Genomic DNA, 72089 nt, shown 5'->3' with positions numbered 1-72089 from the left:
CCTTAGCCTATCTGTATTCTCACTCTCTTCTTCTAGCACAGGGGAGACAGATGCAAAGCAAGGACTTGATCTCTCATCCCTGACTGACTTGCAGCAACAAAGAAGACAGGAGAAGGGAAAATAACTAGCCTTTCCACACTTGGGGAGCTGGAAGAGTTCTGTATTTCTCTTTATTTCTAGAAGAAGCTGGGCTGAAAGTGAAAAAAGAAAAAAAAGAGAAAATTCCATCAGTTCTCAGCTTAAGGAAGGGGAGTAGGATCTATGCAGTGTATTTAGCTGTAGAGAAGTCGATGGTTCCCTTTGAATGCAGGTTGATCCCAGTTTCCCTACTGGGAATAGTAATTACTTTGGAAGTTGGCAACCCAAATTTAGCAGGAGGAAGCCAGATCAGGGAAGGGTGACATATATTAGCATTTAGGGAGTTCACAGAGCTAGGATATCAGTAATCCAAATCCTCACATTAGTTTGTTTTTAGTGTGAAATGCACACAGGACAATGAAACCACTGCTGGAGCAGTAGAGTCCCCATTTTGTTTTGTTTTTTACTCTGTTAAGGGTAGCAACCTTTTGGACTAATAAAACACATTAGGAATTTTGAACACCTAGCACTTTCACCAAAGGGCTGCCTTGGAAAACTATGCATTTCCAAGAAGACAATTTTATGAAGTGTCATTCTTTCGTTCCTCACTCATTTCTCTGCTAAGAAGCTCTTTGTCTCTCCAGATTATCTTTGTTTCTTTTTCCTACGCAGTGTGAAAAAAATGCAGCCACACCCTTCAGTTGTTATTTTCTAAGCTTACCTGTGAGACTAATGTGAGAAACTGAGGCATTCCTGTAAATTCTTTGCAGCATGGTGGCTTCCCTCCCCCCCCCCCTTTCATTACAGGAAAATAAACAAAACATAAGTGAGGCAGAAACCTTGATGGACACCACATCTGCAGATGCTGTATGGCCAGCTTGAGACCATTTTAGTTTCCAAACAAATTGATAGTCATTATTCAAAATAACCTGTTCCAGGAGAGTTCATACAACCTATTTAATCATCACATGGAAAAGTATTGTAAATAAGTAGGAGAATTAAAAAAAGAGTTTCTCATGGGAAAGTTTCAAGACCCTATAGTCAAGACGTTTTGATGCAAATTACGTTTTCTACTCTCAAAGTCGAAAGAAAGCCTAAGGCCATGAAAATTAGATGCCATTCTTTTTCCCCCCAACCCTACGAATATCAGTGTTATAATGGTACAGTAATCCACTTAGAATTTTCTGCTGTTTTAATGGCAGACTTCAAAAGACTGTTTGAGGGGACCACCACAACTGATCTAATGAACAGGGGAGGCCATGCTCGTTCCTAGAGGGAGAGAGGCCTCCAAGGTTACAACAGTTGTCACCCTCAGGACTTGTTGGAACTTGGAATGCTCCGTTTCCCATTTCCACATACGAAAGAATGAATCCACATTAGGGAATTGGGTGAAAGTTTCGGTTCATGCAGTGCAAAAATGCAGCATTGTGACCTTGTCCCCAATGCTTTTAATCCCTTCAAGTCTCCTGGATCCTGTGGTGCTCTTCGACAAAATATCCATCACATTGTGTCCAAATGTCCATCAAGAGCTTACACTGGCCCAATGTCTGATTTTTTTTCAACATAGACCACCCTGTCCTTGAATGGCAGGGTGGACTGGACATTAACATTTGAACCACTATAAGTCCGTGTGTTTGCCATACGCTAAATAAATAAATACATCCTAGATCCTGAACTGTACTCACCTGGGTGTTCCTCCACCCATCTTCAGGCACCTTCAAAGTGACTTCAGAGTGACACCCATCTGCAGGCAACCTCAGAGCACAACTCTAGAGCTGCCCTTTTGGGGGGGGGAGTGTTCTCTTTTCCCCCCAAGAAATATAAGCACAATCATTTTGCTTGTTCTAGGACAACTTTCTGTCTCCAGAGGTTAACCACTGTGATACTTTGAGAAGCTCAGAAGTTTTTCCTGTGTTTATCTGCCAGTATTTGGTAACCTGGGGTGTTTGGAAATGATTCCTTTGGGGAGAAAAGTGTAAAAGACTATGTTATAATCCCGATTTGAGGCTTCCTTCTTTCAGCAGCCCCTGTGCACACAAGGAAACTGTCCAGCAGCAAATCTAACCAAACAACTAGCTGCGCTCCTGCTGGCTTCAAGTTGCCAAGGTTGGAGACCCCTTGAGCTAAGGGGCGTTCTTCCTTTGCCCTGCATTGAGCTTAGGAAAAGGGATGATTGGCTGTTAAAGGTGATAACTATATACCACCTGCTTATTCAGAAAATGAGACCTAAGTGCTCAAAACGAAATCCATAAAGTGGCAATTGGAAAGGGCTGAAGCTCAGGAAGAAAAATGTCGTTTGTCAACAGCGGCTCCTACGTTTGAATACCAGCTTCTCCATTTAAGACTATTTCATAAAATGAAAATTCTCCGAGACACCGAAGAACTACTCCCAATCATAGCAGGGTTGACTTGACTACAGTAGCAAGACAAGAATCGGGGTTTGGCAAGGTGTGATCCTTCCAATGTATATGGATTACAATTCTTATCTCCAATCATTGTAACATAAACAGGCAGAAGTTCCCCATATTTGCGGTAGGTGGATCAATTGCCTGATGTTTCCTTCGCAATCTTGTCCCACCATTAGTACAGGGAATTTGGAAGTCATTGTCCAAAACCTCCAAAAGACAACCGAGTGGGAAAACGGATCTATTATATTTCTGTTCTTAAATAAGTAAACAAAACCTCAGGAGGCACTCAGTGTACCAGAGATTGTCATTTCAACACATTTCTGCTCCCAAGGTGAGTTCTCTCTTCCCACATGCAAAGAAACTTATTCCTACATTTTACCACTGTTATTATACTGAGGGAAAGAAAAGAAAGTCAGTGACTGCAGAAATGGAGCCTCAGGCACCAGCACACTAGAGGCCAAAATAGTCCAGAAATTCACCTGACCCCTCATTTAGACAATGTCACAATGCAACCTCAGACTATCATAAAAGTCCAAGAAACTGGGTAGGGAGCGGGAAGTTCACACCTTAGCTTAAGCATATGGGACATGGATCTCACCCTTAGTAAACTGAGAGATTTCATGCATTTGTTCAGGGATCACCCATGTTTCCACTTCAGAAATTTAGCATTACATTTTTAAAAACCTCATCACAATTTAGATGTAATCTATTATGTAGTGCAGTGTAAAATATGCTCCTCATTAATCTTACTACCCTGTCCTGCAAGCAAACAGAAATTAAAAACAAATATTGTAACTAGTAAAACCCTATATTTGAGAGGATCTTGAAATTAGGGCCAATCTCTGGTTCTGTCATGAAATACACCTATATTATATTCTGAAGATACATGCCAGTTTTGGTTTTGGTATGTTGCTTCCAATCAAAATTTGTAATACAGGTAGTCCTCGACTTGTAACAGTTCATTTAGTGACTGAAGTTACAACGGCACTGAAAAAAGTGACTTATGACTGTTTTTCACACAACCATTGCAGCATCCTCATGGTCATGTGATCAAACTTCAGATGCTTGGCAACTGACTCATATTTATGACTGTTGCATTGTCCCACGGTCATATGATCTCCTGACAAGCAAAGTCAATGGGGAAGCCAGATTCACTCAACAACCATGTTACTAATTTAACAACTGCAGTGTTTTTCATTTAACAATTGTGGCAAGAAAGATTGTAAAACAGGGCAAAATTCACTTAATAAATGTCTTCCTTAGCAACAGAAATTTTGGGCTCAATTGTGATTGTACTTCATGACTACCTGTACTGCTAGAACAACTTCAGTTGTCTCTTCCTCTCCCTAAAGCATTCCAGATGGTAATAAAAAAATTACAGCTTCAGAATGGATACTTAGGCTGTTTTTTCTTCCTTTTCCCTCTCCATCCTGCTTTCCTTTTCTGCCTTTGCCTAAATAGACCTAGGTAAGGAAGACAGTCTTGTCTGCATTGTAAACAAATCATTCTGGGAGTATTTTAAACAGAATAAAAATGTCTTCAATAAATAAATATAAAGTGGTAAATACAGACAATATGTTTAGTTAGAAAAAATATTGTGACAAGATTTATCATATAATGCATCTGATAATGCCCTTCAGAATAATTCTACATTCATTTTTATATGGATTGTACAATCCTAGATTCTGGACTGAACTCTATTGTCTCTTAATAGCTTTCTTTAGCATATCAAGCCATTCCTAATATGGGTATGTTCTTATATTGATTTGATTTGTGTGTTAGTATTAAATCTGGCTAGATAAAGACATATTTAAAAGTGTTAGGCTACTTACGATACTTACATTTCTTGCACTATGCCTTCTCCAAATTTCATAATTATGGTCTGTGAACCACAACAGATTATTTCCAGGAAACACTGCCAAATTCCAGCACTAGCCATTAATCTCATTCCAATTTGTTGTGTTATCTCAAAAGAAAACACTTTCTTCTCCCTATTTCTTAACAAATATTGGATCCAATAGACTTAATCCTCCTAAATCCATAATAGAAAATTACATGTGCAGAATCCAAGATACTTGGAAATCTCCCTCACTTTATTCTTTTTCTCTGTCCTTTCTTATCTTGGTGCTCTCCAGCTACAGTGGAACAACCAAAATTCCCAATTTTTGAAATTTTGGGAATTGCAGTCCCTGATTAGAGATAGAGAAAGGCTGTTCTCAGAGTTGAAAGCATTCACTTTTCCAAGTCCAAGAGGAGAAGAATCATATCCCATCTTCAAATTTACGATGGGAAGTGCCTTGCCATTGGATTCAGCTGACCACATCATTTGCCTGTAAATGTCTGTGGTGATCCTCAATCATCCAGATCAGGGGTCTGACAGCTTTAAGACTTGTGGACTTCAACTCCCAGAATTCCTCCTCAAATCATGTTAGCTCAGGAATTCTGGGAGTTGAGATCCACAAGTCTTAAACTTGCCAAGTTTGAAGACCCTTGATCCAGATCATGGTTGTCCAAGAAGCTTCTTCAGTTCAGTTACATTAAAACTAAACAGCCCTCTCTCCACAGAGGGGGGAGGATACAACACCGCCAATCTCCTGTCTACAACACAGTCTTTCAGCAGCCCCAAGAAGGTGCCACACCCATTTGCACCCTGATTCAGGTGTCTCTGAGGATATGGATAAATCCCCACGTGGCCTCAATGACTCTCAGAATGCTAATGACCGACCTTCAGAGTGCTAAGTACCAGATGACTGCAAAGAATATAAATCTTTCCATTCCCCACCAATTGGATCAGAAGAAGCTTCTTGGACAAGAAAGGAAATGCTTTCAAGGAAAAAACAACAACAGGAAAGTCCAGGTGCCTTTTGGAAAAGAACCTTTGGGATGATGTGTGTGCAGAGCAGGGGCAAAACACTTCTATAAGGAAAGAAGATTGTCTGAATTTTATACTTTATACCTCTGTTGTCCCCATTAAAGTGATAGGCTAGATCAGGGGTGTCAAACTCAAGGCCCGCAGGCCAGATCTGGCCCATGGGGTGCTTAGCTCTGGCCCATGGGCCCGTCCTGGAAACAGCAAAGGACCTGCTTGCGGTGCCTCTGCCAGTGAAAACGGAGCTCGGGAGGGCCTCCTGCAACCCTCTGCCAGCACGTGGCCCTCCCAAGCTCCATTTTCGCTGGCAGAGCGCTCGGGCCACCACAGGTGGCCCTGACATGAGTGACATCGAGCTGGCCATGCCACCCTGGCCAGGCCCACCCCATCTCCCTGAGGTCAAACACAAACCTGATGCGGCCCTCAATATAATCGAGTTTGACACCCCTGGGCTAGTTAACATCAATTGGAGCTTACAACTGTGGAACATACAACTGTGGGGCTGGTTAGTGCTGAATGTCCTTCTCTCACCTTTTAGTTAACTTTTAATGTTGAATTTTACTATCCTTGTCCCTATTTTAAATTTTTATATTCAGTTTTTAGGTGTGGAACATTTAATTTTACATCATCCAAAGTCCCTGTGTGAAATAGGTGGTTTCTAAAAAAAACATTCCCATTTGGGGCTCGAGGTAGATAACAAAGTTCTCATCTGAGCTTGCTTAAAACAAGCAAAAATCTTACAACGTATTATATGAATTCGGGAGAGATAGATTATCACCTTCCAGAGAGCCCTATTAATGGAAACAAATGTGCTAGTTGGATGAGGCAGGGAGGGGTATTTATTATTTTGCAGTAACAAAGTGCAACAAAATGCTGCAGTGTGTTCTCATCTCCCAGTTGAAATGCTCAAGTTTGAAAGTTCCAACTAGCAAAATTGTTCTCCAGTAAACTATAAATTATATGTAAGCAGGACGGACTGCATATAAATAAATATACACATTCTAATAGGCAACGTTTGTCCTTGCCTTGCCTTGCCTTGCCTTTTGCTTTGCCTTGCCTTGCCTTGCCCTGCCCTGCCCTGCCCTTGCCTTGCATTTAACCTGAAGATACATCTTTAGGATGCAGAGATCTATTGTTGTTTCTCAATGTCCCCCCCCACTCATTTTGTTCTAATTTTGTTGCATTTGTGACACAAATGTATCCTCCACATTCGTTATTATATGGAATTGCTTGGTTTTCTTGATCCATATGATCCAAAATAAGGTGACGGGTCCCTGAACTGTGGAGTGTAGAAATGGATATGCTACAGATGAATAAACCAAGTGTGGGAAGAGAAAAATATCAGAATTAACTTCCTCATGCTAGTACTCTTCAGGATTTTAGTTTCCACAAGTTTGGTTAAGGTTCATGGGAATGTTTTCTAACACATCTTGGGGATACCAGGCTGGAGAAAGCTGTGTGAACAACAAAGGGAATAATAAAAATCTTTGCCTAATAAAAAAGTAAGAAACATAATTGTGGTTTGTGGACATATGAGACCTTGAAGTATATTTGTCAGCCCAACAAGATTGACCAGACAAAGAAACTAATGCCATATAGGTCAAGACTACTTTTGTTGAAACACCTATAAAGGTAAACGTTCCCCTCTCACATACGTGCTAGTCGTTTCCGGCTCTAGGGGGCGGTGCTCATTTCTGTTACAAAGCTGAAGAGCCAGTGCTGTCCGAAGACGTCTCCCTGATCATGTGACAGGCATGACTAAATGCCAAAGGTGCATGGAACACTGTTACCTTCCCAATTCCCACCAAAGTGGTCCCTATTTTTATGCTTGCACTTTTTACATGCTTTCGAACTGCTAGATTGGCAGAAGCTGGGACAAGTGAAGGGAGCTCACTCGAACCGCCGAACTGCTGACCTTTCTGATCGACAAGCTCAGCATCTAAGCCAGGGATCCCAACCTTTTCGACGCCGCGACCCGGTTCCGACATCAGCTGGGCGCCGCTGCCGGCAGTCGGTTCAACTGGGCGCCGCCATCTTTTATGACGAAAAAGGCGCTTCCGGTGACGTCACCGAGCACTGTTTCGTCATAAAAGATGGCGGCGCGGCGCTTGGTGAGCTTTTTCGGTAGAAATGGCTTTCTACCCGGAAAGCTCACGAGCGTAGCGCCGCCATCTTTTATGACGAAACAGCGCTTCGGTGAGCTTTCTACCCGGAAAAGCTCACCAGAAGCGCTTTTTACCAAAAAGATGGCGGCGCCCAGCAACCAGCGCCCGGTAAGGCTTGTTCCGCTGGCCCGGCACGGTCCACAGCCCGGCGGTTGGGGACCCCTGATCTAAGCCACTGAGCCACGGTGTCCCCTGAAACATCTATAGCGACTATTGTAAGTTTGACTATTTCCTCTATCTTTGTGTGAACTAGAGAAGGGCTTGTCTGAGATGCTTTCTCAGGTTATTTTTTTGTCCCAGGCTCAAGGGTCTCTTATCTGACCATTGTCTTGGTAGCAACTCTTCCTCCTGTCTTTCAAGGCCATTCCCTGTTTTCCCTCCAATTATAAATTTCTGTCAACACAATACTGTCATATAAAGTTAAGGAACGTGATCTCTAGCTGAAAGAAAAACATAGTCTGAAAGGATACACCAATTTTATGTGCAACAAGTACAATTAACATACAATGAAGCTTTTAATTGTAAATAAATATAATTGTTTGGAAAAAGTAACTACCTAGGCATGTTAGTTTACCTACTATTGTAGGGCCAGTTTTGTTACTCTTATCTAGGAAGCATGAGATTGGATCAAAGACTGAGGCTAAATTCTGGTTTAGTCACAAGACGCGCTATGCAATTTCAAGTCAATAGCTGATCTTGGTCTAGTCAACCTGACAGGGTTGTCATGAGGAAAATGCAGTAACCCTTACATATATAACGCTGATTTTTTTTTTTTTTTAGAAAAAGCTGGATAGAGGTAATTCCCATGCCTTTGATGACCTTAGTTAAAATGATGACTCCGTGTTTTTAGTGAAAGCATTAAACATTCCCCGTCCAGCAAATAAAATTATGCTAATTTGCCATTTTGGGAGTACATTATGCAAATTGCCACATTTGCATACACATTATCCCTATTAATCATTTCTATGGCACTTTCAAGATGCTAATGTTTTACAGTGCTCTTCCTAGACATCTTTATGACAACCTGGGATAATGAATTAATATTCCCATTTTATAGATGAAGCAGTAAGGATAAGAGACAGCTATGACTCACAGCAATTCTTGGCCACATGGAGATGTGAACTCAGTTCCAATTCCCTTAAGTCTAGTATTTTACTCAATATATTTATCTGTGTCACACAATTAATTTTGGAAATTTTTTACTGTGAGTGTTACTTTAAAAAGAAGACTGAAAATGACTGTGACTCAGAAATAAAGGTAGTCTAGTCCTCACCTCCAGGTATTCTGGTTCTCCAACGCACAGAATTCCCACCTAACATACAGAAAGACAAGTCTTAACCCACCCTAAGCCTAACCCTAGGTTGGCGAAACCTTAAAAACTTCAAGAGAAGCACAGTGGGTAAAAATGCAACAGATTTTTGAACAGATTTTTCTCTTTTCCTTCAGATGCAGTAGAATATACAGGTAGTCTTCGACTTACAAGAGTTCATTTAGTGTCCATTCAAACTTGCAACGGCACTGAAAAAGTGACTTATGACCATTTTTCACAGTTACGACCTTTGAAGCATCCCTGTGATCGTGTGATCAAATTCAGATGTTTGCCAACTGATTCATACTTATGACCGTTACTGGGTCCCAAGGTTATATGATCACCTGTTGCGACTTTCTGACAAGCAAGGTCAATAGGGAAGCAAGATTCACTTAACAGCCATGTTACTAACTTATCAATTGCAATAATTCACTTAACAACTGTGGCAAGAAAGGTCGTAAAATGAGGCAAAACTCACTTAAAAAATATCTCACTTAACAATGGAAATTTTGAGCTTAATTGTAGTCATAAGTCGAGGGCCCTCTGTACTTTCTATTTTCGCATATCACACACTAAGAATGGCTTAGACACTTATAAAGATCCAAACCAGGTGGTCCTTGATTTACAACCACAATTGGGATCAGAATTCCCGTTGTTAAGCAAGGCTTGTTGCTTAGTTGTGCCCAATTTTACAACCATTTTACAACCATTTTTTCCATGTGCCCAATTTTACAACCATTTTTTCTATGCAGTTGTTAAGTGAATTATGCAGTCATGAAGCAAATCCCATCAAATTCCCCCATCAATTTTGTCGGAAGCCAGATGGAAAGCTTGCCAATGACCCTGGGACACTGGAACCCTTATAAATACATGCCGGTTGCCAGGTGCTCAGGTTTGATCGTGTAACCTTGCAGATGCTGCAGTGATTGTAGTAAAGTATGAGAACCAGTTGTGGGTCACTTTTTTTTTCAATGCTGTTGTGACTTTGAAGGGTTGATAAATGAAGGGTTGTAAGTCAAGGACTACAATAATAACACTGCTGCTGATGGTGGTATTTGGGGTCATCACCAATGATATCAACATATTTATTTATTTGTTTGTTTGTTTGTTTAGCAAATTTATAGAGTGACTCTGAGTGACTTACCAAAAAAAAAAAAAATCCAAAGCATAAAACATATACAATTCCACCTCCATCCACCCCGCGGACACAAATGCAATGCATACCAATGACTTGACTACTTGCTTAAAGAATTGAAAGTCCCCTTTGGAAAGCTAGTCACCCATACTCTCTTTTACGCTCCTAAAAGACGGGTGTAATTTTCTAATAAATTGCTGCTTTCCAATAGGGAGAACTACCAACGTATGTAAGGAACAAGTAACCTGCAGTGCTGGAGTTCTTAGGGGTGGGGTGGGGGTGTTTATTCCTCAGATTTTGGGGAAAGCTCAGTTTCCTTAGGAAGACAAGGAATGTTTTTCAAAGGATTACCATACCTCCTCCTCCTCCTCCTCCTCCACAATTTCTTAACTCTTTCCTTCAAGTCCTGAAGTGGAAATAACATACATTTTTTGCTTTAGGGTCAAAGCTAACTACCAAAGGTTGCTGAAGAACAAGAGGCTCTAAGTACTCAGCTGTCATAATGGATAGCGGTTTTTAACAATCGTAAGCCCCAAATGGTGAAGCGGGGGGGTGGGTGGGTTGTCAGGATAGAAAGGGAAGATGGCTTCATTCAGCGCAAGGCCATTGACAGGCCAAGAGGGACCCAGGCAGGTAAGGGCGGGGGACTCTCATACCATAAATGCACATTTGATTCAGGGTCTTTGCCTCATCAGCCTTTCTCAGGGGCGTGGGGCTGTTTCAGGCAGTGAATGTCTAATTGCCAGCCAGCTGCCTCTGGGGTCCCCTTGATGGATGGATCAGAAACATCAGTGCAAAAGGTTGCATCACTCAGTCATCGCCGCCTTGCGTGCTCCCCTCATCTCAATTCCCCAACCCCCGGCCCTCCATCTTGGCCGCTAAAAGAGGAGTCCCCCACCTTCACCTCCATCCCTGTGGCATAAATCTGGGTATTGCTGGTCAGAAGATGGGCCTATCACGGGGAGGTTCAGAGGAACGGTGGGGAGGATGGTGAGATTGAGGAGAGTATTGATGAATTTATTCATGGCCTGCTGCCTACTCAAACCAGCTCTGTGTGGAATATGAATTCACCAAATGCATACAACATTGTTGTTTCCTTTAAAAAAAATGAACTTGTGGTCAAGATTCTTATTTAATACAATACACATTTTAACCAAATACTCCTTCCTTCCTTTCTTCTTTCTTTCCTTCCTTCCTTCCTTCCCTCCCTTTCCAGGATAAAGGAAAATATTAAATTAACATTAGTAGTTCGACCTCACTATAACTCAGGGAGGAAAAAAGAATATTGCTTTTGTTCGTTCTGTAAGCAGAAGAGGCTGCCATCTGAGAGAGCTGCTGCCATACTAAAACACCAATATGGTAAAAATATCAAATCCAAATTGATTATCAATTTTAATGTGAAAGAAAAAGAAAATTAATAAGTAGGTGGTAACGATGCTAATTTTTCTATAGCTAATTTAATTGATATCACATTTCTATTCCAGCCTCATCCAATTTTAGACCATGGTTCCTGCCACATGACTCAAAATCCACACATGGTCAAAAGGTCAGGCATCCTGCCATTCAATGTAAGATAAAAAAAAAAATAAGTTGGGAGTTCAACAGGAATAATTTATCACCACACTCTGGGATTTCCTTGTAAGGAATTAGCAAATATAACACATACTTGTCCTTGCGGTTATCATGGCAACATTGCACAGCCAATAGAACCAAAGGCCATAGTAAGATCTAATATGATCAATAAGGCACAATTTCCTTTATTGATTTCTGTGGGGAGACTCATTAGCTCAAAGCACTTGCACATCCTTAGTGTCATATATTGTGAGACAAATACTAGCTGGAAAGGGTTGAAGATACTTATAGGTGTGCCTGAAATTGCATAGCAATCGAAGGTGGTGTATAGGTTTCCTGATCAAGATGGGCAACAATTATTTGGCTTTAGGTGGGACTGAACCATCATCTATTCAAGATGTCTTTTTCTGATCTCCACAACAAGCAGGGAAATCACAAACTCCTAAGTTATTCTTGGATACTAGCCACTCAAGCATGAGACTTGATTCCTCTTTTCCAGCAATTCTCAAATGCACATTGGTCCCTGACTCGCCCTTCTTTGTATTATGCTCATTTAGACTGGAATTTTCCCAACCTATTTCAGGTGCTTTGCAGAAACTGAAAACTTTACAAATTGAGCTGACAATGGGGGCAACCATCAAACAATGCCTCAGTGGCCACCCTTGATGACTAGAGGATGAACGTAATCAACCAATGGTGTTCTTTGCAGCACTGATGTTACTTCAACATAAAGATGAATGACAACCTCCAAGTTTGTTTGTTTATTGCATACATACTCTCCTACTCCACAAATTCTAGGTGGATTATATTATATTGGTAATACCATAAAACATCACAATTTATATATCATGCCATTCTACATGCTGCACCCTCCCTCTAGACAGAAGCCTCCAATTTAGTCACACTCTTCAATTAAGGTTCACAAAAAGAGAACAGTTTCCACTGTCTTCCAAAATGTTAGCAAGGAAGAATTTGTTGTCACCTCGGGGCAGGCTCTTCCAGAATAGGGGAGCTGCTGCTCAGTGGCCTTGTTCTTGGGCAACCTCCAAACTTTAGTGGGTGTGATTTTCAGGTCTCGGACAACTTGATGTGGCCAGTTCATCATCACCAGCTTCTCACCACCAATTCACCTCTGCCAACTCGCCACCACAAAGTCGTTGCAGGACGATTCAACAAGGTCAATTCGCCTCATTGGCAGGCAAGCGAGTGGATGGCAGAGCACAGAGCGGCAGAGCCTAGGATATTTTATGGGACCACAAGTGCAAATCATGGCCTGGAGCTCGATGCGCCAACAGCAGGGGCAATGGGGGTTGTGAAAATGGAAGCCCCCCAGCTGCCACTGCTGCTGTCGCATCAAACTCCAGGCCATGATCTTCATCTGTGCCACCCATAACATATCCTAGGTTTTCCAGGAAGGCATATACTTCCCAATTGAGACCTACTGATCAACAAGACCAATGGATATTGCCTCCATACCATGTTCAGCCTCAACATCATGTGGAACGCATCCAGAACACCTGCTTTATCCAGGATCTCCACAGCTGCTGTCCCACCTTCTCCTCAACAAGCTATGCTAAAATGGGAAGACTGTAGACAAGCCTGTAATTGTTGATGTGAGCTGGTTTAAGGGAAATATCTTGAGAAAAGGATCACCCCTTTCTCACAGAATTATTTCTACTACCTGAATTCAGCATCTCATCTCCTTCCTTGGCAACCAAAATCAATGAAGGCAAGGATCAAGCTCACAGGGGCAGGGCATATTTTACAGAGAACGCTGCCAATTGCTCAGAGATCATAGGTTCATATAAATCCAAGGTGTCTTTGTAAGGTATCAGCCCTGTCATAGCTTCAGCTCAATCAGCCTCCTAATCCTCCTGTACTGTCCAGCCAGTGTATGGGAATTGGATAGTTAGGTAGCAATTGTGAGCTGTCCCCTTAAGGGAATGCATCATGGTAAATGTAGTTAAGGTATCCTGGGAAATGTAGTCCATGTCACGTGACCACATCTGTAATCCTGATTGGTCATTAAATTGACCCTCGATGGGTTGGGGGAGTTTTCCTCACTCTTGGCTGAACTCACGGACTCGTGGTAACTGCTCTACTTCTACCGCTATGAGATGGGAAAAAAGGGATAAGGAGATAACCATCTTTTTACCTACAAGACAGATATGCAAAGGATTGGTCATTAAAGAAGAACTTCATCACAAATGTGAGTTATGAGGATACCTGATGAACCAATAATAAAGACTTTGTATGTATGTTTTGTTGAGTTTATCTATCTGCATCTGTACAGAAGACAAAATCTACCACTGTACAGAATACAGAACAGTAAAAAGATGGTTATCTCCTATCCCTTTTCTCCCATCTCTCAGAGAGAGAGAGAGAGAGAGAGCACAGATATCCTGTCGTGCCAGAGGTTGGCACAGAATATTCTGCCATCAGAGAAACAAGTGTCATCACTTTGTATTGTGTCATAGAGTAATTTGTTGAGCAACATGAGAGTTAGTAAAAAAAAAATGGGGATAGAAACAAAACAAGGGAGGGAGGGAAGGCATTAAAATCAAAGAGCAAAATAGGGAAAAAGTGCCAATGCTGAGAATCTTTATTAATCAGGTGGGTCAGGCATATTGTGGAAATAAGATTTGGTGGATCAAAACATTTCTCCCCCAGAGAGCCATAAAGGGCAAAAATATTTGCCCCACTTTGGAATATGTGATAGGCATTCTAGCAGGAGACCAATTTATCTTGTCTGCTAAGCTAGCATACCATTACAACTGAAGCCTCTATGGGATTCGAGGATGGGGTCACCATGTGTGATTGACAAGCAGACCTTTGATTGTTTTGCAAGTTGGGACACTTAATGAGCAGCCCTGCAAAATGGGCCATTTCTCTAAAATCCTTGTGGCTTAAATATCAAAATAATGAAGTCATGAATTACAAATCACCAAGTCATGAATTAAAGAATAACCTGGGATCCTCAGTATCTGTGGTGATGAGAATTCAGATTTAAACAAGGCCCAGAAGAACGAGCACTGTGGAAAATAGGAAGATTAAGACTCTTATTCAGACAAGGTTGCCTCCCCCCAGTAGATAATTCATTTTCAGATTTTATTTAATTTCCATTTGTTTAACTTCCACACTGCATAAAAGGAATTTCTGGCGGCTATAGCATTGGTGGTAAGAACATAATTCCAATTCAAGGGTTCAACATTTATACATTGACTTCTATGTTTCAGTACCTCTAGAACAGGGTTGTCAAACTCGATTTCATTGTGGGCCGCATCAGGGTTGTGTTTGACCTCTGGGGGCTGGGTGGCGTGGCCAGGGTGGGCGTGGCCAGCTCGGCATCACACATGTTGGGGGCACCTGTGGTGGCCTGGGCGGGGCTGGGGGGGATCATCCTGCAGCCCTCCACCAGTGAAAGAGCGTGGGAGGGCTTGCGTGCCAGTTTCGACTGGCAGAGGCATCACAGGCCAGTCCTTCACTGTTTCTCAGGCAGCCCCGCAGGCCAGATCTAAGCACCAAATGAAGTCCAACGCCTCTGGAAGACACAGGAATTCAAAATACAGCTGAGAATTTGGCATCTGAGTTTGTACAAAGTACTAATGATTGATTAGAGAATGAGTTACTGAAATAGTACCAGAGATGGGCTGCAAAAATCCAGATGAACACTAGATAACAACAAAGAGAAAGAGTCTTCTTCATCTCTTTGGGGTTATTTTGGGGTTATCTTTGGGGTTATTAGTCATCCAGCTTTTTCCATATCTATCAGGTACTGCCACCTCAAAAGAGCTAGATTTTCAAATTGGAATGGAATGAGTGTTTTATTTACTATTGTCAATGTACCAAGCAGAATTTTAAGAAGTACAAAGAATTCAATTGGAAGTTATGTACTATATTGAATGTTATAATTTTAAAGGCATAAATTGAAGTTTAAATAAGAGTTGAATGGATAAAATTAAAAGATATAAAGGTGTCATATTCCAATTAGTAACTACAGGGGAAAATTTGTTCAATGAGAAAAGATAATATGAAATTGAACAGGACAGACAAAAGTATAAATATAATGATTGGAAAGACATTGAAACTTAGAAAAAGATATATAATTGAATTTAGATAGATAATTAAAAATAAAGTTGAGAAAACCAAGGGAAGGGAGAAATTATGGAGAAAATATTAAAACAGTAATAAGATATGGAATAGAACACAAAGATGAATATGAAATTGAGTTTGTGTCTGTATGAAGAAGTGATAACCCGGGATCATGCTATTCTCAAAAAAAGATGTTTTATTTGTATTATGTTTTAGTGAAAACCCAAATAAAATTTATATTTAAAAAAAAGGAGCTAGATTTTCTAGCTTGGTGTCACATCCACCCACTCAACCAACATGCAAATTTCAAATGTTAGTATGTTAAACACAGAAATGTGGTTTATTTTGCACAGATGAGAGATTGTGTGAGCGAGTGAGATGTGTAATACCAGAATACATTTTGTTTTACCTTAATTACTTTTGTAATCGCAACTGTTCCTGTTAGCCGATGGCCTTAGTGTGGTGTGTGAACTAAGCCAGTTTGGCTTATTCAACAAATCATGTTTTAAAAACAAGAGATTAATTCAGCCTGTGAGTCTGGCATTCGTTCCTTGCAAAAATGGACATCTGTGCAAGTCAAGTTTTCTTTTATTGTTCTAGCAATACAATTTCATGACTAGCAGGGTAATTTTTCTCTAGTGTTAATTAAACAATTAGGATTTGAAATCTGTAGTAGCCTACAAATTTTTCTGAAATCTAATAGTAGCTTTAGATCTATCTACTATTCGTCCCAGTTCTATATAATTATTACAGGTGGAATTGAAAGAGTGGCAGAAACTGGGGGTGGAGTTAAAAGAGGGATCAGCCAAGAATCTCTACAAACCCACAAGCAAACTAAGCTCAACCTCTCTTGAATTCTGTGGGCCCTTATCTAAGTCTAAGCAGGTGCTAACCATTAGTTGAGAATACTCCTGTGCATAGATATGAATAGCAATAAATCAGTTTAAATGGAAGATATGTGGACCTGATCTTTCACATCTGACAGGAATATACTGTGTGCTATATGAGCTATTTTTTATAGCTTGGGGAAATTTATATTGTGTTATGTTATGCTATGCTATGCTATGCTATGCTATGCTATGCTATGCTATGCTATGCTATGTTATGCTATGCTATGCTATGCTATGTTATGTTATGTTACGTTGTTATGCTATGTTAATATATTATGCTCACGTTTTATTGTTTCGCTGAACTTAAACATAGCTGTAAATTCACATGTATATATTAAAAGTGGATTGTTTTCAGATTGTCTTTTTTTTAAATGGATTGTTATAATTTGCCTGGGGAATTGAAGAACAGCCTACAAATAACCCAATAAATCAGCATGAAAACCAAATCCTAATGCTTTGAATCTCAGGATGGGACCCCAGAGATGAAGGGATGGAGCCATATTTTTAAGAGAGGGCTTCTCAAAGCAGAAGCAGATAGTTGACTGGTGATTCCCTTTGGTTCCATGAAGCACTGCGCATTGGGGCACCATCTCTATAGGATGGGCGCAAGAACACCTTGCCATTCTTCACTCTCCGCGTTGCAGAAGGAAAATCTGTGTCTGTGCACACAGAGTGGTGCAAATACTTCCCCATCTCTCTCTCCTCCCCATGCACATGCACGCAGGCATACACACAGGCGCACTCACACACACATACATGCATTCATCCATCCATCATAATGATGGGCATTTTGTAAGTGCCTTTATAAAGGTTAAAGCAGTCCTGGGTTTCCCTTGCTGCAATTGGGAAGCACAAGTTGTTCCTCATTCCAGTGGGGCAGTATGAAGATGCACAAAGAAAATATTAGATGCCACAGCCCAGGGATTTTGAGAGCAGGATCTAATAACTTTCAGAGACTGCTTTCTAGGACCAGTCATTGTTCTGGGAACAACTTGCCTCCAGAGGTTGTAAATGCTCCAACACTGGACATTTTTAAGAAGAGATTGGATAACGATTTGTCTGAAGTGGTGTAGGGTTTCCTGCCTAAGCAGGGGGTTGGACTAGAAGATCTCCAAGGTCCCTTCCAACTCCGTTATTCTATTCTTTTTTTTTTTAAACAAATTTTATTAATTTTACAATTAAAAACAAATCAACAACACATACACGAATAGAAAAAAGAGAAAAGAGAAAAGAAAAAAGAAAAAAGAAAGAAAAGCAAAAAGAAAGGAGAAAAAAAAGAGTGAACACTTAAAAACATTCTCATTTTCGACAGTTTGCAAGATCTTTTCTTTTCTTGTTTTATGCCATATACGCACATCTTATCCATATATATGTTTATATTTCACTCATATAAGTTGTCCCATTCTTTTTTTACCTTATGATATAAGGTCTATCTTTGATCTAACCATTTATACCAGCAATTCCAATTGTTAAAATATATTGAAGAATCTTTGTTTTTTAAGGCTAAAGTTAGTTTGTCCATTTCTGCACAGTCTGAGATTTTTTGGATGATCATCTGTTCTGTAGGTATGTGAGGTAGTTTCCAACACTGAGCAAACGCTAGTCTGGCCGCTGTTAATATATGTATTGTTATATACTTCACTTTTTTAGGTAGCTGTTTATCGAAAATCCCTAACAGGAAGGACTCTGGTTTATACTCAATCTGTTCTTTTGTTATATCTTCTAGCCAGTTTCTAATTCTTTGCCAGTATTTCTGGGCTTCTTTACAAGACCACCACATATGAAAAAAGGTTCCATCTATTCTTTTACATTTCCAACATTTCGGGCTCGTGTTGGGGTGCATCTTCGCTAATCTTGAGGGAGGGAGGTCGTTATTCTACTCTACTCTACTCTACTCTACTCTACTCTATTCTAAAGAGTCTGAAAGTGAAAACCATCCTGGAAGAATGCAATGGAAAAGCCACTTCTACATCGTGCAGGAAAACTGCACCAATGTGTCCCTGTATAGCCCGTTACCTGGTGACACTACTTAAGCTTGGTTCTTATCAGTAAGGGCTCTTTGAGGACTTTGGAGAAACTCTCAATCCATTTAACTTTGTGAGATATCCTACCAATCCAAGGTCATTGAGCCTGGGCTTTCTACCTTCTGGCCTGTGCTTTATTAGTAACATCAGTTATAGTGCAGGATGTATGCTAAGTGGGGAGGGATGGATATTTAGCATTTGAAGTAGTAAATAGAAAACTAGAAGAGTCCAACACAGATCAGAACAACCAAGACAAAAATCATGAAGCAATTCCAGTGCTGTCAACATCTCTTTTTCACATTCAAAAGGGAAATGTATGAGAAAATAAAAAGGACACCCATGGGATCCCCAATACTGGGAGTCCTTGCATAAACTGTCCTGCACAGACTAGAACACCGTGCATTTCAAAACTACATATCTAAATTTTGGTGTCTCTATGTGGATGACACATCTGTCATCATCAAAAGAAATGCACTGGAAGACTTTCATACCCTACTGAACTCCGTCTTCCCAGACATACAATTCACAATAGAGGAAGAAACGCCTAGCAAATGACCATGGTTAGATATGCTTGTCAACAGGCAGGAAGATGGAAGCCTAAAAATGACGGTTTATCGCAAGATCACCAGCGCTCCATACATCCTTAGTTTCAACAGTAACCATCCACTGTCACACAAAAAGAGTTGCGTCAGAACAGAATATGGCAGGGTGAGACACACACCCCCTGTAGTACCCAGCAAGCTAAACAACTGTGGAACAGATACCTATGTGAACAATTCAGGCAGAATGGGTACACACAATCATTTATTACAAGGTGCCTGTGCAACAAAAGGAGTGAAAGGAAGAAATAAGGTACAAGATCAACTACACCCTGCCATACATTGGAAGCAGTAGAACACAGCTTCCGAGACCTGCAAGTGGGCATCACACACTGCCCAGAGGCTACCATATGAGGACAAACAAGGATTGCTAGGAAGTGAGAGATACTTTTAAGATAATCTACTGGATTCCCTCCATGGATTGCCCTGTGACTAGGGACCAACAGGGAGGAAGCTAACCACCATTGCAACAACACAAGCGAGCAGTAAGATGAAGAGACTCAAACTCATTGGCAGCCTCACACTGCAATGACCAAGGAAATACATTCAATTTCACAGTACTAAGATTGTTGGCCGAGCAGGTACAAAGGTAGCCAGTGAAATTATTGGAGTCTGGGAAACAGGCCCCTTATCAGCCAACAGGAGTATGTTTTAGCACCAGTTTATTAGGCCCCACATAAATATTGCACATAGAATAGCCCAAGGCACACAATCCATTAGAGAGACGTTCCCTGAGGATGGCCTCCAGCATGAATCTGAAAACTTGAAAGACTAAACCTCCAATCCCAATGACGGACCTAGATTGGATCCTGCAACATTATCCTGGGATATATATATTTGCCTTCATTTCTATTAGTTATAATCCCTTCCTTCTTCTCCAAGTCCCTCCTAACTAATAATTCATTTCATTCTAATAAAACCAAGGCTATTTCTTCTCTTCAATCTAGATCCTTATTAAATAGTGGTCAAATCCCACCCCAGATGCAGGATAAAATTGATTTCATTGATCTTACTAGACAGACCTCATTCCACCCCATCCCACCCCATCCCACCCCTGATGTTTCCTTCTCCCTCTTACTGCCTTCAAGGCATTAATGAATACAATCTCATGAATATTTTCTTGAGGGACGGTTGTATTTGTACATCTCTTTGTGTACATGAAATATAAAGGTCATTAATATCAGATCATGTATCAATAGTTCTGCTTCTCATGCAGAATCTTAGATACTGTGGGTTCCGTTGGTTTTTTTTAAGAATATTTCTGTAAGACAAAAAAGGCATAAGCTTAGGATTTAACCATTTAGGATCCTTCTTTCCCAAAGGTGCTTTTTCAAAAGGCAACTGGACTTCCTTAAAAACGTTTCACTTCTCATCCAAGAAGTTTTTTTCAGTTCTAACTAGTGGGGAATGGAAGGATTTATATTCTTTGGATATTCTTTGGAATAATATAAATCCTTCCATTCCCCACCATTCAGTTGGAATTAAAGAAGCTTCTTGGATGAGAAATGAAACATTTTCAAGGGGGAAAAAAACCAAGAAAATCCTTTTGGAAAAGCACCTTTGGGACAACCATGACCTGAATGATTGAGAATCTCCATGGTCATTTAGGATCCTTTTACTTATTTCTAATGAAAAGGAACCAACTTAATTTTGCATCCAGTCCTGATCCCACATGAGGAACAGCCAGACAAAACAGAAATAGATTGCAGAAGTTCAAACTTGAAAATTGCAAACATAAAGCCACGTGTGTTGTTGATATGGGGTAGGAAACCCAAGAGAGAAAGATGAATATTAATGGCCATACAGAATTGTAAACCATGCAGGCTGCCATCTTATTGCACAACTGTCTCCTTGCACACTGATCCCTGTACACATCCTATCTAGATTTCAATTTGTTGCAGACAGTGTTGCAGGCTATAATTGTGCCTGTTGCTTAGCTTAGCTATCTCATGCTGTACCCAACTTGTTCTCCAGGAAATCAAGGTGACTCACGTAGGACTTTCTTTTTGCCTTTGATTATCACAAACATCCCTGTGAGGTAGGTATCTTTGGCTGAAAGGCAGTGACTGGGGCTTCAACAGTTGAGAGTGGGCTTGGACTTGCTTTTCCACAGTCCTGGTCCATGATCCACTACTTTAATCACATTGGATCTCTTTTGCATTGCAGTCCAGAAGATCACTGGGTCTTCTGCACATAAGGCACACTTGGAGCCTTGGACAAATAGAAAGAAGCTGGTAAGCACAGCATCTATATCTATATCTATATCTATATCTATATCTATATCTATATCTATATCTATATCTATATCTATATCTATCTATATCTATCCACCTATCCACCTATCCATCTATCCACCTATCCATCTATCCATCTATCCATCTATCCATCTATCTATCTATCTCCTGGTCTTTCTGTTGCATGAAACAAAGGCAGTTCTAAGGAAAGCCCACCCAACACCCCCTTCTCTGATCAGAGAAAGGATTCCCTTGGCGCTTGAGCTAACTTGAGCCTTTTCCGTGAGGTCTCTGGCTATCTGCCACATCGCCTGGATACCCCACCCAGGCGTCCTGCTAATTAGCAGGGATTCCACTTCCGGAGGCCTCTCCTCTCCCCACTGTTCAGCTTCTTTCTAATTAATTCACTTGTGCTGCTCATTAGGATCAGCCTGCAGAAGACTTCCAATACAGGCTTTCTAGTGGCCTCTGAGCTACAAAGGAAACAGCTTGACTGGCTGGCTGGTTAGAGCCTCCTTTCCCCCCCCCCTCTGCTCCCGCCCCCATCCAGCAAAGCCGGGGAGAGGGAAGGAGGGGAAAGCAATTGTCTTTAGCCAAGGTGGAGCTGAAGATCAGAGCATCGATCCTATGACAATCCCCTCAAATATATTCTGCTCAGCCATTGCGCCGAGGATAAGGGTGGGAGGCAAGCATAATTTGCTGCGCAAACATTGCCGTCTGGTTGGTGGTTTTTTATTTTCCTCCCCCTTTTAAGAATTGCATTGATCCTAGTCTATAAAGCATCCATAAATCCATCTAATATCCTAAGTTGATTGACTATTGCCCTTTGAAAAGACTCCCGTGCAGATTTTAAAATGATACTAATAAATTCTGTATACTGTTACAAAAATGGAGGAAGTGGGCCCATGCTAGTGGGTCAGCAGCAGAAAGAGGGACCAGAAACATGGAGGGCAGGGTCTCAAGAGTGGGAACTGTCTGATGCCCCCAAATTATGTAAAGAATCAACACAGCAAGCCAATGCAGGACAAAAACAAACAAAGGATGACAAGTTGAAGTATAACAAAATCTCAGACATAAATCACAGGAAAGAGATGCCAACACACGCACGCACACACGCACACAAAACCACCACAGAGAGATGGAGCAAACAATGATTAGGTGAAAGAAAGACAAATGTTCACCCATTGTACAATAAGTAAGCAAGTGCACAAAATAATTCACCCAAATATCCCCCAGAAAGAAAAAAAAGTTTAATTCTGACAAGAAGCACAATAATTGAACCCCAGGCTGCAGAGATGTAAGAAATTAAACGCTGCTCAACCATGTGCATTGTTTACATGTACACGATTTGAGACAAAGTAGGATTTCACAAGGACAGCAGAGAGTAAAATAGAGAATAACAACAGGAGACAAGTGTGCATATTTGACACATACTGGTGGCAAAGCCCTTAGTGACAGGAGGAAAAAAACCACACTTTTCTTTCCTACACAGGCCAAAACTAGCACAACAATGGAGGCCCAGCCTACAAAGGGCAGGAGAAGATGTGAGATTGAGGACCACCCCTCATTTCAGTTAAAAAAAAAACCCAAGTGGGCACTGCTTTCATGAACACAGAGAAATTATCTCTCTCTGTCACCTAGCCCCGCCCACGGTGCACAACAATAAAACCTTGCATTTTTCTAGTCCTTTTTTTTCTTCCTCTTCTTTTTTAATTGCCTAGAAAAACGCAGTCTCTAACCCCTCCTGAAGGAAATCTAGCCTCCTGGGAATCCGGAGGGCAAAAGCTAAAATTTGCATAAAGAAGCGGTATTCAACAAAGGCGGTAAAAATTCAAGAAAGATGGCAAAAGAGCAGCTCATAAATCAGCCGGCTTCTTCAGTTTGGGGAGAGATGGGCGAGTGAATGACAGCTGCTAGGGGCAGAGGCATGTTGTGATTGAGATGTATTGGAGTCTGTGCGTTGTTGCCTTCTGGGTGAAAACACCGCAAAGGAAGTCCTCTGATACAGCTCCGTTTTGTCACATGCCAGGGAACAAATCAATGTTAAAAGTTGTGTGGAGAGAAACATAAAATATTAAACGAGGGTGTGGGGGTGGTTGAGATAGGAATGGATGCAGAAAGTGTATGAGACTGCAAGTGAGCAGAAATTTTAAGATGAGGTTAGCACCTGCTTAGCTTACACTGTATGGTGTACAAGCCCAGGAAGTAGCAACAAGGTGCTAAGTGTAAAAATTTAAATGCTGCATATTAAAATACATATTTATGCAAACACACACACAAACACATAGAAGTGAATTAACACTACGTCAATCCCCCAGCCCAAACTAATATCATCTGTGCAAGGATGACATCAGACTCCCACACGTAACAGAGACAGGCAGAATAGTTCAGTCATTCCTACAGAGGGAGTCCTTGTTTAGCAACTGCCTTGGACAGAAAACGTTTGCAGTTACGACAGTGATGAAAATGCAACTTTACAACCAGGGCTCACATTTATGACCTTTGCAGGTCAGCAAAGCAAAGGAAAGCTGAAGCAAGACTGTTTTGCTTAATGACTGAGTGACCAGTCCCAATTGTGGTTGCTAAACAAAAGCTACCTGTATAAGGCAACCTTTCCCAGGCTGGCAGCTTTCAGATGTATGGATTCAACCTGACACATCCAAAAGCTATTTTGGGTGGGGCTGATGGAAGTCTCTATTAAACCTGCTTGGAAGACACCAGAGTGGTTTGGTTGTTTTTGGTTTTTTTTTGGGGGGGGGTTTAGGGGACACATTTGTACCATCCATCTTTGGGATTTGCTAGAGTGGTACGGTGGCCTAGAGGTGGAGCTCTCACCTCACAATCTAGAGGCTGTGAGTTCGATCCTAAGTAGAGGCAGATATTTCTCCCTCTGGGCACGTTGAGAATATATCTGCTGAATATAACTCCACATTGGCGACAGGAAGGGCATCCAGCCAGTAAACACTCAAGTTCTATTCAGTTCAGAGGTGGTATTCAGCAGGTTCTGACCAGTCCTGGAGAACTGGTACTGGAAATTTTGAGTAGTTTGGAGAACTGGCAAATACCACCTCTGACTGGAGATCCTTCCCCTGCCATGCCCACCAAGCCACGCCCACAGAACCGGTAGTAAAAAAAAAATTGAATCCCACCACTGATTCAGTTGCCCAGACTCCACCCCGCAAGGGATCATCATCATGACAATGGTCTTTGGGATTTGCTAGCCACACAGCTCCACTTTAGCAGGTAGTTCCCTTCTTCATCAACTTTCCCATAGAACAGTGGTCCCCAACCACGGGCCCCGGACGATGCAGTCCGATGTATCATTTTTTACCGGGCTGCAAAGAAGTGGGCGCCGCCATCTTATTTTGGCGCTTGAGAAAGTGCTTCCGGGTGAGCTTGTCGGTCGTCGATTGGAAAGCGATATTTGGGTGCTGGAGGAATCCTCGCGCCATAGTTTCGTCGGGGGGGCGGCGACTTCGAACGAAGAGCTGTCCCGATGGCGGTGGAGTCTCGCGTTAGGAGGAGATTAAGAAAGAGCCCGAAAAGCCCTGCCTTGGTCGTGCACGCTGATGCCGGCACCGGTCCGTGGATCATTTTGTGATGCCGGTACCGGGCCGTGGGACAAAAAAGGTTGGGGGCCACTGCCATAGAAGAGCCAGAAGAAGTTTCCAGTAGAGTTCTTCCTGCAGGAAGAAAATATAGATGTTCTCACCAGGGAGATTGATTGATTGATTGATTGATTATGAAATTACTAGTCTGCTTTGGGGGAGTCTAAGCAAGTTTCTAAAAGCAGTGACAGCATAACCCAAAGCAATAGTATATCGAGTAAAACCAAAATATTTATATTATATTATTAGTCATTACATATCTGGTTCCAAGGACTTTTTCTTTTGCCTAGGGCAACCACATATTTTTCAGGCTTTACATGCATTCAAGGTCGATAGTCCAGAGCATAAATACAGTTGAAAGGGACGTTGGAGGTCTTCTAGTCCAACCCCCTGCACAGGCAGGAAAACTCTGAGGATGCCAAAATCTGAGTAGAGGTCCTGGAAAAGGTGTCAGAATAACAGAATAACACTTAGAAGGGACCTTGGGGGGAACCCTATACCATTTCAGAGAAATGGCTGTCTTCTTGAAAACCTCCATGTTGGAGCACCCACAACTTCTGGAGACAGGCAGTTCCACCGGTTAATTATTCTCACTGTCTGGAAGTTTCTCCTTAGTTTTAAGTTGCTTCTCTCTGTTCAGTTTCCATCCATTGCTTCTTGTCTGCCTTCTGGTGCTTTCCACCCACATTCTTATTTATTTAATACTTGTTTATCAAACATATACATGTATGTGTGTTTCAGATCCAGATCGAAATTCAGACTCAATTTAAAGAACCTTTCCTTTCCTTCCCCTTCCTTCCTTCCTTCATTTGAATGCTGCAGATTAGAGAGAAAAGTGACTGCAACATTTCCATTTAAAACTCATTGTGTTTATCTAATATCAAGCTTATAGCAACTGATAAAACCTGAACAGAAGGAAACAAGATAGAATAACATCCAAACTCACTTATTTGCCACCCTTATAAAAAACATCAACATACACTGATGTGTGTATAATATGTATATGTATATATATATATATATATTTTCTTAAGTTTTCGCGGGTACTTACATGTATGATATTCAGCTTTGTTCAGGTATTTTCCCACGTCATTATAGTTGTGCTTTTAAAGTTGTAGCAACGTTTCGGCAGAATCTCATCTGCCATCATCAGTAGTATGGAGATTTTTTTGTTTGTGAGTGCAGGCTTCCAAATGATTGACAGTCTGGTGGAATCATCTCTTCTATTCATGCTTTCAGGTCTTTTTTCAATCTCTATGGCTTCTTTGATATAGAAAACACACACACACACACACACACACACACACACACACACACACACACACACACATATATATATATATATATATATATATATATATATATATAATTTGTTTAGTACATATGTACATTTTTTCTGATCATTAGACACATATAATTCTGCACATTCCAAAATAAGTGCATTCATGAATGCGTGTATACAAAAGTAAGTATTCTTCTAGAACTACATATATTAGTGTAGTAATGGATTTAGAAATAAATGCAAACAGAGTTCTTTCTAATCGGACAGATCTAATGCTGGTCACATATACCTGCTTGTTTCTGATGACTCCTGATCACACAACTATCATGTGGAAAAGTCTGGGTTTTTTTTCCCTATTCACTTGATGAAATCTGCCTCCATGACATCTAACAAAAACCAAGCCTTGCATTGGTATGTTTGTGGATTTGAATATGAAGGGATAGAGAAAGGACAATGCAATGGGCATACAATGTTCTTAATACTTATAAAGAGAGACTGAGCAATGGATAATAAAATCATAACAGCACACTGACAGGAGTACTCTATATAGTGAAAGGTGAAATGGACTGGCCTTTTTTGTAGTATCTGCCTTTAATAAAATATCCCCTTACTCTAGTATCCTGATTTAAAATTTGTTTCATAATAGTCAGTCAAGCAATTCAACCTGTCTCTGAACAAGCTATTTCTGTCTTCAGCACATAGGTGTGTACTATAATGTATATTTATAATGTATATGTACAGTTACTCCACTGCCACTTAAAATGTATTTATCATGCACATATCCTCAACCTTCCTGGATATTCATCTATCACACACTTCTATAAACCAAATGCAAACTTCAGTAAACAGAAATACACGCACACATCACTGTATATTATTTGCCTACCCAACAGATCCCATTTTTATTTCTTTCCCATGTGTACCCATATTTATGCATGGATCTTTTTTTCCCCATGCATGTTTGTGAATGATCCCCATGTCATCAGGAACAAACAATCTGAGTGGGGCATGTACTCATTCTCACACATGTGTTCCGTTCGATTTCCTCAGCTGTCTCCATGTGTAACTGCTGCCGCTGAAGTTTTAAGTCTGCCTCCTCCCATCCCGCTTTGTATAGCATCTCAGCAAACTGAATCGGAGCGTTAAGGCACCTACCTCTCTTTGTGCAGTGTGTGTGTGAGAGAGAAAGAGAGAAAGAAAGGAGAGAGAGAGAGTTGGGTGTTTGGGGAGGGGGGAATAATTGATTAATTAATGAATGGGATGGCTTGCAGCCCCTCTAGGAGATTCCTGCTGGATCTGTCAGCTGTTAATCAATCTCTGTTGAGAGAGGCAAAGGAGGCACAAAGGTAGAGCACTTAATTGCAGGGGGAGAAATGATACAACCCCAGCATATAAAACACATCCTTAAACATGACTCTGGATGCCAGCGGGGCTGGGGGTTGGCTGGGCTGTAGACAGAGTGAGCCGAGTCCAGGAGAGATGGAGGAGAGGGGGCACTAACTACAGGAGCTCTTCCTCCCTCAGCAATGCAAATGGCCAAGCCAGGCAGACAGAGAGGCTTCATCGTCCCTCAAGAGTCCTTTTTCCTTCCAAGACAGGGTGGAGATGCTTGTCCAACTGGATTCCTACCATCCGAGGACAGAGGCCTCCTGCTCCCCTACGCCTGAGCGTCTGCCCCAGGCTCAGGGAAAGCAAGCAGAAAGTCCAGCTGCCATGGATGGCAGGAGACACTTCCAGACTTCAGACAGACCTGTCTCCACAGCTGAGCCGCTAAGCCTCCTTTGCGAAGCACCAGAGGTCGCTCTGGTTGGCTTAAAGCTACTTTTTGCATCTTGGGCAGCTCAGTCTGATCTTTCCTTTTTGAGTTTATGGAAAGAGTCTTGCATGTGGTAGGGAGGGGTGCTGGATGACCTGTTTGTTAGAAAACCCTGCTCTCTCCCTCTGGCTCTCCGTTGATGGCCATATGATATGGCACAAGAAGCTCCGTGGCCACCAGCTGAGTTCTCCACTGGAGAAGAGAAAGGAAGGCATAGACAGACTTACATATTCTCGCTCTCTAACACACACACACACACACACACACACACACATTCTTTCTCGTTCCATCTCCACCCCCTAACACATCTGCTGCTGCTGCTGCTGATGTTGCTGCTGCTGCTGCTGCTGTGCTGCTCTCCGGGAAGTAAGAGCGAGACAAAGTGATTTTCCTGCGAAAGAGAGCAGTTCTCTAGTGGAGGGAAGGCAGACCAAGGAGCAGAGCTGCCAACTTGTGATGGAGTTTGCCTTGTAAGGAAACCAGTGCTTCATTGCCAAGGACAGGACATCGGAGGAGAGCATCACTCCAGGGACACTTCGGGGGGGACACCTCCATCCGCGTGGTTTTTGACTCCAGAGAAACTTCCATCATTACCTCCAAAAGCGAAGACGACTTTTTAACCCTGGCCGCTTCCAGGCTGAGCCGCAAAAAAAGGGTCATTGGGGCCGCCATCGGGGTGGCCATGGTGCTGGTACTCTTGGTGGCCATTCCTTTGCTGGTGCACAGCTCCAAAACCACCTCCCACTATGAGATGTTGGGCAGCTGTCGCATGGTCTGTGATCCGTACACTCCCCAGACCCACGGGGCAGCTTCGGCGGAGGCAAGCCAAGAACTGGCTCTCATCTCACCACCGCCTTATGTGTCCGGAGGGAAAGGAGACCCAGGGAGAAAGGCCAAATCTGGAATCCGTGGGCCGCCAGGACCTCCAGGGCCACCTGGGCCCCGAGGTCCAGCTGGAGAACCAGGGAGGCCAGGTCCCCCGGGCCCACCGGGTCCGGGTCCTGGAGGTTACATCCCATCTTTCTACAGCCCTAAAATTGCCTTTTATGCAGGATTGCGGAAGCCACATGAAGGGTATGAGATCCTTCGTTTTGATGATGTGGTGACGAATGTGGGAAACTACTATGAACCATCAAGTGGCAAGTTTACCTGCCCTCTCCCTGGCATCTACTTCTTCACCTACCATGTACTCATGCGTGGTGGTGATGGTACCAGCATGTGGGCAGATCTGATGAAGAACGGGCAGGTAAAGCAATGCTCCCTCTTATCCCCAAAATCTTTTCTTTCCACTTTCATCTTCTCCTGTTTTACTTTTCTCTCTTTTTCTGTATACAAATCTGTGTGAGTTCCTTGTCTCTTGCCTCTGCCTCTTCCCAAATAATTTCCTCTACTCCCCAGTCTCATTTTACTGATGGATGTAGTCTATTATAACTACCTTATAAATTCTTCATTCTACCTGTTCTAATTTAGGACCCCTCCCACTCCAACAATTAACCACAGTGACCCTTACTAGCTCCTCCTCTTTTAAACTCTAACTCCTCATAAGCTAACATTCACCTTTGCCTTATTTCTTAATCATAAACACCTTGCACCTGTTCTAAAAACTTAGTCTAAACCTGAATGTGCTTTAAGTACAGAAACTTCACAGCTAATTTCTTGGAGCACAATCCATCTCACATCTCAGGATTGTGCCATGTATGTATGTAGTATTGTGCCGTAGAAGTTTGCAGCTCAAACAAATGATTTTATTATTCATAAGAACTCTCACAAAGAGTTAGAAGAAAGGATTAATTCCTCTAACTTTAGTTAAAATTGTCATTGCTTTGTATAGTCATTCTCATTCATTTTTACACATATCCAATGAGTGATCTAAAATAAAACAGTAACATCAGTATTAAAAGCTCTACAAGAATCACAAGGCATGTTATACAGTGTTTAAAAGAAGCCTGTTTTTATACATCGTCATTGGTTCTCTTACGAATTTTCAAAGGAAAAAGAATATGGCTTAACAAATAAAATATATTTCTGGCATTTATCACTTAACATAAGTTCTCCCATTAAGAAAATTTCTAGATTTGCAATTCAGTGTTGCTGTCAATTGACTAAAATTCTTGAATTGAAAACTACCCTTGAATTCAACTTTGCTCTCCTTTTCTTTATCCTGAATGGCTCCTTTGTTTCTTTTTAAATAAATACATAATTCAAAATAAAGCAAAATGCAAGGCAATATAATATTGGGGAAAAAATTATATTCTGATTCTCAGACCATTTGGATCTAAAGCAGCTGAAAAAGGATTCACAGTTTATACTATGTTTGTTCTGTTTACACATCTCTAGATCGCTTGGAAAGGGAATCTATTTTCTTTTTAAAATATCATTTATGTTAATCTACTGTGAAACTTCAGTTCACCGTGCCATAATTAAAGAAATACCTTCTGCTTCCTGATACAGTAGTAAATCTGAAATCAAAACTTTGCATAACGATGCAACCAGCTGTTAGGGCAACAGACTGATGGGCATTCTCCCAAATAGGTATCTCTCATTAATGAATAGAGTGTACAACTGAAAGGAGAGGAAAAAGATATTTGGTTTGTTTGTTTTTTAAAATTAATGAAAGGATTTTAGAAAGCACTGAGTAAAACAATTAAATCAGTAAGATAATTGTTTTCTTCCAGTTACAGAAGAATTAAGTTTATCTTAATAAAATGGTTATTAGACATGCCCTGCACACAGAATGAGGTATTTCTTAAAACGGTTGTGCCTATATTCACCGAATGTTTGATAAATTATCCATATACAATGTACTTGTAGCATGCATATGAATTAATCATTTATACAAATTGCCTCCATTCATCTTCATGTTTTAAAAAAATGAATGTTAAGAAGTCTTCACCTACACGAAAAAGCTATTCACTTTAGCACAGTGTCTATTATGTATTCTTCAATATCCCATTGTTTTATTATTGAATAGAAACTATCAGTCAGTATTGTACTAAATACATCAAAACATATACAATTTAAATGCTAAGAATTATCATACACATATATTGTATATGGTGTATGCAAAGAAATAGTTATGCTGAGTTGCAGAGGAAAATAAAATAATGTGTGTGTTTTGAAGTATGTTGCACAATCTAGATTTACTTCAGGTTTTGGTAGTAACCCATACAGGTATGTAAAGATTAGTAAGTTTATATAATTATTATTTGCATACTTTCCAGGTCAATAGCACATACATGTATATGTACACAGAGTTGTATAAAAATTCAGTATTAATATATTTTAGCAACAAAACTTACTAATAATTACATTCCCAACTTGAGATAATGGTGAGAGAGATAAAAATCTGACAATTATCAGAATAAATTGTTGAAATTGAACCTAAAATATTGCTATACCATAGAGGTATGAATCTAAAAAGAAAAGTAGGGACTGGAATATTTTTAGCCAGGTGAATGCCAAATGCAGAGCAATATCACTTCAATATCTTCTTGCATGTTATATGTTTGTTTCTCTCCAGCCAAGCAATTTTTCCAAAATCTATTGCTCCTTTTTGCCCTTCTTTTAACCACCTTTCAATAAACTAGTTTATATGACCTCTCCCTCTTCTCTGTATTTATTAACTGCCAGCCTGAAGCTTCAGGTGGATAGAAACTTTACAAGCAACTTGGGCTTTTAAAAAGTTATTTATTTTTCAAGATAATTCTTTTTTTATTGAATGGCTTTTCATAAGTCCCCAAACTTGGTACCATAAGATTAAGGGAGTTAACTATGAGTGAAATGTTTAAAGTTTTTTTTTTAAATCTACCTAGGGCACCAAATTATTACATTGATTAGGTTAAATTAGAGAGTCTCATTTCCAACTCTTTCCATTTATTAAATAGAAAGAAGACATCGATCTGAAATTTAAAAATTCATTCCCTTATCCCTCAGCAAACCACCTGAACTAATGAAAGCAACATCTCAAGAGAAGGAATCTGTCATCTCCCTTCATCGAATCAATAAACATATTTACATGTGCTAACAGGGAGTTTCAGCAAAAGGCTTTGGGAGACATACCGTTTAAAAATAATTTCTTATTTTGTGAAAGGGCACAAACAACAAAAATATTTTAACAGCCAGATAGAATTCTTCTGTTCAATTGGTATCTGTTTCTATTGTCCTGCGTCCTTTTTTTAAATTTTTCCTTTCCTTGTAAAATAAATAAATAAATAAATTAGATTGGAAAGTAAATGAGCAGCTAACATCACACTGAATGGAGGAGGGGGCTAGTTTGTGTCCTCTGAATTAAATGAGGATTAAAAGCAGCCAAAAAACCCTCAGGTGCTACAGGTGGAGTCACTTCCATCTTGACAGTGGACATGTGACACATGCATACATCCTTATTGTAACATCCCAACCCACAATGTGTGAAGTAAAGACCCAGGGACATCCCATGTAGCAAGCAAAAGGGGGACTCAGTAGAACTAAGACAATAATTTGGGCCTGGCTTTGGAACACACTCCCAAAATACAAGTCTTAGCCATTCTTCTGGATAGTCACATAAATTAAAATAGGTTGTGTCTGCTTCCTCACTTTGGCCCCTGAAATGAGTGCCTGCCCAGGTGTGTTTGTATGCTATAGTGTACTGATCCGCCACTTACTTTCCTTGCCGCATAAATAAATTGGGGACAGTTCAAACATGCCATTCTTTAATTCCAGATCATTAAAAAATAGAGACCACAATCAATTTCATACTTACGCCCAATAATGTTATTGTTATTATCACAGTTATTTCTTATTCGTCCAAAAAAAGTCAATTAATTATTAGCAATATTTAGACATCGAAAAGGCTGCCAGACCTAAGTTGGGAGCCTCTCCCTCCTAGGTAAAATGGAACTTGGCTCTATTGATCAGAATTATGTCAGGCTGGATCACTCTGCTGTCTTTCCCTCTTCCCCAAGTGATTGATGCTTCGTGAGGTTTTCTGTTCTTTTTCCGCTTTTTCCTCCCAGCCCCCACTCTCCTAACTTGAAATAAAAATCTCTCCCCTATCCTTTCTCCAACAGCAGCACAGATTGCAGCAGACGATTGAAAGCAGCGACGAGAGGGTTAATTTTCCCCCTCCCTGAGAGAGATGTTTAAATTTCAACACCTTCACAATTTGTGCCTGGTGGAGAGGAACAATTGCCTGCTTATTAAATAATAAATAGCGGGAAGGATAAAAACTGACAGGACACCTGGTAATATTGGTTCAGTCAATTCGCCTCCTGAGACCTGTTTGCAGTCAATTTGTCAGGAAGGGGCATTTTAGAAAAAAATAAAAGTTTTAAGATCAAAATACCTCCTGTCAATTGAGATCGGGGAGGGAGCAGTAACAGTCTTCTTGCTTTCCTTCCCTTCCCTTTTCCACACAACTCCTCCTGTTCTCTTTACTGTATGTCCTATACCTTTTTTTTGTAATCCAAAGGATCATAATAGTAATCTATGTGTAGCCTATAAATCCAACAATAACCCTACGCACAAATAAGGAGGAGGTTTAAAAGCTTACCCACACATAGACAGCAGGATCCTACAACAAACAAACAAAATCTTTAGCACTTAATCTTTGTAAGTCTCTGAGTTTAATAGCACTCTATCCCATTCTTAATGCACAATTAATCAAGGCATAAATAGAAGGGATTCTTCAGGACAGAGCACCAGAGGTTGGGAGGGATAAAACAATTCCCCGAATTGTGATTTTAAACCTTGACACCTCTACCAATCCCGTTTAAATTGCCAAATCCTAAACTCCGGAATTAGAAGGGCAAATTAAATTCAAAAGGCATTTCTCAATTCTCAAAAGCAGAGATGTCCTGAAAGGGTCATAATGGTGAGATGGACACGTATGCCTTATTTGACATCTCTGGCAAGATCTGAAAAGCCATCTAGACAGAAGTGATCCAGCCTAACAAGGGTTTGATTCAGCATGAGACTTCAGAAGTTACCGAAAATCAGAATTAGAACAACTTATTCCTGTCTTCTATACATCTTGTCGGGCCTGTTTTAATTTTTTCTTCATCTTTAATAGCGTTCTCTGCAGTTAATAGCCAAGATTGTAAAGTAGATGAACAGGGAGATCAACTTGGAGGCATTGGGGGGAGCTGATTCAAAATTCCAAGTCCTTTGGTAGGAGTCCAAACCCACAAAAAGGCTCCCACACAGCCACAAATCTCAGTCTCCGTTCAGCTATTCTGTCTTGGCACGGTTCAGCTCGCTGGCAGACAGACAGCGTTCCTCTCTGAGTGAGAACCTGGAGCATTCCCAAGTAGATCAGACTGTCTTGTGCCCTCTTTGGCCAATCTCTTTCAATATTCATCATTTTGTCAGTCTCAAACCTCACAAGGAAGTCAATGCATTCTTGGTTTCTGTCCCTGGGCTTTGAAGAGGTTGGGTTTAGTTTAGTTTTCCTTGTCTTCTCAGCCTCAAGTATCATTCAAAAATTGCTTCTACAATAGCTCAAATATTAGACTTTGTTAGCAATAGGGCAGCCCCAGGTATGGCTCCAATCCAGTTCCTCAGTGGAGTGTTATGGTTCACATCTGCCTGGAAATTATCACCTCCAGCCAACAAAGGCTTCTTCTTAAGTAAGGATACATGGAGAGGTCAAGTGTGAGCCTTTTGTCACGTGACTAGATGAACTTTTCCCTTGGGTTTACCTCAAAGGACAAACTAGACAGCCAGTAAAGTATCATGGTTAACGAATTGGACTGGTGTAAGAGACATTCTGCTCTTTAGAAGGCCAGATCCTGAAGATGAAACTCAAATACTTTGGCCACCTAATGAGAAGGAAGGACTCACTGGAGAAGAGACTAATGCTGGGAAAGATTGAGAGCAATAGAAGAAGGGGACGACAGAGAATGAGGTGGCTGGATGAAGTCATTGAAGCAGTTGGCGTGAGCTTAAATGGACTCCGGGGGATGGTAGAGGACAGGAAGGCCAGGAGGAACGTTGTCCATGGGGTCACAATGGGTCGGACACGACTTCACAACTAACAACAACAACAAAAAGAGATTTGTGTTTTGGTCCACGCTCAGCTGGCACACTGGGCGACACTGGGACAGTTACTCTCTCTAAGCCAAGCTACCTCATAGGGTTATTGTTATTGGGGAAGAATTGGAGGAGGGGATTATGTATAAAAAGTGAGATATAGATCTAGCAAGCAAATAAATAATGGATGCATTATCCTAGCTCAACTTAGTATTTCCCCCACCCCAATTTTATTGCCAGTGCAGGAGTTCCCTGCACCCACAAACCAGATTTTATTGATCAGGATTCAGGGGGAACTATTCATTTTCAGAGATGCAGGATGCCTACATGTGACTGGCAGGGTCTGAAGAAAATCCGCTGGGATTCACACAGACACATGCATTCCATTTCACTGAACACGTATCTAAACTAACTGGCATCTGTAGCAGAGGGAAGATGAGGATTAGACAGGCTGTGAAGAACTTAGACATCACAGTGGTCCCTGGTCAGGATCATGGAAGCCACTGGCTGGCTGGCAAAGTTGTGTCCACTGTTTGAATAAACAAGAATCAGCTGCCATTCAAGCATCATTTTGTAGGAAGGATTTCAAAACAAAGCTTCAAAGAAAATTTTACAAGGGAGCAGAAGAGGTAGCCTTAAAAAGATATGTGTCCAGTTGGAAATGGGAAATATTCATGGCCTTTAAAAAAAAAGATAAGAGTTTCTGTACTTTTTAGATCTAAGGATACTAGTTCAACAGGAGAAGTAACTCATCACTTAAATGTTTTGGCATGTCTCTGTCAGGAAAAGTACCATGTCTTTTCATTCCTATTGTGCAGATATTAAAGCACAGAAGCACTGCCAGAGAAATAGAAAAGTTGCAGGTATGGGGAAACTGACAGCCCCATTGTTATCTATTGTCACCATATTTGATCCAAAACTCAGGATGGTATACAGCATAGGGAGTATCTTCCACATTTCTCCCCATAATTGCCATGCAAAATATATAATGAGATCTATTATCCAGTGGCTTTTATTGCTGTGCCAAGATTTGAAACTTGCTCTATTTATGATCCAGATCCAGCACTCAATCTGTTCCAAAACATCATCTTCCTCCATGCGTTGTAAGGATAAACTTTGCAATTTATTATCACAACTATAATCTCTTATTAGGAGTGTCCATCTTTGAAATGCAGAGGACATAGACTTAGGTTTCAGCATGAAAAATTAAGCTAGTATGAATGCTTTCTGAAATTCACTTGCTAGGAGACTGAATAGGAGAACTGTTTACAGATTAACAGAGTTGGAAGGGACCTTGCAGGTCATCTAGTCCAACCCCACGCCCAAGCAGGAGACCCTACACCATTTCTGACAAATGGCAGTCCAATCTCTTCTTGAAACTTCCAGTGATGAAGCTTCCACAACTTCCGAGGGCAAGCTGTTCCATTGGTTGATTGTTGTCACTGTCAGAAAATTTCTCCTTATTTCCAGGTTGAATCTCTCCTTGATCAGCTTCCATCCTTTATTCCTTGCCTGGCCTTCAGATGCTTTGGAAAATAAATTGACCCCTTCCTCTCTGTGGCAGCCCTTCAAATATTGGAACATTGCTATCATGTCTCCCCTGGTTCTCCTCTTCACTGTTAAAACAGCTGGTTGTGGAAAAGTTTTCTAGAAATAAAGTAATGGAAGTTGGGGGGGGGGGGGGACAAAGAAATTCATAAACCACGGCTTATATAGGAATGCAACATAAATTATTATCTGCATTATACCGAAATTAATATTGAATGGCACCTGCTATTGAATAATATGTAAAGTTTGAATTCTATGAATCTTTGTTTTGGAGTATCTAGCATTTCTGATTATTGTTGGTACAGTATATACATACTTTCAAATTATCAACGCGAAGGCATTTTTTTTTCATAATGGCACATATTTCAACCAGATCTTATGTTTGCTTTATCGGCGAATAAAATTAAATTAAGAATAGAAATTGTGATTCAGCAAGAGCACTGCTTCAAGTCACTGGAGCCAATAGTTGTCAAGTCAATAGTTCTCTTGAAAGGCAAGAAAAAAAAATCTTATCCAATTCCTGGCTTCCCATAGCCATTCCTCTTACTTTACTAACATCACATCTTTGCAATGTAGTTTAGACACAGTTTATTAACATCATTAGACACAGTTTATTAACATCAAATTTTTTAACAGCTGGTTCTGTGGGCGAGGCTTAGTTGGTGGGCGTGGCTTGGTGGTCATGTGACTGGGTGGATGTGGCTTGATGGTCATGTTATTGGCGTGGCCAACTCAATATCACTCACATTGAGGCATGCATCTCCTCGCCTGGCCTCTCATGACTGTGGGGATGCTGCAAGTCGTAAGTGTGAAAAAGGGTCATAAGTCACTTTTTTCAGTACCGTTGTAACTTTGAATGGTCACTCCACACAAGCAAAGTACCAGCAAAGGAGAGGAAAAAAACTCCAGAGAAGTTCCTGAGACAGGAAATCTAGTCCTGCCAAGAATGTAATAAGGGTTAATGGAGAGGCAGTTTCTGTAAGCAATACCAGAATGTTTCCTTCCTGCCTTCCTTACAGGAACCGGTTCTCCAAACTGCTTAGAATGTTAACAACCGGTTCTAGCGAATAGGTGCGAACTGGTAGAATCCCACTGGTAGAATCCACCCCATCTTTGCAACATCGTTTAAACATAGTTTACTATCATCATATCTTTGTCACCCATCGTTAGTTTAAGCAAAAATGGAGTTGTAGGCTTCAGTTCTATTTTTTCAAGAACTAAAATTATAGGCAGTCCTCAATTTACAACAGTTCATTTAATGACCATTCAAAGTTACGACGACACTGGAAAAAAGTTATTTATGACCGCTTTTCACAGTTATGACCTTTTCAGCATCCCCATGATCATGTGATCAAAATTCAGATGCTTGGCAACTGGCTGATATTTCTGACAGTTGCAATGTTCTGGGGATCGTGTGATCACCTTTTGAGACTTTCTGAGAAGCAAAGACAAACTGAAAGCGAGATTCGTTTAACAACTATGTTACTAACTTAACTGCAGTGATTCAAGTAACAAGTGACAAGAAAGGCGGTAAAACGGGGCAAAGCCTATTTAATGAATGTCTTATTTAGCAACAGAAATTTTGGGCTCAATTGTGGTCATAAGTTGAGGACTACCTGTAACAGATTGGAAGGCACCTTGGAGGCCTTGTAGTCCAACCCCCCTGGCACAGGCAGGAAACCTTATGCCATTCTGGGCAAATGGCTGTCCAATCTCTTCTTAAAAACCTCCAGGGTTGGAGCATCTACAACTTCTGAAGGGAAGCTGCAGTGATTCACTTAACTGTGGCAAGAAAGGTCGTAAAATGGGGCAAAACTCATTTAACAAATGTCTCACTTAACAACACGATGCAATTCCCATCCTTGAGGGTTCCAGGGATTTTAACTGTTGATTTCTAATTTATATGCCAGAAGGAAAATACTGGATTTATTCACCTCAGTTTCTCTCCTCAGTCTGAATTGTCCTTTAATGCAAATGCTGGGAATCGGGTGGAATCCATAGCCAAATTCATAATTAAATACTAAGCCCCACTATCCATCAGCAAATGCAGGATGACAAGCCTCTTCCTATTCGATTCCCTACTTCTCCCTCACATCCCAAAATACCTAAATTCTAATTGAAACTGGACCTGAGGAGTGCACCATTGCCTTCAGCCTCCAGTCAGCCTGCCTGAGGAAAGACTGGAGGAATTATGGTCAGTTCATCGACAGACAGCGATTCTTTCCAACTTCTCTCCAGAGTCATTTTTAAAACACACATATACATTTCCAGGGCTGCATGATTCTCAGATACACTGTCATAAATACCCTCATCAAATGCAGCCCTGCCAACTCCATCTGTGATCTTGTCAGTTTATCCCAGCTTAGCAGCTCCCGCTTCTTGGACAGGCGGCCACTCAGGAAAACTCTAGCAGATCAAAAGAGGGCACTACTCTTCTAAGTCAGGCCTAATTCTTTGGCCTCCCTGGGCAGGAATTATACCCATGCAGAAAGTGTCTTATGCTATAATATCTTTGCCCTCCTTTGAAAAACATTGGGTTGCTTCTCATACTACAAATTCTGATGCTCCTGTGGGCAGAGAAGCCATCCAGCACAAGGGATCCCCCCACTAGGCTCAGTTTGAATGTTGGAACTGGAGAAACGGCCAAGTCCTTGGCCTTTTATCTACAAGTAGGCCTCAAGTTACAATGGTTCATTTAGTGACTGTTTAAAGTTACAACAGCACAGATAAAAAGTGACTTACAACCGTTTTTCACACTTGGAACCGTTGCAGCATCCCCAGGGTCACATGATTAAAATTCAGACGCTTAGCAGCTGACTCATACTTGTAACGCTTGCAGTGTCCCAAGGTCATGGGATCCCTTTTTGCAACCTTCTGAGCAAGCAGAGACAATGGGGAAGCCAGATTCACTTAACAACCATGTCACTAACTTAGTAACTGCAGTGATCCGCTTAACAGCTGTGGCAAGAAAAGTCGTAAAATGGGGCATAATTCACTTAACAAAGTGTTTCCCTTAGCAACAGAAATTGGGGGCTGAGTTGTGGTCGTAAAGCAAGGACTACCTGTATTGGAGACCAACCAAAATAGGCAGATTCATATAACCCACCCATTGTTCTCTTTCAATTCTAGGCACTAGGCAGGAAAAGGGGGAGATTATTTGGCAGAAGACATTCAAGGGAGGAGCTGAGAGGAAAATAAAGCAAACCTAACTACAGGGTTCTGACCCAGCTCCCCAAACACGACAAACCCTCTGACGTGAACTCAAATAGATTCCTTTATTAGGAATGCCGGCAGCCTTGGCAAAAAGTTTCTCTCGCAGGCTAACAAGTCTGTCCGTCCAGAAGATAAATAGCTGCCTGCTACACCTATTCATCTCCTCCCCCTGCCTTTTATCCCCAGAGCTAGGGTGGGGCCTCACTAGCAGTGGTGGCTCTTTCTTGCCCAGGATCAGCCCACGGCTTTCCACTGGTCTCCTCTTCTCTGCCTTCTGTGCAGTCACACATCAGGCACTGGACCCAGCTGTTCCTCCTCTTCTTCATCAACCACCTCCAGACCTGGGGGTTGTTGACACTCCATCTGAGGCAGAGGTGGTACTCAGCAGGTTTTGACAGGTTCTGGAGAAACCGGTAGTGGAAATTTTGAGTAGTTCGGAGAACTGGCAAATGCCACCTCTGACTGGCCCCGCCCCCATCTATTCTCTGCCTCCCGAGTCCCAGCTGATCGGCTGGGTCTTCTTTTGTTGCTCTGCACAGGAGAACAGAGCTGAAAAGCAGGTTAGTGGGGTGGGGAAGGAATGGAGATTTTGCAGTAACCTTCCCCTGGAATGGGGTGGGTATGGAAATTTTACAGTATCCTTCCACCAAGCCACATCCACCAAGCCACACCCACCAAGTCATGCCACATCCACCAAGCCATGCCCACAGAACCAGTAGTAAAAAAATTATGAATCCCACCACTGATCTGAGGGCTGACGGATGGCCCAGACTCCGCCTCTGTCTCTCTCTCTCTCTCTCTCTGCCAGCTCCATTCCATCTTCCCCTTTGGATTCCCAGGTTGCCCTGAGGCTGATCCTGATTCCTCTGACTCCTCCTCTGATTTGGCTGTTGGAAGGGCCAGCAACTAACAGGCCACAACATACAGGAGTAAACATTCACCGTATCTCACCTTGCCTTTTTTTTCAGTGGTGGGATTCAAATTTTTCTACTACCGGTTCTGTGGGCGTGGCTTGGTGGGCGTGGCAGGCGAAGGATACGGTAAAATCTCCAGTCAGAGGTGGGATTTGCCGGTTCTCCAAACTACTCAAAATTTCCTCTACCGGTTCTCCACAACTGGTCAGAACCTGCTGAATACCCACCTCTGGTTTTTTTTCTTCCTTGCAATCTTCTCTTCAGATAATGTTTTTTGTTTTTTAAAACTTCTTTCTCTTTGAGGATCTTGCCTTTCTCTAAAGACAACTTTCCCCTCCCCTTGAACATTCGCTCTTCCTTCCTAGATTTGCTTTGCAATTTAATCCATGTTAGCTCTCCCTATGACCTCAACACACTTCTTTTGAATTGGCCGTTTTGGTATTCAGTCCACATCCTTTCAGCAGGTAGACATTCTTCAACCTCTCTCTTCCTTGTTTTACCACACCCACTTTACTATATGCTACCTTTGCTTTCTCCTGAGGTACCCAACTCTCAAAAGTGAGCAAATGTGGGCATTTTCACTTTTTTTTTTAACAACATTAATTTGTTACAACTGACCTCTACACTGCACACTCCTACAAAATCTCATTGGCATAATAAATCACCTTGTGCAAAAAGCATACCGAACATGTGAGACCTGCAGCAAAATGTGATATATTCTCATCTTCCCATAGGAGGGCAATACCAGAGGCCATTCCATTGTACTCTCACTTGCTCCATTTTCTTCTTTTTTTCATTTTCAGTCAACGTTCTGTAGCTCTGTTCTCCTTTGTCTCTTTTTAGTCTTTCCAGTGGCTGGAAGATTAGAAAGAAATTGTTGAAAGATTCTGACTTTCTCTCTAGCTATCCTTCAGCAGGACTGCTCTCCAAAACCAGAACAAAATAGGACTACGGTGTGGTGAGAGAAGCTAACAAATGAAAGCTTGAGCTGAAAAATGGGCAGATTCTGGACAGGGGTTCAGAGAAAAATAAATTAAAAACCTTTCCCAATGTATCTCTATGGGACAGGAATTGGGGAAGGGCATGGAATAGTGCAGCATCCTCCATTCCAAGCCTTTGTCCCTCCTGATCACATGACCCCTATCCCGTGCTTCTAAACCACATGCACACAAACATGCAAGGGAGGAGCAGAAACACACATGCACAGACACAACATATGTCACATGCCTGCCCAGAGAAAGACACATTATGTAATGAATCTCTAGGTTTTTTTTCTCCCTCTTTGTTTTGATGTTGTTTGCCACCCAGACGAGTCCCTTGAAGCTGGGGCACATTACAAGGACTGTAAAATAAATAAACTAAAAAACAAAGGTGACAACTGCAGAGACCATTACGGTCACCGATATACAGCAGAAGCATTTCTAATGCCTCCATTTATCATCTCTATCCAAGAGGGAGCATAGTCAATAAATGTGTCATATCAAAAGGGCTGTTTTGAAGGTTCGGGTGTTGCTGGATCAGGCAGCGAGGACTGCTCGTCACCCATCAAACAACATTTTATCAAGTAAAATGCAGCACATAGCTCTATAACTTTCTCAAGTAAGCGAAAGGGTCCCTTTTCATCTCACCAATCATCTCCAAATCCTTCCATCTCCAAGTCCAGTCACCACTGCAGCCCAGAAAGTAGCATGTAAAAGGACTGGCAATGGTAACTGTTCCTCAGGATCACTCCAGTCATTCACTGGAGAATTTCTCTGCATGAAAAGCAGCCACGGAGGCAGAAGACTCTCCTTAGCAGTGGGCCCAGGGCAGAGATCCAATAATACTGCTTCATATGGGATCTATGACAATTCACCACAGCCAACTCGCCATGCTGCAGGATAACACGCTGCGGGACAAGAGCTACACTAATATCAAAGAAATGGTGGAATAGAATTATTAAAGAAACGATGCAAAAGGAGGGACAGAATAAAATGTGAATGGCAAAAATTAAAATATTTTTTTTATTTCTTTTAAATAATTAAATAGAATTGTTACATTATCCCACAGCGAGTTGTCCCATGGCGAGTTGGCTGTGGCAGTTGTCCCACAGTGAGTTGGCCATGATTAGTTGGCCGTGGCGAGTTGGCCAAGATGAATTGGCCGCAGTAAGTTGGCTGTGGCAAGTTGTCACATTCCCCTTCATATGAGAGCCAGGGAATACTGTACTTTTCCATGAAGCAGTGATGAGCTTTCAGACTGAATAGCCCTGGTCTAGTTTTATTCCAGCCTAACATTTTACCAGCAACTGGTGGTTTGCATCTCCAGAAGCAGGGTGAGCTGCTTTGGAGCCTCAGTCTAGACCACAGCCATTCAGCCTGAAGACTCATCACTGCTTCACTGATACCAGCCATGAAAGCCTAGATCAATACTTCTCCACATCTCTCCATATCCAGAGTTGGGGGGTTTTTTAAAGCATTTTTTTATGTACAGTTTCACACGCTCTGTGGAAAATATTACAGATGACGACCACAATTGAGCCCAAAATTTCTGTTGCTAAACAAGACGGCTGTTAAGTGAGTTTTGCCCCATTTTATGAACTTTCTTGCCATGGTTGTTATGTGAATCATTACAGTTGTTAAGTTAGTAACACGGTTGCTAAGTGAATCTGGATTCCCCTTTGACTTTGCTTGTCAGAAGGTCTCAAAAGGTGATGTGATCACATGACCCCGGGACACTGCAACCGTCATAAATATGAGCCAAGGGCCCTAATTTTGATCACACGACCATGGGGACGTTGCAATGATGGTAAGTGTGAAAAACGGTCATAAATCACTTTTTTCAATGATGTTGTAACTTCGAACGGTCACTAAACAAATGGTTGTACGTTGAGGACTACCTATAGTTTGGTGTAGTGGTTAAGGTGCTGACCTGGAAACCAGGAGATGGTGAATTCTAATTTCTGACTTGGGCATGAAAGTCAGCTGAATGATTATTGGGCCAATCAACCAGAGGTGATATTCAGCAGGTTCTGACCAGTTCTGGAGAACCGGTAGTGGAAATTTTGAGTAATTCGGAGAACTGGCAAATACCACCTCTGACTGGAGATTTTACAGTATCCTTCCCCTGCCACGCCCACCAAGCCATGCCCACAGAACCAGTAGGGAAAAAAAATTGAATCCCACCACTGCATTCAACCCACCTCACAGGGTTGTGGTTGTGGGGGGGAAAGGAGGAGCAAGGAGTAATAAGTAGGTTCTCCGCCTTAAGTTACTAATAAAGTAAAAAAGGCAGGATAAAAAAAAAATAAACAAATTGACCCTTGTTGAGACTTCAAGCTTTTTTTTTTTTTTTTTGGTCTGTTTGCTTTAATTCAGGAGCTTTCAATTACATGACAGTCTTTCCTCCCAGGCCACATTAATTTTACCAACTCACTGCACAGATTTGCCATCCTCATGCTCCCTAGGCCAGAGAATGTGGATTCTCTCCCTCGCCCCTTTTCAGAGATCAGGAGCTGAATTTGCCTATCGTGCCCCAATTCTATACACACACCCAATTGAACAGGCCTCAAAGCAAATCAACCTTCTTATCACTTCAAACCTACCATTTTCAATCTCATTACGCCTCTCTTTCCTCTGATCCCTCTTCTACTGTTGTTCTCCCTGGGTGCTCGTTCGTGTGTAGTGCCAGCCCAAAGCTTTTCCACCTCTCCCTCTGCAGCCATCTTTTTCAACTTTGGCAACTTTAAGATGCGTGTGGACTTCGGCTACTAGAATTCCCCAGCCAGCATGAATTCTGGGAATTGAAGTCCGCTCATCTTAAAGTTGCCAAGGTTGAAAAAAAACACTGCTTTATAGCAAAGTATGTAGCAATGTCTACTGAGGCTTCCAACAATTGCAGCTCAGAGTTCAAGCAAGAGTGAGACTGAACTGGCTCTTCTATGAAGTATCTCACTTTTTGCAGCCCTGTAGTGCAATCACAGTGGCCATCTGCGGTCATTCCCTCTAAAAACAAACACAGGTTCTGGCTGCTGATGGGAAGGATATCTACAACGGAGCCCCTCAGAAACAAAACTAAAGCATTCTCTAAAAGTGAGTGTGCTCAGTGCCACACAGTGTTGAGGATTTGGGAAAAAGAAAAATCTAATACCTGAAAGACAGAGAATATGGAATGGCTCTCTAGGATAAGGGGTATGCATGGCTGACTGGCTGGTGGTGGTTATTACTTAGAAAAGAAATTCATTTGTAGGTAAGGATATATTGCAACCTTTAGTTGTAGCTTTGATTTGCATCCTCTGTAAATGTTATTTCTTCATTCTTTTTTTTTAATTTTTTTTATGACAAACAAAACAACAAATAAAACCTTCTTTCAATCATACAGTGTGTCGATTTGGTACATATGTCGTGTGCACAATATTTATAAACCTTTCCTCTTAAATTTACATTCATATTATATTCTAATCAACATTCTATATCATATTGTATCATTATTGTACTATCATTAAAGTTTTTATTTCAATTCCAGGCTATCTTTAAGAGCAAATCTCAACTGTTACTAAATTATATTCATATTATAACTTATTCAAAAATAACCAATTATAATATGTTATTATTATTATAATATACTTTAATTTCTTACTCTTCTTTCTAGCCATTCATAAAATAAATCCCAAATCTTGTAATACTCCTTTTCTTCTTGCTCTCTAATTGTTAATGTTAATCTACTCATTTCTGCACATTCCATTATTTTCTTAATCATTTCTTCCTCCATTGGAACTTTCTCATTTTTCCAGTTTTGAGCAAATACAATTCTAGCTGCTGTTATTATATTAATTAAATATATATATAAATAATCAAATATTTCTTCATTCATAATGGAAGTCACCTTTTCTGCTGAAAGAGTGATAACTGGGAGGAAAGCAAGGCTTCCAGTGAAAACAATTTACAGTATTTTTTTCCCTTCCATTCAATTGTGTCTGATCCTTGGAGACTATATGGGAACAAGTTCCTGCAGTTTTCTTCGCAAGATTTTTCGGAAGTGATTTGCCCTTGCCTTCTTCCTAGGTCAGAAGGAAAATGGCTGGCCCAAGCTCACCCAAGTGGCTATGTACTGGAAGCAGAACTAGAACTCACAAACTCACATTGTCAGCAAAAAAAAGTAGTTGAGTCAACAGGCGACTCAAACCTGCTTTAGGAAAACATAGATAAATATCTATTCTCCATTTGTCTCCTGTCCATTTACTCAGTTTCTTCATTGGCTCTGAAAGACTAATTAAGCAAAAAATCCATTTATTATTCTGTTTAAAACCTTTTGTAATTTCCTCTGGGTTGGCTGAAACACTGCCTAAGAGGTGGCCAATGGTCTGGAATGGTTTTCTTAGAGCAGCTTTTGTCTCTCTACCTCGTGTGTCATTACCACAGTTGTTAATTAACGGAGTGGCTCATAGGGTGAATTACTGCAATTAGCAATTTATTTATTTGGCACCATCCATGTGCATGGTACTTAACTTTAAAAAAATGGTGAGAAAAGCAAGAGAGACAGCTGGAGAACGGAAGGGAAATGTAGAAAGAATAAGCAAGAGAACAATATTTTTTAATTTGTTAATTCATTTTATTCTTATTGCTCAATCAAGTGAAACAAATAAGCTTATAATTCTAAAATTATAAAACAATATAACACCAAGAAATCCTCCAGTCTAGTAAAAAGAGGCACTCCGGAAGCCAGTAACACGCCCATTTCCAGACTTCTGAAACTTCCTAGAGGGCCATTTTTCACCCTCCCAGAGCCTCCGCACAGACCCTGCACTTACCTGCCTCCAAAACGGGCTGCCTGGAGACTCCTGGGAGGGGAGGGGTGGGCGGAGCCAGACAGTTGGTTCAACTGCCAGTTTGGCGAACCAGATATAAATTTAACATCTGGTTCCCCCAAACTGGCCCGAACTGGCTGAATCCCACCCCTGGTTACAGGTAGTCCTCAACTTACAACCACAATTGAGCCCAAAATTTCTTTTGTTAAATAAGATATTCGTTAAATAAGTTTTGACCCGTTTTACCACCTTTCTTGCTACAGTTATTAAGTGAATCACTGCAATTTTTAGTTAGTAAGAGGGTTGTTAAGTGAATCTGCTTTCCCCATTGATTTTGCTTGTCAGAAGGTCTTAAAATGCGATCACATGATCCCCATATACTGCAACTGTCAGAAATATGAGTCAGTTGAATTTTCATCATGTGATCATGAGGATCTACAAGAGTGGTAAGCATGAAAAAAGGTCATAAGTGTCATGCCCTTGTTGAAGTCTGACTCTGAGGGGGAGATTGAGGAGCTGACAGGGAGTGGGAGTATGGCTCTGGTGGCTGTGGAAGAAACGGGGGAAGGGCACAGTCCAGGTTGGCATTCAGAGAAAGACCCAGGGCCATCCCCTCTTCATCCTAGGGCACGCAGGGAGGAACAGAGAAGGGAGCAATGTGTCTTACAGGAGAGGAAAAGGCCCTGATCCCTTTCATTAGTTGTAGCTGGGAGAACAGGATATAAGTGGGGCATTTTAAATAGCTCTTTGCTGGAACCAAAGTGTGGCTTTATCTTGGTCAAGTCTTATCTGGGTTTTGGCGTCTTCCCTATTGTGGTTGCTGCATTAACTTGTGGAAGTCTGCAATTTATCATCCTGGCCTGCCATGTTAATGACTCCAGTGTGGTTTGTGTTGGTTTTTTTTAATTTCTAATTATTTTTACTTTTGGTTCACACTGCATTTACTTTCTTCGTAGACTGTTTTTTGGAAGAGTTTGATATCAAGTTGAGAATAATTGGACATTGAGGCCCAAGTTGGAGGTATTAAAGGGAATTTATTCTATTTTTGTGACTGTGTTATTTTTGTGTTATGCCCCGGGTCATCACAGTAAGTCACTTTTTTTCACTGCTGTTCTAAGTTCAAATGGTCAGTAAACAAAGTGTTGTAAATTGAAGATATCTGTAAGATATCTGTATTCTGAAGATATCTGTATTCTGTAATGCAAACAGCAAAGATAATTAATCAGTTATTAAACAATTGATAGTTACTGTTACTGTTTCAATTAACTGTGCTTGGTCTTATTTGAAACTGAAAGTTCAGTCTCAGGAAGTAACACATGTGCTCTTTTGCCTGCCTGTGTTAATTCTATGCATTTTCATACATATTTTGGGAATGATATGTTGCTGTTCCCAGAATGTGGATATAATGTACAATATATTTCCAAGCCACAACAGAATTGGGTGTTTGAATTCCACTCATCTGCATTTGATCCAGAAGAAATAAGTTGTATGATTCAATGCAGAAATCCAGAGGTGGTATTCAAATTTTTTATTACCGGTTCTGTGGGTGTGGCTTGGTAGGCGTGGTGTGGCTTGGTGGGTTTGGCATGGCTTGGTGGGCGTGGCAGAGGAAGGATACTGTAAAATCTCCATTTCCACCCCACTCCAGAGGAAGGATACTGTAAAGTCACCATTCCCTTCCCACTCCACTAACCTGCTTTCCAGCTCCGTTCTCCTGTACAGGGCAACAAAAGAAGATCCAGCCAATCAGCTGGGACTTGGGAGGCAGAGAATAGATGGGGGTGGGGCCAATCAGAGGTGGTATTTGCTGGTTCTCCGAACTACTCAAAATTTCCAATACCAGTTCTCCAGAACCTGTCAGAACCACTTCTGCAGAAATCTCTTTCCAAAAAGTATCATATTATTTCTAAGGCATGTACCATACACCACATAATATATAATGTTGACTGTTTCACAATAGTTTTAACATCTTTCAGGCTTATTCTGACTTTTTTATTTGGAGAAATCAAGCCCTGTTTTACTGAGAAAAGCGTACCAGTGATTTTTAGAGTCAGGAAGAAATAAACAAGATACATCCTTGATGCTGTCCTTTTCATGGACTTGTCTACAAAGCAGAGAGAAAGCAAATATCTTGAGCCCAGCAACCCCAGATATGGCCGATTCCCCATTAAATCCTCTCTCCGGCCCCATGGTCGTTGCCCTATGTCAATGGCTCAGACATAAGCTCCACATGGCAAGTTTATCCCTCCTTTGCTGATACAGGCAGGCTTTCATCTCCCCTGGTGACAGCTTGATCCATGTAAGAGCTCACTCTATTGTCAGAGATTTGTTTGGTAAAGCCTGATGCTGGCCTCTTTTGATCTGTCTATCCAAGAGATTTATTACCTGGACACTGTCACTAGAGCATCTGAGCTTTTCACATCATTGATATATCTGCCTTTAGACATATGCACCAAGGCTCGGTATGCAGGTGCATCTCTTGGTTTCTCTGGAGCACTGAGCACATTGCTGGATTAAATTGCTCAAGGTGAATCTATCTGGACATCGGTGGTAGAGGAAAAAAAAGTGAAATCCTGTTTCTCCAAAGGCGGAGGGTTACAGACAACTTTAAATGAAGTCTTGTCACGTTTTAACACATTTGCATTCCCAGAGTTACTTTAGGACAGTTAGCCTATAGACATCTGATTCCCTGCTGTGAGTCAGCTAGTTTAGGATGTCTAGCCTTTAGGAGTTTTAGAATCAGGATCATGCACACATTCCCTTCATAGGCCAAAAATTATCTAGGAGCACTGGTCACACCACAGCAGCCCAATATTGCCTCTCCAAAATATTTTTTTCCCCAAGGCTACCACATTTGGAGAAAGTAAAAACGGAGAGGCCAGTGTGGAACTATTTACATTCCCTCCAAATGTTGAGATTATTCTTTATGGAAAGCAGTACATGCCGGTAGATAAGATAGCAATAGCTTGGCATGCATTGTGTAGATTGTTTGGTAGCAGGAAGCAAGCAATCCTACATCAAGAAAAAAGGCCCTTTTAGAGCCACTTCAAATTATTTTCTGCACTTTCTGGTCTCAGCTGAAAAACTAGAATTTCTGATCTCTGACCATGGGCTACTTTGCTTCTGATTCACTTTAGTGGTTCCTTGAAGATAAAATAATATTTTTTTCTGATTTTTTCTTTCTTTCAAATAACCCTGGGTGTTGTGTGTATTGGGCACAGCGCCACACAGGAGCAACACAAATCTGAAAACACTTTTGAAAGTAATCAACTGTATTAAGGCTCTTGTGAATGGACCATCACTTCATCACATGCACTTCACTATTATAGGAGCTGAAATACAGTACAGTGAGTTAAAGAGAAAAAAGGGATGGAGGGAAAATAAGATGGGGAGTTAACAGGTTTACCCAGTAATTGAGACACAGAGGAAGTTCTCACAAATAAGGATGGAGGCTGAGTTATACTAAAAAATGGGTTAAAAGAGAGCCAGTTTGTGAGGTGTTTAAGGTACCAGAAGTCAGGAGACTGAGTTCTAGTCCTGTCTTGGACAAAAAGCCAGATGGGTAACCTTGAGCCAGTCTTCTTTTTCTCAACCTCAAGAAGAAGCAAAGGCAAAAATCCCTTCTGAAAATCTTGCCAAGAAATTTGCAGGAACTAGTCTAAATAGTTAAACAGCATACTAAAAAATATCACCTTGCCGACCAAGGTCCATATATCAAAGCTGTGGTTTTCTCAGTAGTAACATATGGCTGTGAGTAAGGCTGAGCACTGAAGAATTGATGCTTTTGAATTGTGCTGTTGGAGAAGAATCTTGAAAGTCCCTTGGACTGCAAGGAAATCAAACCAGTAAATCCTAAAAGAAATCAAGAAACACCTCTTTGGAAGGACAGATACTGAAGCTGAAGCTCAAATATTTTCTCAACCAAATGAGAAAAGAAGACTCATTGGAAAAGACCATGATGCTGAGAAAGATTGAAGAGGAGGCAGAGGAGGAGATGGTTAGATCATTGTCATTGATCCAATGAACATGAATTTGTGCAAACTCCAGGAGACAGAGAAGGACAGGTGTACTCTGGTCCATGGGGTCACAAAGAGTCAGACACAACAGTGACTGAACAAAGAAGTCCACAGAGCAGCAGAAGGAACTGACTTGAAGGGCCATGCATATAAAAACAGATTTAAGAGCTCATTAGCCCTATTCAACATTTTGGTAACAGTTTGGATTGGTTGATATATTGTAATTAGATTGCCTTCATTGTGTTGAAGCAATATCTCTGTTCCTCTGTTGATACCTTGAGTTGGACTAATCTAGGAGTAAAACATTATCTATCTTGTTGCAGTCTTGAGCTAAGGTGTGCAGTTTGGGTCTATTTATTCACTTGGGCAGAGTCTGTCTAGTTCAGCCTATGTAGAGGATTCAGAAGTATGTTTATTTATTACATTTATATACCACCTGTCTTGCTGTCCAAGGTGATTCAAGTATCTACGTAGGTGGGTGTAGACCAAGAGATAATTAATTTAAAGAAGCCCTGGTGTGTCTTCTGCCTTAGGAAGCAGAAACATTTTTTTCTTGCTGCAACAGATGAAAATCAATTATTAAAAAGTAAAACTGCATGGTTATTTTAAAATTGGTTTTTAAGCAATCAATTATACAATGTCTTTTGGCTAAAAAGACCAATGAATAAAAATGAAGTCTGATATGAGTTCATATATTTAAAATACTGAATCAAAAGAAGGCCTTTATTCCTTCCTACCAAAAGGGAAGATAGAATGAATTCCAAAATTTTTGGGAAATAGCTTGTGCCTGAAGAGTTATTTGGCAGAATTCTGATTAAAATAGTACAGAAGGTGATAATAAGCTTTGTATGATCCTAGCAGAGGTTGTCAAGTGTATACAGAATATTCAGAAGCTCTTGAGTTTTATTTTTCAAATAATCTCATTTTTTTTCTCTTCTGTGTAAAGCATATTCAGTAATAAAACCACCAATTTATGTCTTAAATGCATTCCAAATCACCACCAAATTTGCATGTCTATCAAAAAGTTTTCAAAATTTTTGTTTAGTCTTTTTATAAAAGTCTTTCAATAATGAGGTATTTGTGTTACTTCTAACAATTGATAAAAATACTAGAGCATGCTCAGATACCTTTTTACATATATATAATTTTTCAGCTAAACAGCAATAGAAGTGAAGTCTAGCTTATACTGGGCAGTGAGTATACAGGCTATATTTTTATTCTTCAGTCAGTTACTGAGAAATCTATGTATGTGATAAGGAAAATTTATTCGATTGTTATAGATTTAGAGAAAGTGTGTAATAAAATGAAGAGGCTTTAATTATTAATTATATTTATATATTGACATAGTTTCCAATCTTTCCCTCAATTAACACAATAAAAAATAAGCAATAATTAAAATATCAGTGGTAAAAATATGCAAATTTATTTCATGTTTAGTGTATTTATACTGTAGATAACTGCACAGGGAATGTTTGTGGTGAGGCTAGAAATTGTTAATTGTGGTGAGATAGAAGTTGTTGATTGTGGTGAGGCTAGAAGTATGTTGAATATGTGCATGCATTTGTGTGAGGCAACTCTATGTTGTTGAATGAAAATGATTTGCGGTGAATGTTAGATATACCATAGATGCAACAAACAATTTCTTATCAAAAAGCAAAACAGTTGCATTTGACAGAGAAAACCAAATTTTAAAATGCACATTATACATATATGATGAAAAGTTAATACAAGTAAACTACTTTATATAAGATGTGTGAAAACTGTAGAAAGGTACATAAAGTCATTTGCAAAACAACAATCAAATTTGTCAAAATAAACAAAAATGCCTGTATATATTTGCATGCTTTTGTCAGTATGCTATTGGGAAATTAAATTTAGGGATTTCAGAAGAACTATACATTGAAGGCATTAAAAACATGGGTTAAGAAGAGTGTAGCAAATTAAGAAGAATTAAGATTCAAAATGAGTGGATTAGAGCAGTGATCCCCAACCTTTTTGACGCCTGCCCGGTACCGGCATCAGCTGGGCGCCGCGGCACCGGCATCAGTGGGCACCATCTTTTGATGAAAAAGTGCTTCCGTGACCTCACCGGAACACGTTTTCATCAAAAAGTAGCCAGCGCTCGTGAGCTTTTCCGGTAGAAATGGCTTTCTACTCGGAAAGCTCACGAAGCGTAGGCCGCCATCTTTTTGATGAAACGGCTTCGGTGAGCTTTCTACCCGGAAAGCTCACCGGAAGCACTTTTCATGAAAAAGATGGCGGCGCCAGCAAGCCAGCGCCCGGTAGAGTTGTTCATGCGGACCGGTACTGGTCCGTGGACCGGTGGTTGGGGACCCCTGGATTAGAGTGGCTGGACTACAGGTAGTCCTTGATTTATGGATACAATTGGGCCCAAAATTTCTGTTGTTTTCAGGTTAAATTTTTTATTAAATAAATACAAAATACAAAAGCAAATAAAGAGGACAGTGGGCCCCGTTTTGGCTTTCCTGAGGCTCCAAGAGACACTTGCTAGGCCCAAAATGGGATGTAGGGGGTTGCAGTGCCCCCCACCCCCGCTCCCTGTTTTGGGCCTAGGAGGCCTCCCTGCAGCCTCCTGGGAGCAAAAATGGGGTTCAAGGATGCGATCCTCCTCCACACCCTGCTTTTGCTCCCACAAGGCTGCGAGGAGGCTTACTAGGCCCAAAATGGGGCATGGGGGTGGAAAGAAAAAAAGAAAGAAAGAAAGAAAGAAAGAAAGAAAGAAAGAAAGAAAGAAAGAAAGAAAGAAAGAAAGAAAGAAAGAAAGAAAGAAAGAAAGAAAGAGGGAGGGAGGGAGGAAAGGAGGGAGAGAGGGAAGAGAGAAAGAAAAAAGAGGGAGGGGAGAAAGAAAGGAAGGAAGGGAGGGAGGGAAGGAAGGGAGAAAGAAAGAAGGAAAGGGAGGAAAGGGAGAAAGAGGGAAGGAAAGAGAAGTGAATGAGATATGGATGGATGGATGGACAGATGGATGGGTAAAGGGAGGGAGAAGGGAGAGAAAAAGGAGAGGAAGGAAGGACACAAACCCTGGCACTAGATGCAGCTTCAGAGGATGCTTTGAAACAGCACAGCAATCCAGGGCTGGAAGGTACCTAGGAGGTCATCTAGTCCAGCGGTTGCCAACTGGTGGGCCGCGGCCCACTGGTGGGCCTTGAGAAAATTTTGGTGGGCCGCAGAGAAATCTCACCCCCAGAGCACCCCCCCAAAGCAATTAATCCAGGCTGCGCAGAAATACAAGGCTGCGCCGCCCACATGGCCCGCGGGAACCCTCCCCGCCCACTCACTCCTTACCCGGTAAACTTGCCTGCTAAATTGCTATTTTTCCTTTTTCCGACCAGCATCTGTTCTGCTGTGCCAGGAGATTTAAATTAGCTAGGAAGCAGGAAATGGTTGGATTTCTTGCTTTCTAGCTAGTCTTTAGATCTTCGGCTCTGCCAAACCTCCCTTAGGACTGAAGATTTGCTTGCAAGCAAATTCAGTGCAGACTCACGGCAAGCAAATTTGAGAGACTGAGCTAGCTGATGGCAGATAGATAGATCATTGAATGATTCTGTGAGCAACTCAATCTGCCTGCTTTGCCTGATTTTGGGTAAAAGTTGCTATTTTCTATAAAAAATAATCAATATTTACATGCATGGTGTGTTTTGAGTTAATTTTGTGAGTTTGCTTCCAAGCAAATTTTATGTGACAGATTGAGCTAGCCAATGGCAGATAGATAGATTTCTGAATGAATCTGTGATTCTGTGAGCAACTCAATCTGCCTGCCTGCTTTGACTGATTTTGGGTAAAAGTTGTTCTTTTTTATAAAAAATTCAATATTTATATAAATATTTATAATATTTACATACAAGCCATGCCCAGCCAGTCACATGACCACCAAGCCACACCCACAGAACTGGTTAGTGGTCCCTGGGATCAAAAATTATGCGTTTGGTGCTCCCTGAGGTCCAAAAGGTTGGTGACCCTGATCTAGTTCAACCCCCTGCTCCAAGGGCATCGTTAAAGTGAGTTTCTCTCTTTGACCCACCCAGTCACATGGCCACCTAGCCACACCCACCATGCCACGCCCACAGAATCAGTTGTTAAAAATTTTGAATCCCACGCCTGGCTATCACATGACTTTGGAACACAGCAATGGTCATAAATATGATCTAGGGAGTTGCCAAGCATCTGAATTTTGATCATATGATCATGGGGATATTGCAAAGATCAAAATTATTAAAAAATGGTCAAAAGTCATATTTTTCAGTGCTGTTGTAACTCTGAACAGTCACTAAATGAATTGTTTTAAGTTGAGGACAACCTGTACAAAAACGAGTGACTAGAGAAAGAAGAGTGTTGATGTGAGTTGGTGTAATAGTTGCAAAAATGTAAAGGCAGGGTAGATGGGTCAATAAGTATGGAGTTGATGAGAATCTGAAAAAGAGAGAAGTGAGAAGTTTAAGCAACAGAAGGCAAGGTACAAAGAGGTGCATCAGTATTGTTGAAGCATCATTGGTTTGGAAGGACAGGAAGATGTGGAATGACCAGTATGCCTTAGATCAGGGGTGTCAAACTCAAGGCCCGCGGACTGGATCCGGCCTGTGGGGTGCTTAAATCTGGTCCACAGGGCCACCCTGGAAAGAGTGAAAGACCAGCCCATGGCGCCTCTGCCAGTGAAAATGGACTCGGGAGGGCTGCTTTCATTGGCTGAGGGTTGCAGGAGGTAGTTGCAGCCTAAAACTGAGCTCAGGAGCCTGTTTTCACTAGCAGAGCCCTCAGGCCACGACCGGCACCCCTGACACGAGTGACGTTGAGCTGGCCACGCCCACCCCTGCCACACCCACCCCAGCCCTCCCAAGGTCAAACACAATCCTGATGTGGCCCTCAATGAAATCGAGTTTGACAACCCTGCCTTAGATTTACAAGTTGTAGGTCCTTTCCTGCATTTTGCATAATCTTGCAAAGGTAATAACATAATGAATATGTATGCATTTATATATAAATCTATATGAACAACTAAGTACTTGGTGGCTATGGAACACAGGCATCAGTTTTGAATGTAAAAAAAAAATGTCTCTTGAAATGAAGTCTTGTAAAATTATTGTGGCAATTATTAGCATTTGTGAACATTGACTAAGTTGGACAACCAGTCAAGGCATAATTAAGTGTCAATCTAAATATATCCATAAGTGTAAAGAGCTACTTTTGTTTAAGAAATAACATGCTTGAATAAACCTGGGTTGTATCTGTTTGTAAATTGAACAATGTTATTTCTCACTGACTGGATTCACAAATGCACTAAGCTGCTTCTTAAACTGAATGGTAAATACACAATTTCAGATGTGCCCTGCATTAGTTTGTAAGCTAAACATTTCTAAAACTGTGGCCCACACACACAAACATGTTTCCTACATTTGCACAACATATTTGGTTTGGTTATTCCTAAGTACAATATATAATAGAAACCCAGCAATTGGTGATAAGATATTAATTCAGACAATTAAAGCATGATGAATAAACCAGGATGTTAACTTCAACGACAGGGTGTTTGGTTGGCTGACATTTAATTTCCCATAAAAATCAGTGGGAGTAGGAAAACCTTCAAACTGGGCTGAATTATGTTCTTGTTCCCATGTTAAATTATTTAGTCAGGAAGATATTGCATATTTAAATACTGAGAAAAGAGCCTGTGTTAATATCCTTGCACAATTACCTAGAAAACCTAGACAAAGTTCATTACCATCTGTATTTCTAGTCAGATAATAGTGGAATGCAAAGAGTTACTCAATTATTGTCTAAACGTTTTGAATTGGTACATTGTCTTTCTATTTAATTGTAATCCAGTATACTTTAATTGCAGCAGCTACCAAGGAAGATTCATCTTTGTTCAAAAGTTCAAAATAGGGAACTACTAATTATTTTACATGATTTAATTTAAACAACTCCAATATTCAATTACTAAATTAAATAATTATGTGAAATGATATAAACATAACATTTATTTAAATGGGTCTTAATGGCCTATTGGGGGGGATAATTTTTTTTATTAAAATTAACCTATTCTATCCCTGATTATTAAGAGACTATTTGGTGTAGGCTAGCAACTGGGAGACAGTGAGTTCTAGTTTCATGTTAGGAACGAAGCCAGCTGGGTTAGGGTTAGGGTTAGGGTGACCTTGGGCAGTCACTCAGAACCAGGAAGAAGGCAATAGCAGACCATTTCAGAAATCTTGCCAAGCAAATTTCATTTGTCCAGTGAGTCAAGATTGACTCAAACATGCACACTCATACAAACAATTATATAGGTTATATATTTCTATAGAACAGCAAACCACAAGGATTCTGACAGTGATAAAAAGGTAACAAGATCTGCCTTCTATCTTTCACACAGCAATTCAAATCTCTTCTGGATGACACTTTCAGTTGTGTTACTAAAAGAGGTGCGGAAAAATTGAAAGCAGCATTTGTTCTAGTGCTGAAATTAACAATGCAAATTAATTTAATTAAAAGGAATTAACATAACATGCACTAATTAGATTTCATATAATGTAATAGTAACAAAGAAGGGGAAGGGAAAAACATGACTGATCAGCCTGTGTAGCAGTTTACCAGCTACTAAAGACTGGGTTTCTTCAATGTCATATTGGTTTGTTTGCTTGTTTATCTATTACATTTTAAACCTTTCATGGGTCTTCATAGGATTTCTCTCTTATTTTTCTCTCCCAATTCCATACTATCTGTACAAGGAGACAATGTAATATAAGAAAATGAAGAAAACCGTATCTTCTATTGGAAAATTCTTTTGTTTAAGAATAGCCAATTTGAGATCTGGAAAGAATATCTAGGGTGTGGTGAAATTTTTATATACTGATTTCCAGACAGTGCCCTTTCTGCTGTCAGATCTGTCCTATTGATGATATTTTTTCCAGAAGCTGATATGTGCACCCTGCATAATACATTTCACTTGGAGAATCAAGTGACATTGTCAGCATCAAAGGGGAACGTTTTGAAATCTTGGTGCCGTACTTGGATAGATCAAGATCAAGAGCCAGGAATAGGTTTCAAACATTTTAGCAAAGGGTTCTTTACCCGGTTGCTGGGTGGGCGTGGCCATGGTGGGTGTGGCCTAGTGGGCGTGGCCATGGTGGGTGTGCACCATGGCCGGGGGGGGAGCATTTTGGCCCTCCCAGGGCTCAGAGCAGAAGTGATATTCAGCAGGTTCTGACCAGTTCTGGAGAACCGGTAGCGGAAATTTTGAGTAGTTTGGAGAATCAGCAAATACCACCTCTGAGTGGAGATTTTACAGTATCCTTCCCCTGCCACGCCCACCAAGTCATGCCCACAGAACCAGTAGTAAAAATATTTGAATCCCACCACTGCTCCGGAGGCTTTCCTTAAACCTCCAGGAGGGCAAAAATGCCCTTCCCTGGCTCCAGAGGCTCTCTGGAAGCTGGAAACAGGCCCATTTCTGGTCTTCCCGAACTCCCAAGTGGCCTGTTTTAGCCCTCCCTCCGTGCATGCCCTGCACTTACCTGCATCCAAAATGGGCCACGTGGGGACTCCTGGGGGGAGTGGGGTGGGCGGAAACAGCCAGAAGTGGGATTTGGGGGTTCTCCAAACTGCACAGAATCTTAGCTAGGGGCTCTCCCGAACCTCCAGCAGCCCATCCCTGCTTAAAATCTTCGGCAAAACAACTTGGAGCTGGGATAGGATAAGAAATTGCCAGTACAAATTTATTGATAGGGTTACATATTAACTCACTAAAATGGTCCAGCTTCTGTTATCAGTTCAGACCTATTCACTGGAAAACCCTTTTCAAGATGGGCTTGAGAGAAACATACCCATTTTGGACCCTGTGCAATGTCTCTCAGGCCTGAATCACTTGGGGAGAGTTTATCTGATTAGCTTCCAGTCTGTTTCTCAGCTTTGATTTTCAGTTACCACACTCCAGGCCCACAACTTCACAAAAGGTCCCTTGATTATTTAACATAACAACACAACAGATGCAGAGAATGGAAGTAGAACTATGCATTTGCAGATTTCATCCAAGTCACTGTTGACTCCTGGTAACTACATGGACAATTCATTAAGTCACCATCAGCACCCAATGTCAGCAGCCTCATGGCTCAAGGAGAGGTTTTGGTTCTGCTGGTTTGATTGTTTGATTTGATAGTTTTTGACATAACTCAAAGACTACCATAGCACTCCCTCCTCCTAATTCCCCCCCCCCCGGGAGCAGCAACTTTGGGAGAAAGGATGTGCTGAGGGGAAAGCACACAGCCATGATATTATTATTATTGCTATTGTCCTTGTTATTTGAACATGTATGCCACTTGACTCTGAAGAGACTGTTTAGTTGTGGTGCAGCCAGTCACAGATTGATAGAAAGCTGCTCCTGAGCATTTAAAACAGCGGTGCAGAAGAGTCCCTTGGATGAAGGGTAGCATCACTCAAAGCAACCGTTTCTCCCTAGCAGAAGCTGAAAGTGATATGTCTATTATTCCTGTCAGATCAGAGGTGATATTCAGCAGGTTCTGACCAGTTCTGGAGAATCGGTAGGAGAAATTTTGAGTAGTTCAGAGAACTGGCAAATACCACCTCTGACTGGAGATTTTACAGTATCCTTCCCTACCATGCCCACCAAGCCATGCCCACAGAACTGGTAATAAAAAATTGGAATCCCACCACTGAGTCAGATGTCTCTAATTCCTGTCACCTTGCATATAAAACAGGGGGAAATATATTTATCTATGAGCAACAAAAGAATAATCTGAAGATGAAACCACCCCAGCATTTGTAAATTTCTGTCAGTTTTCAAAACATGAGTTCTCCTCACCTGAGCTCTTTTTACTCAAGCAAACCTTGCGATCCATCTATTTATATATGTGGTTATAAGGCAAGAGCAATATTAGAAACCAAGGTTCAGAAACAGCAAATCAACTGCAAGAATAGGCATATTCAAAGAAATCTCTTGTGATGGTCAGCTCTGGCTACCTTAGTGCGTTTCAAGCGCAGAATATTCTGCGGTAGGAAAACATCTCAATAGTCATTGGATTGTTCATTATTCAGCTCCCTTAGCTACATCTCAACTCCCTGCAACTAAATTGCATGTCCAGAAATAGGTGTTGCGGGCTTCCTGGATACAAAACTAGGACTGCTTGCAAAACAGGCTTTTATTGTACAGTAACATGCTTCATTCATGGGATTTATAAAAGGGAAGGAGGGAGAAGTCAGATTGCATACCAGGTAAAAAAAACCTTTGTGCTTTCCTCTATTTCTTCCCTTTTTTTCCTTCATAGAATATGTGCTAACAGAGATTGGAAAAACAGTAATGTGTCATCCTTTTTTGAACGATAACACTAGAAATTATTTATCCAGAAGCATCCAGGCATCCAATAGGATTAACTGGCAATTAATATCTCCCAGATTTGAACTACACACACAAATTTACACATTGCTCCACTTCCCATCTGTTAAAATATGTAAATAGGGCTTCCATTTTTTTCCATAACAGGAAGGAGCACAAATGCCAAAGTCTTACTTGAGGCAGAAGACTGAAGAATATTATTTGAGTAGGCAGCCCTCTACCTTCTTATTTACCGACTGACTCATATCATCTTAATCCAGTCCTGGGCTGTGATGGAGGACATCATCACAGCACTAAAAGCAGGGGTGGGATTCAAATTTTTAAACAACCAGTTCTGTGGGCATGGCTTAGTTGGTGGGAGTGGCTTGGTGGTCATGTGACTGGGTGGACGTGGCTTGGTGGTCATGTTATTGGCTGTGCGTGGCCAACTCAATATCACTCACATCGAGGCAAGCATCTCCTCGCCTGGCCTCTCATGACTTTGGGGATGCTGCTGCAACAGTTTTAAGTGTGAAAAATGGTCATAAGTCACTTTTTTCAGTGCCATTGTAACTTTGAATGGTCATTCCACACAAGCAAAGTACCAGCAAAGGAGATAAAAAACTCCAGAGACGTTCCTGAGACAGGAAGTCTAGTCCTGCCAAGAATGTAATAACGGTTAACGGAGAGGCAGTTTCTGTAAGCAACACCAGAATGTTTCCTTCCTGCCTTCCTTACAGGATTAGGCCAGTAATTTCTTCTAACAACCAGTTAATGTTAACAACCGGTTCTAGCGAATAGGTGTGGATTGGTAGAATCCCACCCCTGACTAAAAGCCTCCTAGAGAGGGTTCACAATGCTGTACGTGCTCAGCCATAATGCAGTTTCTTTTATTTCAATTCTGCATGTTGTTCCAACCCAATCAATCATGCTTTATTCAAGAAACCAAGTTTAACAAAACCGTGATAGCATAATCTGTAAAACCAGCCTTGTCATTTGAAGTTAGGGGTTCAATGGGAGCTATTTCACAGAACTTCCAGATAGCTGATCTTTCATAGGATTTAACAGTAAAAGACAGAATTATTGCTGTGGCCTAATCCTTTTGTCTCTCTTACGTTGTGGACCCCTAAACAAGCCAACTTGCATGCAAAGGAAAGCTTCCTGGTTGTTGCAAATGTTACGGTTTATGTTTTCTTTCTTTGGGCATTGTCAACTGCATCTATCATCTGTATTTTGTCTATAACTCTCAGGACTTAGTGAGCTGATTCACAGAGTGAAGGCACTGGGCTCATACACCTCTTCTCCTGAAGGAAATCTACATTTGAGGAGGCAGCAGCCACCTTTGGAGCACCTCAATAAAAGTAGGGATACCTTCAGGTTAGGCTCAGTTCCTGGTAGCTACAAAGCCATGTCCAGATGGTTTTGATAACAGCAAAACAGAAGTCACTTTTTAGAAGCACCTACAATGAACTAGTTGCTCTCACTTGGATGGACTTGTAACACTGGAATAATAGAATGACAGAGTTGGAGGGGCACCTGGAGATCTTCTAGACTAGTCCAACCACCTGCTCAGGCAATAAATCCTACACCATTTCAGACAAATGGTTATCCAATCTCTTCTTCCAGTGTTGGAGCAGTCACAACTTCTGGAGGCAAGTTGTTCCACTGATGAATTGTTCTGTCGGGAAGTTTCTCCTTAGTTCTAGGCTGCTCCTCTCCTTGATTGGTTTCCACCCATTGCTTCTTGTCCTGCCCTCAGATCAGAGGTGGGTATTCAGCAGGTTCTGACCAGTTCTGGAGAACCGGTAGCGGAAATTTTGAGTAGTTCAGAGAACCGGCAAATCCCACCTCTGACTGGAGATTTTACAATATCCTTCCCCTGCCACACACCACAGAAGCCACGCCCACCAAGCCACACCCTGGTAGGAAAAAAAATTGAATCCCATCACTGCTTCAGATGTTTTGGAGAATAGGTTGATCCCCCTCTTCATTGTGGCAGCCCCTGAGATATTAGAACATTGCTATCATGTCACCCATAGTCCTTTTTTTCATTAAATTAGACATGTCCAATTCCAGCAACTGTTCTTCATATGTTTTAGCCTCCAATCTCTAATCACCTTTATTGCTCTTCTCTGCAGTCTTTCTAGAATTTTGAATCGTTTTTACATTGTGGCGACCAAAAACTGGATGCAGTATTCCAAGTGTGGTCTTACCAAGGCATTATAAAGTGGTATCAGCTCTTCAACATTTATTTATTTATTTTATTTATTTATTTGATTTGATTTGTCAATCACTTACAAGATAACAGGTATAAGTATTTATTTTTCTTATATGTATCCATTTCATGTATTCATAACTATAGTTATGAATACATGAAATGGATACATATAAGAAAAAGAAAAAGAAACAATAGGACAGGGATGGTAGGCATGTTGGTGCGCTTATGCACGCCCCCTACAGACTTCTTAGGAAAGGGGTGAGGTCAATAGTAGACAGTCTAAGGTTAAAGTTTTTAGGGTTTGGGGGAAAAACCACAGTCAGGTAGAGTGTTCCAGACATTGACCACTCTGTTGCTGAAGTCGTATTTCCTGCAATGATCTTGATTAATTTTTTAATTAATTAATTTTAAATTAATTAATTAAAACATTAATTAAATCAATTAATTAATTTAATTAAATTAATTGATTGATTAATTTGATTAAATTGATTTTCAATTAATTAATTAATTTAATTTTAAATTACTTAATTGATTAATGCAATGGTCTTGATTTCCTGCAACATGATCTTGATTAATGCAGCCTAGAACTTCATTGACTTTTTGGGTAGCTGCAGCACACTGCTGGCTCATATTTAAGTGATTGTCCACTAGGATGCCAAGATCCCTCTCACAGTTACTCCTATTGAGCCAGGTACCACTTATACTATACCTGTGCATTTGGGTTTTTTCTTGCCCAAATCAAGACATCATAAAATGTTACATGAAAAGAGGAAGAAAATGGCAAGGTGTAAACCAGTCTCAGATATTCAACATCTTTACCACATATGCCTTCTGGACAATCAGAATAAATGCCAGAAAACCATAAAATCCAGAGCTGGTTAGAAGAAATTTGTGAAACTAAAATAGAATATAAACCAGAATTCTTCTTATTGGGAATTAATATGGAGAGATATAATAAAGATATGATGTACCTAATAATACATGTGATTATGGCTGCAAGACTAGTATATGCTCAAAAATGGAAACTTAAGGAAATTCCAGATGAAATAGAGATAATTAAAAACATATGGACTTGTGCAGAAATTGATAAATTAATGCAGGAATTAAAAAACAAATGAATATTGTAAAGTATGGGGAAAATTTTACCACTGGTTCGGAAAAAGGAAGGACTCAAAATGTAAATTAAAATAAGCTAAAATGATAGATTAGGATTAATTAAAAATTGTTGGTATTGATGTATATATGTTATGTGTTACGTATATATTATGTAAATATGTATTATTTATCATATGAAATAGCTATGTAAGACAATTAGGTGTGTCAGGATGATTACACCACGTTCACTGTTTTTAAATGTTTCTTTTTTTTTTGGGGGTTCAATAAATTTTTTTAAAAAAAAGAATAAATGCCAGAAAGCTATTTTCACTTAGCAACGAAGTTTATCTTTTTTTATCAGTACCAAAGGAATTACAGGAACAGCCAGGCAGGCTACTGCTCATAAATCAATGAAATTTATTTTTAAATGCACAGGTTGAGGTATCTAGTCACATTAGAATAGTCCATGTGTAAATCAGTTAATAGGTAGATGTTCCAAAAATGATGCTGCCTGGAATGAAAGAACTAGTTTGGTCCAGTAGTTAAAGCACCAGGCTAAAAACTGGGTCCTATTGAGTTTTTCCCGCCTTAGCCATGAAAGCCAGCTGGGTAACCTTGGGCCAGTCTTTCTCTCTCAGCCCAACTCACCTCACAGAGTTGTTGTTGTGGTGAAAATAAGAGAAAGAAGGACCGTTAGATATATTCACTGCCTTGAGTTGTTTATAAAAAATAATACAGGTGGAATAATAATAATAATAATAATAATAATAATAATAATAATAATAATAATAATAATAATAATAATAATAATAATAATAATAATAATAATAGTAATAATAATAAATAATAATAATAGTAATAATAGTAATAATAGTAATAATAGTAATAATAATAATAATAAAGATGCCTTAGGAAGGAAGCTCCAGAAATTATATCTCCTAGAAGTTTGATTGGATGAGAAACGGCGCCTTGAGTTAATGCCCAGTTAGAATGTATAGGAGCTATTCTGGCCTCAGGTGTTCTCTGTGAGCTGCAGCCGCCGTCCATTGTCAATCTACAATTATTGAGTGCTCCTCAAAGATTAATCACTGTTTGGTATGCTCTGAGCCACATTTGTTACCTATCACATTGCACATGTACACAATTTGATACTTGAACTTAATCTTCCTGAGCATGCCAGTGTTGATGCCTTGTTTGTTCCCTGAAGTACCTTAGCCCATAATGCCAGGGAAATACATTGCAAGAGCATGGGCACAGGTTTTCAGACATCTCAGAAGGCAGAAAAGTGGTTGACTGCACAGTTTCTTCTTGGATCTCTGGATGCCTTCTCTGAAGTGGCAAGAAATATAGCAAATTTACTCTCTTTTCATAATTAATTCAGTTTTCAGGATCCAGAGTACAGGTAGTTCTCAACTTACAAGCCCAATTGAGCCCAATTGTGCCCCACTTTTTTTGCCACAGTTGCTAAGTAAATCTCTGCAGTTGTTAAGTGAATCAGATGGCTGTTAAGTGAATCTGGATGCCTTCATTGACTTTGCTTCTTGGAAGGTAGTTGGGAAGATTACAAATGGTGACCACATGAACCCAGCACAGCACAACAGTTACAAATACATACAGTTGCCAAATGCCTGAATTTTGATCATGTGACTATGGGGATGCAGCAATCGTTATAAGTGTGGGAACTGGTCATAAGTCACTTTTTTCAATGCTGTTGTAACTTTGAATGAATGTTCACTAAATGAATGGTTATATGTTGTCGATGTACCCATAAGTTGAGTTTTCAGCTTCCTTGAGTTTATAGCTCCTATAGAGAACAGAGTCACATGTTTTGTATAGGTAACCCTCTTTCTTTAGAACAGTCTTCTCAAAGTTGATGTTCTCCAGATGGGATGGGAGTTTCAGCTACCAGAAGCCTCAAAAGCATTGGCTGTGCCACTAGGGAATTCTGAGAATTGTAATTCCAACCTGTTTCGTACTGCAGGCTACTTGTTTGGGGCAGAGAGCCATCCCTCTCCCCCCCCCTTTTTTGCCCCTCAAGTGAAGCTGGACCAAAAAAAAAAAAAAAGCAGAAAGGCCAAAAGTTGCCTGAGCACATGCAGAGGTCACCAAGGAAAATGACCTTGATGAAAATATGCAATATTGGTAACAGTTAACTAGGCAATAGTGTTGGAAGGGGAAAAATTAAATCCTGAGAGACTAGATAACATTTAGAAGCAGCTTAGGCAAAGACTTCCCTATTTCACTGGAGTATATATAAGAAGGGGGAAGATCAGACAATTCTGTCATTATAGATAATCTCATTAAAAATAATTCCAGTCTTCCTGTGGAGTTGGTTTCCTAATCTTGTTTACCTGCTCGGGCTGACAACAGGACCAGCCATTTGATTCAATTTAGAATGAACTGAGTGAAATTCCTTCACAGTTTAAAAAATAAGTTTGGTGGCAATGTAGATAGGATTTGCTATATTTGGTTGTTTTTTTGCAGGGGAGGAGTTACCACCTATGGTTTTGGACACACTCCTGATAGAAATTATACTACTACTTGGCTCCAGGATAAGAGTGATGATCATTCTCAAAGAGTACGTTCCTGGTGTATACATACTATACACATACATACATACATACATACATACATACATACATACATACATACACACACATACATACACACATACATACACACATATATGCATACATGTGTGTGTATGTGTATGTGTATGTATGCATGTATACATGTGTATGTGTATGTATGTATGTATGTATGTGTGTGTGTGTGTGTGTGTGTGTGTGTGTTTGTGTGTTTTTATATATATATGTTTTCTTAAGTTTTCGCGGGTACTTACATGTATGCTATTCAGCTTTGTTCGGGTACTTTCCCACGTCATTATAGTTGTGCTTTTAAAGTTGTAGCAACGTTTCAGCAGAATCTCATCTGCCATCATCAGGCTTCTGTATTGCATTCGTCTGTGATATATATTTCATAGATTTTTACGGGTACAGGTATGCAGGTCTTGGCGTGTTCGGATCTTTTTCTGTGTAAGATTGAGAGTATCTTGGCGATGTTTCGACGAGGTCCCACTCACCATCTTCAGGCTGGTGCTTTCGGCTTCCTGCTTGTGCGAGCAAAGCGTGATCGGAGCGGCTGTCTCTCTATAAATACTGGTGGGGAGGTGTGGTGTGCTGGCTCTGTTGTAAGCATAGCCAGACCTCAAACTCGGAGCCAAACCAAAACCCAGAACATTACATCACAGCCACCCACTCAGGATATCACATCACGGAACTCAGGAGGTTACACCACAAAACCTCAGGATGTTATAACACAGCCAACGACCCAGGAGATTACAGCACAAGACCCAGGATATCACAACAATAGAACTCAGAAGGTCATCACACAGCCCATTACCCAGGTCGTTATAACACAGGAGGCTGATAGACATACAGCCAGCACCTTAGCCACACAGGTTCTTACGAAAAAGTCAACCAATCTGCAAACAGCAACTCCATCAACCAATCAAGAAATAACAACACAGCCAACCAGCCCACTTACAACAGAGCCAGCACATCACACCTCCCCACCAGTATTTATAGAGAGATGGCAGCTCTGATCACGCTTTGCTCACACAAGCACAAAGCTGAAATCACCAGCCTGAAGATGGCGAGTGGGACCTCGTCAAGTTCCTGAAACAATTGCTTTTGGCAGGAAACGGAAGAAAATTGGGGATCAAACTAAATGCAAGTGAAGGACTACTTATATTAAATAAATTCAATCTGTGCATATTCTTCTCAGTTAATAGCCTTAAAGGTTTTCATATCCACTTCAAAACCTATTGATAAGAATATATGCATCCATTCCTGAGCAGAATGATATCAACAATGATATTAAGACCACATGCAAATAGTCCTTGACTTACAACCACTCGTTTAGTGATCATTCAAAGTTACAAAGGCACTGGAAAAAGTGACCATTATGACAATTTTTCATAATTGCAACCTTTGCAGCATCCCCATGGTCACGTGATCTGAATTTGGGCACTTGGCAACTGGAATGTATTTAAGATGGTGGCAGTGTCATGGGATCACCTTGTGTGACCCTCGAAGTCAATGAGGATGTCAACAACCATGTTACTAATTTAACAGTTGCAGTGATTCATTTAACAAGGGTGGCAAGAAAGATCATAAAATGGAGTAAAACTCCCTTAACAGCGGTCTGGTTTAGCAAGGGAAATTTTGAGCTCAGTTGTAGTCCTAGGTCGAGGACTATCTGTACACATTTTGTCCCTTGCCCTTTGTCATTCATCCCACCTCACCTGGGGCGGTGGAGACTAGAGATGCTACCTTACTGTTGGATTCTTGTTGTTTCTGAAAGCAGACGAGGCAGAACCTCTGTTGTTTCTTTAACTAGGTCCGTGCCAGCGCTATCGCACAAGATGCCGATCAGAACTACGACTACGCCAGCAACAGCGTGATCCTGCACCTGGATGTAGGTGATGAAGTCTTCATCAAGCTGGATGGCGGGAAGGTTCACGGTGGAAACACCAACAAGTACAGCACATTCTCTGGATTCATCATCTACCCAGACTGAGCTTTCCTGGCTCCAGTTTTTCCCTCCCTGTTTTGCCTCCCCAAATCCTTTCCCCGTGAGTCAGCTTTTATTCTTCTTGGCTTTACCATCTCTGTGGATTCCCAGAGGCTCCTTCTGTAAGCTCTGGTCAATCAAGGATGAATCAGAAAAACTTGGGAGAAACGGCGATTCTACCCTCCCCATTCAGTCCCTCCTAATGGAAGGAGGGCGGCTGATATGAGACTTTCTCTGCATGGCGAAAATCGGGGAGGGGGTGGGAACAGGGTAAACTATTATTATATTATGGTTGGTGGCCCAGTCACCTAGATGATTAGACTGGATTTGGCATTTTTATCCTATTATTATTATAATTATTATGCGACCTTGGTCAATAAAAGGAGTGTCCATAAGAGAGATAACTTCTAATTTTGGAGCTTGGGTACTTTGGGTGGGGGTGGGGGAGGAACCCTAATTAAATAAGGATGGAGTCAAAGCCCTGGCAAATTCTACAAAACTCATTCTCTCTACACATATACCCCTTCACTAAATAAAAGAAGGGGGAGTTTTGCCAGCACTCTGTTTCATCTTTCACCAAATAGAAGTTATTGCATTGATACCTCCTCTGTCCTCCAAAAACCTCAGGATAACTTATTATCATACAAATATCCTATAAGATATTTCAGTTTCAGAGTGGCCAGTTTAAGATCACCCAACCAGCCTCATGGCTAAATGGGAATTTAATTTGGGTATCTTTAATTTGGATGCTCCAGAAGACAATCTTTTGTTCACCTGCATGAAGATATACAAATAACTGAGAATAGTATCATTTCATGGAACTATGCTGGCTCTGGTTGCTACATATAGTTTCAATCCTCCTGCAGTCTTTGAAACTATGTTGATTATAGAGCGAGTTCCTTTTTTTTCTGAAGGGATTGTTACATTTCTACAAGAATAATCTGTTGCAGAGTTGCACTGAATGCCAATGGTAGGCAGGGCTGGACATGACAGGCAGGGCCAAAGCTGAAAATGTGTGGGACCACCCACTTTTCTTTATCCGACACCCCAATAATATTTTTGTCTGACCCATTTCTGTCTCTGTCTCTCTATCTCTGGCTCTGTCTCTCTGTCTCTGTCTCTCTGTCTCTGTCTCTCTCTCTCTCTCTCTCTCACACACACACACACAAACACACACACTGTCCTCTTCACCCATCCCACCTACATGTTCAGTTGCTGGTGAAGAGATGCACAATCCTCATTAAGGATCTCAACTGATGGCTAGCAAAAAATAGACCATGATTTTCCAAGTAGAACAGCCAATGTGAAGTTATTTGTGGAATGGAGCCCTGCAAGCAAGTTTCAGTTTCCACAGTCCTACTGTCCACAGAAATGTGTGTTGGCCTCCATAGAATCTGAAATATATCAGCATGAGAAAACATTCAGATCAAACTCTACACATGAGGCCAACATTTTCCAATATGAGATTGTTCCATTGAAAGCAATGGGGGGGAGAAATCCTTTTTCATTCATCAACCCTGCCTCCTACCTTGCTTTTCAACAGACATTAGACAGTTCAACCTCAATTCCTATCAAGCTTTGTACACTTCTTCACAGACTGTGGGAGCCAACGCTCCAGAAGACAATCTTTGGTTCACCTGCATGAAGATATACAAATAAAATGAAAATGGACTTTAGACATCAAATGAGTGGAGTCTGTTCCACTTTCCACATAGTCCTTTTGAACTCAGAAATGAGACTTCTACTATCCTGAATCACAGACCCACACATAAATTGATGACTCTACTACCAAACAAGAAGAGCAGCAAATGTTCACTTTGGCTGCCATCCTGGAATCAGCCAAAGGGCTGATGGATGGGTTTTGTCATGTTCCTCAGAAACAACACCGCCAGTCCAACAGGCATCAATAGAAGCTTGAGATGTCTCACTCTGACCTCACGTTCTCCTTGACCCTTCCACCAAAGACTGCATCACTCTTATCATACTTCAGGTAGGTACACTTGCCAGCAAAACATCCATAGCAGCATCTGCACATTCATTCTAGCACTTGACTCCTTCGTTTGCAGAGCTATGGACACACTATTCCAGCTACGTTCCCTAATACATGCCAATATGCACCCGAACAGCTCCCAGATGCAAACAAAATCAGGCTGCAGCCATACGCTTCAATAAGGATGGAACAGATCGAAGCAATGAAGCAACTGGCTTCAAGTTGCACCACGGGGGATTGAGATGGAAGAAAGCAAGAGAACTGCTATTTGAATGAAATGTCAAACTGGTGGAGGACATCTTGTTGGCTGTTCTTCAGACAGAACATCTCTTAGCCTGACATTGCAATCCTGACCTAAGTCCAACAGGGCATTATCAATTAAAACTGCATTCACATTAAGCCAAAACCATGCAATCATTTCAGATTATTTCTCCCCTGCTCCATGGCATACCTACAATAATTCCTGAGCTGCATTCAAGTGCACGCTGCCTTTACATTGTTTTGGCATCTAGAACTTTGACCAAAGCAAGGAGGCAAGATAGTCAATGCTCTAAGTTGGCTTTACCCCTCTCCTTCTTCTCCTTCTCCTCTTCTTCTCACAATAAACAAAAAGCGTTCTTCATTCCACACGCCTCAACATGGTGGACAGCAAGACCAACAATTCTTTCTAGGTGTCATATCTGCACTGAAATATGAAAACGTGTGCACTTGCACTTGTATATTTACACGTTTGTAGATTTCATGATCTCTCCACATGTTGTCAAAAAATTGTTCAGATGAGATTCTTGACCCCATAAATAGCAAAGCTGTTCATGCATGTCCCAATACAAATGAAATTGTAAATGTACTGTATATTTATGTTTATGTACAGGGCTATTTATGCAAAAATTAGAAGGGGGGGGGGAGAAGTTCAGTAGCTTTAGATGCCAAAAAAAAAAAAAAAATCAGAATTAGCCGAACTGACTCACTGAAGCACTGTTACATTTTCAAGTACCAAAAGTGAAAGAGCTTGAGAGTTCTCAGGCTGCTGTGAGATGTATAGAGCCCAATGAATATATATGTACTTGTGCCTACTTGTGGTAGTGCTTACAAATGCAGGCATCTTTCCATTCTATCTACAGAACTTCCGTCGCATTCATGTATTTGTGGATGTTTATTTGAGGATGAACATGGCCTAGGCTGGAGGACTAGAAAGGAATCTAGGAAAGGGAACTCATGCCTCTGCACACACAGACTGCACACCCAAAGGCGCAGTTGGCAAAAGGTCAACAATTGTGAGAGGCACGGCCATAGCCTTGTTGCAAAAAGAATGCACCTCCATCCACATGTATTCTAGTACACACCCGTGAGCGCGTATATTATTATTCAGCATAGGCATGTCTTGCAGATTCGAGACCACCCTGTCAGTTTCCTCTCAGCTATCAAAGCCCCTTCTGCTTCCATCTCTGAGCCTTCTCATTCCTCATCTTTTGGGGGGCGGAGAAAGAGCTGTTTGCCTCGAAGGGCTGCAGTCCTGTTCTCATTGCAGCCCTGTTATTTGGCAAGACCTGCCCTGCATGTACGCTCTTTCTTTCCAGACCTAGGGAGTATGGTGCTCAGTACCATGCTCTGGGATAGTGTTTCTCAACTACCCATGCTGTCTGGGGAATTCTGGGAGTTGATGTCCATACATCTTTAAGGGGCCAAGGTTGAGAAAGCCTGCCTGGGAAGAAGAAAGCCTGGTGGAGGGTCTCCAGGGCACAATATAACCTCAGCATCAGCCCAGCTTTGCAGCCAAGAATATACTGTAAATCCTATTGGGCCCAATCAGCTCTATGTCACTGAATTGTCAGAATCTGTGTTTATCTGTTAATAAAGATACTTTGTTTTTGACTCATGTCTTGTCTTTAGCAGGTTCATTTGCCTGGGGATGGATGATCCCAGAAACATCTACATGTTTTATAGGGCTGCACCCACACAAACTAGGCCCATGAAAGCACACAAGCACACATGTTTGAAAGGTACACATTTGTTTGTCCCATGGCCCCACTGGGATAACTCATTTAAACAGACCACTTCTGAAATATTCTCCAGATCACTTTTCAGCACCATCAGCACAGCTTCTCTACCTTGTAGGCAAAACTAAGCTCAGAAAAAGAATTTTACTTCTTGATAATCTCAGCTGCCTCTTTTTGAAAAGTTTGATGTTTTCTTTTTAAGAAAGTCATATCAAGAAATACACACACAAACACACACAGAGAGTGAGAGAGAGAGAGAAAGACAGAGAGAGAGAGAGAGAGAGAGAGAGAGAGAGAGAGAGAGAGAGA

General features: G+C 40.9%; 1 protein-coding gene across 1 annotated transcript; it reads left to right on the top strand.

The window, feature by feature from the left end:
- Positions 1 to 28544: 28544 nt before the first annotated feature.
- On the top strand, positions 28545 to 70527 carry C1QL4 (complement C1q like 4). Its single transcript, XM_026680808.2, has 2 exons — positions 28545 to 29327; positions 67620 to 70527. Exons 1-2 carry the CDS (start codon positions 28764 to 28766, stop codon positions 67797 to 67799), a joined length of 744 nt encoding a protein of 247 aa, XP_026536593.1. The 5' UTR covers positions 28545 to 28763; the 3' UTR covers positions 67800 to 70527.
- The last annotated feature ends 1562 nt before the right edge of the window (positions 70528 to 72089 follow it).

Source organism: Notechis scutatus, chromosome 2 (assembly GCF_049901735.1).
Source record: "Notechis scutatus isolate UNSWTSFEM ecotype Mainland chromosome 2, rNotScu1.2, whole genome shotgun sequence".
Lineage (NCBI taxonomy): Eukaryota > Metazoa > Chordata > Lepidosauria > Squamata > Elapidae > Notechis > Notechis scutatus.
The sequence above is the reverse complement of the archived record's forward strand: the minus strand, read 5'-3'. Positions and strand labels throughout refer to the sequence as shown.

Bases quoted from the DNA above. Each gene is read 5' to 3' on its own strand.
- C1QL4 (XM_026680808.2), top strand. From the start codon at position 28,764: ATGGTGCTGGTACTCTTGGTGGCCATTCCTTTGCTGGTGCACAGCTCC. The intron at 29,328-67,619 runs GTAAAGCAATGC...TTCTTTAACTAG, and splicing joins ATCTGATGAAGAACGGGCAG to GTCCGTGCCAGCGCTATCGC.